Here is a 60948-nt window from a genome sequence, read left to right as displayed (position 1 = left end):
TTCCTCATTGACATAATTCCACTAAATTAAAAGAACTGATGTGAAGATGGACTATGTCCCTATTTTCATGTTTGAGTGAAAGGATCATAAAATGTTCATTTTAGTTTAACTCGCAAACAGAAGAACTTTTGCAACATCCCAATTGCCTAATTCCTATTTTTGTTTCCTTTTCAGGGAGGTGAGGTTTTTATATTCTTTTTATCAGTGGAAGTATTTTTCCTTCTCCAAGGGGAAAAAAACCCACAAACTATCATCAAATCAATCATATTTTACTAGATTTATAGTTTCATTTTTTTTGTCAGTGATACATACAGGCATCAGGAAAGAAAACTACTAGATCATTTTATCTATTTGGAGATGAAGTGTTAGCCCCTAAGGCTGTACAATTCAGCGTCAAGCAACTGATTTATATTACTTTTGTATGTAATGGTTCTGTAGCCAAATCCTTTGATTGCCAGGATATCTTATTCAGGCTCCATTTCTCTTATGTGGATTTGACTTCATTTTTTTATACTTTAGAGTATGATGAATGGATGCCTTACACACTATGAAACATTTAGCATGCAACAATGACTATGTTTACAAATAGGCTTTATTCCTTTCTTCTTTCCATGGAAGAAAATAGATTAACATTGCATGGCTTATATTTGCAGTAATGTTTTCAGCTGTGAAAAACGTAGCTCTGAACTCTGACCAAATGTATCTTCTGTACAATAGTGCTTTTGCAAAATGTTTTGGTTTTTTGGTTTTTTGGTTTTTTTGTTTTTTTGTTTTTTTTTTTTTTTTTTGGTAACTGGATCATTTTCTTACATCAAAGTCTGTCAGGCTCACAAGTATTTCAACAAATGGAATGATTTGTATACACAACTTGAAAGTTTTCTGTGTGAGGTAGAAAAGCAAATCTGAAACAAAACCGTGTCACCGATGAGAAAATGTTCTGTCTTTGTTCTGTGTACGATCACTGGGGCGAGACGTTATTTGTAGTGGTTCTTCTCTTTCGCAACAGCCGGCAGGAGCGTTCATGGGCTAATCTTTATCTTCGGTTTGCTCTTCAGAACGAATGCCTCTGATGTGAGGCTACTTTACAGGAAACGTGACCTCACTCGGGCTCTGTGCCGCTGATTGCACGGGCTGTTTTCGAAAGGAAACAGGGGACTTGCTAGACCTGCCCTTGCGAAGAGCCAGGGCTGAGCTCTCCCAGGAAGCTGCTCAAGCAACAGCCTCCACCCGCCGTCCCACGGACTCTCCAGCTGATGAAGACAAAATTTTTTGCACGCATGTGTTAATTGTGAAATGGATTTTCCAGGTTTGAAGGATTTTAGACTTATTTATCTCTTAATGTGTATGTCAGCTGATGAATAGCTAAGCTTTGGATTCATTTCTGCGCTGCTCTTCAGGAAGTTTTGCAGTTTTGTGAATGTTGCTACCATTACCTGCAGGGAGAAAAGACAAAGCCACTCTTCAAAAGCAACTGATACGTGTGAACAAATAAAACTCATTGTAGACACTTGTGTTGGGTAGATAAAATAGAATAAAACTGGTTGCCTGGGTTTCAGCTATTTGAATAGTTAGCACTATATTTTGGAAGGTACTAATGTAAATATTTAGATTGTACACTGAAGGCATCATTGGCTTAAACACTAATTTGATTTTTGGAGGGAAAGGTAGTTAAAACTGGCTGGTTTGCACAATGACTTTTTGTTTATATTACAACATGAACTTTTGTGTGTTTTGAAATCCGGGGGGGGGTTGTTGCCTTCAATTTTTGTTTGGATTCTTGACATAAAATGTTGCCACATTCACCTCAGATTTGCTTTTAGTGAGATTTCATAGAGCTGTTGGCTTTTTCTCATGCCACAGTTTAGACGTACTTTGTTGATGGCTCATTTGTGGATTACAGACACAATACCACTGCTCCATTGCACAGTGGTGGTCGAGAAGCTTTGTTTTATTATGTCATTACTATAGCTTCTCACGCTATTAATAGCACAGAAATAGGACTGAATATTAAATGAAAGCAGAACACTGTGCAGCATTGTCTACAACATAATGTTTCCATGTTTTCTCCATCATTGATTGAATTATTTTCAAGAACTTTCTTCATTATGCATGAGCCAAAAATCTTCCTGAGCACGGGCAGCAAAAATATCTGTTGGACTGCCTGTTCCATGACTGCTCACAGAAGCTTGATATTATCGTTACTTAAAATAGTTTAAAAGCAAGTTACAGCTGCTTATTAACTGTTCTTGAAAAGAGGGAAATGCCTCCCCTCCCCAGTAGTATATCTGCGTATGTGTATTGCTCACTTTCCTTTATAAATAGATGAATATACTCTATTTTATCTTAAATTTTATTTCTCTGGAGGGTGGCAAATAAACATCCTGCAGAGACATACCTTGCAAAGTTACGAGAGAATTCAAATGAGGAACGGAAGGACTGTGGTTTCTTCTGCCACTGTGATCAGTATGTGTCAACACTTTCTAGTGAAAGCACCACCCCATAGGAAAGCTGCCACTCCTAAAAGTTATTATTTTTTAGACATTGCTACTTTTTATTTTCATAACTGAAAGAATTGCGTGCAATATAGCTGTGCTGTGAGTTTCAGTTGCTGGGAAGTTTCACTCTCAGATTATTAAAGAGTTGTGATAGATATAACTGATCCTGACATGTACTTCTATATATCCTTCTCAAACAAATTTGCCCTAGAATCAGTTACTTTTGCCTAAGTGAGAATACATTATAATTAATATTGTGATCGATATTGCTGATACTATTTTACACATCCTGATTTTCAAACAAGACAAAATAAAACATGCTTCCATTTCTTTTTAAAATCTTTTACAGATAATTTATATTCCCTGTTATCCTAAGGTGTATGAAACAGTCCTTTTCAAGATGTATGGAACATCACATATTGCATCAACTCCAGGAGCAAATAAATTTGGATTCATTTGTCAGAGTTTTAATAAAAATAAGTACTTTGTGGAGGGGATATTTTTTGACCGATAAGACTTAGGATTTTGCTGGTTTTATTTTATATCCAATCTACAAACTGCTTGTTGAGTCCTTCCTGTATCTTCTTCTAGATCTGGATGCATTTCTTGGTTTTGAATGTAAGATTTTTTACACATTTAAGAATCATGATTTTGCCTAAAATAAGAGAAATTATTTCAGGAGATGGTTGTATGTTAAAAATAGCTCTAATACAGGTCAAACTATGAAATACACCACTGGTCCCACTATTTGTATAACTTGCTCTGTGGCATTCTGACTGATGCTTCTTGATCTCTCTGTACCTTCCCTCAAATTCTTTCCATTTTCTCCTCCTCAGGTTATTTCTGTGGCCATTACAGCGTAATTTGTTCACAGTTAAGTGATTTGTTTTTTTCCAAATGGTAGGAGAAGCAGTATGTATAGGGCCAGGGTAATGGGACTGATTGGTAAAAAATACCCTGAAGATTTTACTTCTCTTCTTTCATCACCTTGCCTAGTCCCAAGGCTGAGTCAGCCCTCACACCCTGTCTGTGACTGACAATTGAGCTCCCAAGGAGGTTAAACAAGATTACCAAAGTGGAAACCCTGACCTTCATGTCTTTTCTTTGCCTCGGCTCATAACTGAACATAAAAATACAAAATTCTCTTAGCCCTATCTCCTCTCAGAGGTGAACAGTGGGCATTTGCTAACAGTGTTGTAGGTCTGAAGCTCTAAAGATTCAAGAGAGACAAGGTAATATAGGGAAAGATCATATCTTTTATCTTTTTATGGTATAATAGACATAAATTCTCCCTATGCATAGGCCTTGCTCATATTTTGTAAGATTGATTCTGTCAGGTGCAGAACATCCAGCAGCACTTTGCACGCTTGAGCCATGGTAATCCAGACAAATCCTATTTCCTTAGTCTCCTGCCACAATATTACTGTCAAATATTTGTCACTGTAGCAATCCCTGTGCTCATTGTGCTATGTCTGCAATTTTCATCTGAAAATATAATGTTGGGGTAATGGTGGCCTTTCCATTCTACTCTGTATCTAGTGCCAGTTCAGGTTCTAGCTTTGGCATGAAGCAGATTCCTGGTAAAACACCTTAAAATTACTGCAGTTATTGCACTTATATCCATAATTATTTCTCTCAAGTCTGTTATCTGGGCAACATACAAGTATCTGATTTCTGTTGGCTCTGATCCTGTGTTGTCCTGGTTGAGATGAGTTTCCAATAAACACTAAGTCTTTCCCTGATTCTTTCATATGTTTTGTCTCCTCTAATTCTTCCCTAAATTTTCTTTTCATTTTTAGCTTTTTTATTTATTATCTTTCTGGTATGCACAAGCTACCTGTCAGTGAATAAGAGAAAAATTCCTTCTTATTTCACCTTTGCCTCTGCAGGTTCAACACCATTTAATGAAGAGCATAGACACAGCCTCTCAAGACATATTTTTCCAAGGTATTAAGGAAAGTTACACTTGCTAAATTTTATTTTTATTTTGGCATAGATTTTGTAAAATTCTTTTTGGGGCACTGAGAAATGTAGTTCTGATAATAATTTAATTACTGCCCTAAATGGAAGTTCAGAAGTACTGCTGTGGAGGTTGGAAACACTGGCTTTGCAATTACAGGGTTTTGGAGTATCTCTTTTCCATCTGCTTTTCCCTACACTGAAATTATGGTATCTATCTGTGACATGCCATATGGGGTAGTTAAACCTCTTACTGAAGCACAGGCCAGACACTACATCAATCTGGTGTCTTCCTTTCTTTCCATGATGTCACTGCTTGGCAATTTGGAACTCATAGGGGTTAAGGGGAAAGGTATAACCATAAATTAAATTTTAGTCAAACTAAAGTACAATGTCTACAACTTTTAGATCCTTTCACCTCTGTCACTACTCCCTTCTACTTTAAACACCAGAGAGTATATTTTTCTGTGCTGTATTTAATCCCAAAGTCAATTGTGTTTCAGTGCTGGATGGAACTATCACAATGTGTGGGCTTTATCCTATGTTGTTCCAGCTGCATGGCATTTTAGGATTTGTGAGAATTAGAAGTCATGTACCCTTAAATCTTCATCAATTAAGGCTAGTTTATAAAAAAGCAAGTAAATCCTGCCTGGCTCAGGGGTACCCAGATTGTGCCATGTGGAGGAACTCAGAGAAGCCAAATACTGGAATGCCTCTGATGGCTCCAGATCAGTGTAGGTCCAGCAGGACTCCTTGGCCAAGAGCTCTGCCACAGAAACACACCGAGTACTTTTGAGCTCAAGCTGACTCCATGCTTCAGGAAATGCTCCCCTGGCATGTATCCCTCCTGTAATCTGGAGCTCTGGAATATGTGATGCACATGTCAGCTGCCTGAAACCCTTAGTACAGAGTAATATCATCATAACCACGTGTTTTAAATCTACGTCATTACCAGTCCCCACCAGCTTGAAATGTAAATTTATTACTATTAAATCATGGGTTTGCTCTGTCCAGACCTTCTCTAAATTAGAGGCTTTCATTTCTCCTTTTCAGTTGTGCTTGTGCCTTTTTGGATGATGATCCTGCCTATGAGTGCTCCACAGATCCTCTGACAGGCTCCCTTCCTACATGCCGCCGCAGCCCTCGACTGCTTTCTAATGGTTATTATGTTCTGCCAGAAGACAGTTTTCTGTCTGATGAAGAGGGCAACATAACACTGGCACCATCCCTCACCAGTGTTACATATAAAGAGAATTTAGTTCGGTAAGTGAACTATGTGCAGATTTTACTCCATGTTGGCGATTGCCTCCACATCTCTGGCCTTATCTAGATGTGTATCTGGAGGTGTCTTTGTGTCTGTCTACATTTTGCTTGGCATAAGACCAGCATTACTTCTGATTTGGAATATGTCAATTGCTTTAGAGAGTGCAGTGAATGAAATGACCTGATTTTCAGTCACATCTTACTACCTAAAAACTCTTAAGTGCAGAGTTGTTGCTATAATTGAAGTTGTGTCCCATAAATGAAAAGGAGAGAGATGCAGCCAATGGGGTGTTACTCTGATAAGGACTAAGAAAAAAACGTGTGTATGTATATATATATATATATATATATATATATCTTTGTCTAAAACACACATGCACATATATATAAATAAAAAGGTCTGGTCCTGGAATTCTTACTCAAGGAAAAACATCTCATGATTCAGAAGAACAACAATTTAGAAAGGTATATAAAATGTAGTTCAAAAAACCTGGAATTCAATAGATTTAGACTATCCCAAATAGGATACAGCAGGGTGAAAATCAAGGGTAACACAGAACTATCAGAGTGCAGTAGCTGTGGTACCATTTGGTACCACAGCACCCAGTATCACAACAGCATGATCAGCCCTGCTGTTAATACATTCTCTGACACATTGTGGTGTGCAGCAGCCATTCCTGGTGACATGCCCAGGATCAAGAACAGGGTAGGGAGAGCACCCAGAACCTGTTACTTTCATGTCGTTCCTGCAAGCTTTAGAGCTCTGTCCCTGCTCGACAAGAATAATTAACTCTATTTCTTGGCAACATTTCTTTCCAGTGTATTCAGGCGAAGGAAGAAAATCCGACGCTCTCTTGACAGCTTGTTCAGTCTCAGTGCCTCCAGCTCATGGCTCAGCTCCACCATTCCCAGCAGGATGGATTTCTCCCATGTAGAGGATCCTTGTCCTGATGGATGTAGTAAACTAGAAGCCAGTCACAGAGATATTGGTAAGCCCTGATCAGGTACCTGGTAATCAAGATACAACATTGCAGTCTGTGTTCAGTGTGAACTGGGTATCTCTTTCTGGACATTATGCAGATGTTGTCTGCCAAGGTGTGAAGGTAAAGGACAGAGTGAACTACAGAATTCTAAGGGATAAATAAAGCTCCTGGCATTAAAATTGAGTATGAGTATGCAAAGATCTCTGTGCCAAAAAGTCATTTTTTGACTGAATATGAATGCAAAGTCATCACCAGGAATGTTTATTCTGGTGTGATTAACACCTGGCACTGTCTGCTTTCACCTGGCTCTTTCAATAACTTAATCTGTTATGCCCTATGCAGTTTTGCCTTTACTCTGCCTATTTCCTCCTGCATACATTTGAACCCACCAATTCCCTATCAATAACAATTTGCAACCTCTCCTGTGATTCAGTAATTAATTCCTAAATTCATTAATACAAAGTCTCAGAGCTCTACTTTTGTGCAATCTCAGTTATATGTGCATTTCTTGTAGGTGATTCAGACTTTTCTTCTGAATATAATAACCATGTGTCACAAAGGCAAATTCCAGCATCTAATGGAGCATTTCTCACCAAAGATGATGAGTTTCTTCATTTTGAGGAACCATTTTGTGCTACAAAATCCTGCTCTTCATTTATGAGAAATGCAAATGAAGAGAACTGGAGCAATGCAGGTATGTTATGTTCTTATTCTGGCATGCCTCATTTTTAGAGGGAAGTGAAAATACATTAAAAATACGGATCTAGCCCCTTGCAGAATAGAATTTACTTACTAAAACATATATTTTAAATGAATGATTAAAAATAACAAAATCCTAAAAATTATATTAAATTACTACTGTCTGCTAACATCTTTCCCTCACCCATTTTTTCAGAAAAAAAAAAAAGAAAAGAGGAGTGAAGAGGAAAATGGAGGAAAGGGCATGGGAGCAAAAACTAAAACAGGCAATTATGCAGAAAGGCTTGTTTTCTGAGAGCATGGAGGGCACAATGTTTCTGTAGCTGTGGGGGAAAAAGACTCCTGAGAGACACCCAGAGCATGAAAATTAGGTTTCTGCTTTGAATCACTCAAGGCGAGTTCTCTTTAAAAGCAACTGAAGAGACTGGTCTCACAGGCTGAAGGTAGCCTTTGCAAACACCTCCTGTAAAATATTTACTTTCATTAAAACCCATTATTTTCCTGATTTTTATTTTAGAATCCAGGACAGTGCAAAATGTCGTTTCTCAGATGGTTGCACTGATCATGTGTTTAATCATTTCAGTATGTACAAGGTAATTTTTATTTCTTTTATTTTCTGTTTCTGACATGAGTGCTTCCTTCATTTCAGCTGGTGAATAAAACTTACATTAAGGGTCACATTTTCAAAGTTATGTGTATCTTACTGTGAAAATGTATTTTCACATGATAGTCAGTGCAGGCAAATATCTGAGCTATATAGATATGCACAAAAATAAGAAATATGTATGCAGATATGAAAGTTACTTTGCCAAGTGTGCTTTGACAGGGGTTTTGGCAGGCTGAGAAGAATCAAAATGGATCCATGTCTTTCCAAGTGGGTTTTTCTCTCAGTCTGAATGCCGAGGTCTTTCTTTCCAGGAGATTATCTTCAATAGTTTACGTAATTTAAAGTTTCAAATTACAGTTCACCTACCAGAGTTCAGAGGGTTCATTTGCAAGAACCCTTCCTCCTCCTCCCACCCAGACTTCACCTCTTTTAACCCAATATGCATCCCTTGGCTTTTTATAACCTTTCTGGGTATTGTTATGTTCTCAGATATTTTCTGGGAGGACTGTCTGCCATTTTGTTGCTGATGATTTTAGTTTGTAAGTATAGAATTTCTTTATTTCCAACATAATTTATTTTTACTAAGTCACATCTGAGGAACAAATTCTATCCTTGGATGTATATCCATGGGTCTTACTGACCCTAATAAGAGCACTGTCTGGTGAAATGGGGACAAATGTAGCCTTCAATCCATTACAGCATTTTGCATTTTAATTTCACAGTTCTTTTGTCCCAATATGCTGCTGTGTCCTCTTTCTTCAGTCTTGATACATTTTTCAAAACAACTAAGTTTTGGTAAGTGGTTCCAGTGTCATGTGATGAATAGAGAAATTTAGAAATTTTATAATAAGAAGAGGAAGGAGATTCCTCCTGTTGTTTTCATGTCAGAAGATAGAAGGTGGGATCAGAAGTTACTGATGGGGCATTTGGCTTTTGCAGTTACTGATTCGTATTCATAGAAACTTTCTGTTAATTCAAAAACCTGCCTTTTCATAACGTGCAATAAATGTTGTAGCAGAAAAGGGAGGTAAACCTAATATGCCATAACATGATGCAGACACAGTCCAAGCAGTGTAATTTAAGATTCCAGAGGTGCACTTTCAAGCCGTGCACTGAAGTCCACTCCCAGGCCACCAGACCAAGCCTTTTTTTTTAACTGGAAAAAATAAAACCAGCTAATTGTGATGCTTGCCACATCACCAACTTCCAGGGACTACAGAATTGATATAATTTGGCCTCTCTAACACAATGCACTATTAGCTCACACATAGGCCTTCATGCTGAAAGCAAGTATGGATGTGCTGGATTTCTGAATTACCATTCTTTCATCTTTTTTCACCACAAAATTCTAAATGTCTAAAATACAAAATGCTTCTAGGACTAACAGGTTTGGGCTCATCTGAATTTTTATGGGCTGAAAGTGAAACTCAAGAGGTTCTTTTTTTGTTTCTGAAGCTGTCAGGGTTCAGGAGATCAGTGTATACCAAGGGCACCAAGACAATATGGCAGACCTCAGCCTTTGAATTGGGTATGTTGGAAGTCAGAAATAGCAAGGCACAACTTGGACAGCCCCAGTGCAATGACAGTCCCACTTTCTGACAGATGATGTATCAGTTTGTTGCTATGTCTCTAGTCCCTAAAACTCTGGTTCTACCAAAGCCACCAGGTCAGGACCATGTGTTGCAAGCACATGCCCCAGCACACGCTGCTTTCCCTCTTCCTGAATTGCTTAGCCCTGAGTCATAACAAAGCTGTTCTTCACAAGAGAAAAACACACTCTGAGAACTTCTCAGCAGCAGGTATACAGAAAATGCCTCTTTTATGCTCATCACAAGTGAGAAGTCACCTGCTCAAACAATTAGTCCTGCAGCTTAGCTGAATTTGGCAAACAGGACCTACTGATAATATATAGTAATTATAAGAAACTGTGATTTAAATCAAGACATACAGAAATGTATTCTCTTTTTTTTTTTTTTTCCCCACAGAGAATAATAAGAAATAAAGAACAATTGGTGAGTTCATGTTTAAGTTTAGAAAAAATTTCACAGTTTTGGGATGAGTCCTATTATGGACCCCTGAACAGGGTCCAAACATACTAGAAAGGTTCCATGGACTTTTCATTAAAAGAAGGTTTGGCTACAGGACCCTTGCCAGTTTTCACTGCGAATTACTCCATTTCGATGTCTACAACTCCTTTTTTATTGCATTTGGATTATATATTTTCTTTCTGTTGTCTGGCAGCAGTCTAAATAGTGTAAGCTGTTAACAATTGCTGTGCTTCAGCCCAGAGAAAACATGTTTTTCAGTAACAGGCAAAACAAGTCTTCCTTTTCCCAAGTGTGAACTGAACAGCAGGACCAGGTGCTGTCTGTGCTGCTCTGAGCTGGTTGCATTCCACTGAAGCAGTGAAGCAGTATCAACATGACTCGGTCCAGAATATCTGAAAAGCACTTAGACATTCTTCTATTCCCTATTCTTTTTCCTCATGCTCACACTCCAGTTCCTGTTTATCAAGCATTTCTAAGCCTTGCTGCAGCTCAAAGCCTTAAAAGAAGAGCACTGATTTATTTGTACTTGGAGTTGGTCATCCCAGTCCTGGCTCTGTTATTCCCTTTATGTCTTTACTTTGTACAGTTAAAAATAAAAAGAAGGAACCAAGTGGAGCTGTGCCAAGTTTGTGTTCCTTATAGTATAGATAGAACAGCCTTCTTCATCAGTTTCCTGGTTGAGCGCAGTTCAGCTTCTGAGATCTAAAGGCATCTGCACAGCTGCAGACACAACCTGGAAAACCTTTCTTTCAGCTTTTAGAAAGAGGGTGTTACTCCTGAGAACAAAGCATTTTAGAGAGGAGTGCAGGCATTTGATCACTTTGCCTATGGTGACAAAATGTCCTACTCACAGCGTGCCAAGCTGGGAGCGCCATGTATGGCACTTGTTAAAGTCAGTGGAACTGTTTATGTAAGGGCTGAAACACCAGAGCTTCAAAGTGCACTCTGGTTTTGAAAGCCACTGTAAGTATTAACCAAAGCAGGTGCAACAGGATGGAGTAGAGAACTTGGCACTTGTTGTGTGGCAGGACTAAAGTAAACACAGAGTGACACAGGTAACTGCAAGACAGGACCTTCCACAGTTCAAAACATGCTTGTCTCTTGCACTTCATAAAAACTTAAAAGCAGAGTTGTTACATCTGTGCATTTTGAAATGAGTTCAATGATAGTTTTCATTTTTCCTCCTCTTCCAATTAATTTTCATCAGCTCTTCAGCATCCAACTCCTGGATGGCCATGGTTACACACTCCTGTGGGAAAAAAAAATAATAGATTTGATAGTATTCTTCCTCCAAATCACAATTAATTTTAGGTTTTTTCTTCTTCTGGTCAAATGTAAGTAAGGCCTTAGTTCTTGGTGACTACCTGAAAGAAATCCCATGAAGAAGTGCTATATCTGTAGTATCTTATCTCGATAATGAAAAGTGTTTTGTAATTCCTGTGAAATATTTTTTATAAAAATGATGTAATTCCATATTTTATGTATTAATTTCTTGTTACAACATGCTATCAAAGAAAATGGATTTGTATAGTGGCTGAGTACATGTGATAACTGATATATTATGTAACTAAAACAGTCTTTATAATACTCATCCTCATATTTACTTATAGGTAATGCACTTGAATGATATTGTGTTAAATAATTCCTCTTCTTTATTTAAAGTACAGAGACAACTGAGAGTAAATATCACTATGTAAAACATGTAAATACTTTATCTATTTTATGCCTATCATAAAAAGTTTTATTATTACTAAAATAATTTTAAAAGTAAAGGATTATAAAGATTTTTAGGGTTTAAGTAATCTCTTGAAATAATAATCTGGAAATTTAAGTCTCATTCTGAGAAAAAAGTCTAAAACTGTAATTACCCTGCAGTCATCAAAGCAACTATGCTGAAAACTAGAAAAGAAGAGTTCACCATAAACTCATTAGTTCACTGTAAACTATCAAAGAAAAATCTGATTGAGATTGAAAAAAGTCTACAATAAATTCCTATAATCTGTCTATGAATAAATACAAACTGTAAATTAGAATTTTTCTGATCTAGAGTGAGGGAACTCCTGGGACAATTTCTCAACTGTTACTTCATTTATATTGTTTCCTTTTTTATGGTTTCTCACTCTGCTTCCCCCCCCCCCCCCATCTCTGGCATTTCTATATCAGTAAAATTGTTTCTATTCTCATTTCTCCTTGTATTTGAGAGGGTTTTTCAGAAATGAAGAATGTTATTATTAGAAATTGCATTTATTTTGGTGAATTTCTTATTTGTGAGTTCATGTCCTGCCTTGCAGATTGTGTGCTCTTTGGGGCAGGGTTTTTTGGTACTTTAGGGCAACATAAAGCCCTGTTTTATACTGGTGACTACATTACCTAGCACCATGGAAAAATAAAATAAAAATATTTGAAAAAACAGTAATTCAATAGGAAATTAATAAAAATACATAGGTTTAAATTCTGAGTGGTTATCAGCTAGCTGATTTACACGAGCTGAGACTCTAAGCTGCAGCATTTCAACAGCTTTGTCCATGGATATCAGTTTTCTGGGGTTGGAGCACCTTACATGCATATATGTACATGTATATATATGTATATACATTGTATATATGGACAAAGTCAAGACATCTTCAAAATACTTCTCTATTAATAATGCTATAAATGCTAGCATTGTAATAATAATGCTATAAAGCTTTTTTTGTCATGACATAGAAATACATATTGTGTTGTTTTACACATGTAACAAATAAAGTTGTAATGTATTAAACTGAATAGTAAACTGAATTTTTTCAGGACAGGCATGCCAGAGGTGACTTTTTCTTCTTTCTCATCTCCAGTGTCCTGTTTATAATGTGGCTCTTTACATTATCTCTGGCATGTACGTTGCTTCATGCTAGGATTTCAGACTTGTGCTGCTGAAAACTCTTGGTACATAATTTTAAAAAGAAAAAAAAAAAACCCGACAACTGTGTGAAAATAAAGAACACAGCAAATAACACATTTCAGCACCTAGCTCTGCCCTGTGTGTGCCAGACCACCAGGTAAGGACCAGTGTGTTGCAAACACATGCTCCAAAGTGCTGCTTACTGTCTTCCTGAACAATTTAGCCCTGAGTCACAAAAACCCCTGTTCTTCACAAGAGAAAAACAAAAACACTCTGAGAGCTTCTCAGTCACCAGTGTACAGAGAATTCTACTTTTGTGCTCATCACAAGTGAAAGTTACCTGCTTGAAGAAGAAGTCCTGCAGCTGAACTAGATTTGTCAAACAGGACCTATGTACGTACTGATTAAAACAAACTGTGGTTTAACTCAAGACGTAGAGGTACAAGGGTTTGGAGTGAAGTTGAGCTGGGGAGAAGGGAGAAATAAAAGAAGGGTGGATTTAGATTTGTCATTATGCCTCTCTATCCTACTCTATTTAATTGGCAAAAAGTTAAATTAATTTCCCCAAAATTAATCAGTTTTGCCCGTTATGGTAATTGTTGTTTGATGTCCCTGCCCTTATCTCAATCCATGAATTTCCTATAATCTTTTCTCCCCATCTTCTGTTGAAGCTGGGAAGTGAGGGGAAAAAAAAAAAAAAAAGCTGGTGGGCACCTGGCATCCTGCCAAGTCAACCCATTCACCTTAGTATTTGGTAATTGAATTAATTGCAGATTTTATATTCCTTTCTTAAGAACTATCATATAGGCTACCTGAAAAAAGGAAGTACACTTCCCCCGCTTGATTTTAGCTTAACCAAGTAACATAAGCATTTCAATGTTGTACAACATAAACACAGGGTTTAAAATACTGTACACAGCAAAAACAAGATTGTTTTCCTTGTTTGAAATTAATACTTTGATTGTGACTTCTGTTCCCAAGTAAAAAACAAAATAGTATTACTAGCAAATAATTACTATTTGAAGAGGTCTGCAATTTGATATATATGTGTAGGTAGGAGGATTAGTGGCCCTTCTTTAATGTCTATGATTCTCTGCAGCGGCCCTGGGCTACATCCAACCGTCTATGTAAACCTCGCTGTCCTCTGAGTGGAATTGTTACTTATCCAGTCAGACAGGCCAGGACAAATACCATGGAGTCAAAGTGCATGAACCACTCCTGCTCTTTTTGGTCTCATCATCTCCACAAATCTCAGGAGCCTCAGCTCAATGGCACCTTCATACTCCTCTAATCTGCAGTATAGATAGAAAGCTGCAGAGTGGCTGTGGGGAGTTGCATTTACATCAGAGGTAAACGGCTAAATAAATGAATTTGATCATTGTAAAAATTCCTGCTGCCTTATTTAAATTTATAGGTGAATTTCCTGTTAGTAGAAGATGACCCTTCAGTTTGATTAGACCTTCAGGTTAATGAAGACAGGTAGGAAATACAGAATGACTTTCCTGAGGTTGCCACTTAGATCTGATGCTGGTTGTGATCCAGAATTGGAACAGGCTGTGCAGGGAAGTGGTGGGAGTCACCATCCCTGGAAACATTTGGAAGAGGTGTAGACACTGAGGGACATGGTTTAGTGGTACCTTGGCAGGGTCAGATTAACAGGTGGACTTGATGATCTTACAGGTCGTTTCCAACCTAAACTGTTCTACGATGCTAAAATTGTCCAAGACTGTGAATCACTGGAACAGGCTGCTTTCACAAACAACGGGAAACAAGCTTTCAGCCCAAAACGTGTGAGGCAAACTAGTTGACGGATCCGCAGGAGGAGAAGGACAGAAGAGTCATGCAAAGGACGGATGTGAGATTTATGCCTGAGGAAAAGACACTGATCTCTGCCTGCCGAGGGAAGGCAGGGCCGGGATCCGCCGGGGCGCTGCGGCTCCGCTCGGGGTTCCAGCTCCGCTCGGGGTCCAGCTCCGCTCGGGGTCCAGCTCCTCTCGGGGCTCCAGCTCCTCTCGGGGTTCCATCTCCTCTCGGGGTCCAGCTCCTCTCGGGGCTCCAGCCCCGCTCAGGTTCCAGCGAGGCCCCGGCGCCGCCCTCAGCGCCGCCGCCCGGGGCCGTTGCTGTGGCAGCGCGGCGCGTCCGGGAATGGCGGCGGCGCCTGAGGGCGGCCATGGTGCGCAGTGAGTGTCGCAGAGCGCCGCTTCCCTCCCCTCCCGGGCCCTGCCCTCCTCTCCAGGACGGGTCCCGCGCCCTGCGCGCCTCCTTCGTGTCCGCAGAAGGGCAACAGAGCTCGGGAAGGGGCTGGAGCACAAGTCTGATGAGATGCGGCTGAGGGAAATGGGGATGTTGAACCTGGGGACTCAGGGGAGACCTCATCGCTCCCTACAACTCCCTCAAAGGAGGCCCATCCCCTAGCCAGGGGTCGGCCGCCCTCTTCTCCTGTGTCACAGGGCAAGAGATGCCTCAAGTTGTGCCAGGGAAGGTTTAGCTTAGATGTTGGGGAAAATTTGTTCATGGGGTTCTAGGGGTTTTCAGCCACTAGAACAGGCTGAGCAGGGAACTGGTGGAGTCAATACACCTGGCATTGTTTAAAACTCACGTAGATGTGACATTTAGGGACATGGTTTCATAATGGATTTAGCAGTGCTGGGTTGTACTAGATGATCTTAAAGGTGTTTTCCCATCTAAACAGTTCTCTGGTTCACGTTCCCTCTCCCCACAGTTGTCTCCCTTCCCCACCATCCCCACAGTCGCCTGGCAAACCCCTGCCCTCCTGCCTCCCTCGGAGGATTGTCAGATTTTCCTCCTCCCTGGCAATAACCCCCATTTTATCTCACCCCGTGAAGCACAGGGGTTCCTTGCCTCCCGAAGCAGCCCTGAGAGGGCCAGCAGTGGGGACTGGGGTGGCCCAGGTGGGGACCCCTCCTTGGTGGGGCAGCCCCTGCAAGGAGGGATGCTGGATAGGATGGCTTATGTTAGAGCCCAGGTTTGTCAGATGTGGAAAAACCCCAAATGTGGTAAAATACTCTCTACTGTTACTTATGAATTGATCATCTTTTACAGGTAAAGCAGTATGACCCAAAAGACTGAGGGCTCACACCTTTTACTCATTAAAAAGGAGTTCCCTTCCTCTGTGATTTTTCTTGTAATCTGTTTTGATTGTATATTATCACTGGACTGCCAGTCCTGTGCTGGGCTCAAGCCGTGCTTTGGACAGGAGCTCCTTCTCCCTGCAGGGAGCTGGCAGATGTCCTCTTGGAGCAGGCACTGCCTGAAGGAGAATGACTTTATCTCCTGAACAGCACAGCATGTATTTGAGTCTAAAAGTAACTTTTCTGAAAGGCAGCTTCCCCCACAGTCTCCTGATACACCTGCAGCTGTCCATCTGCTTATTCTTTCAATTTCTTTAATGTTAACCTTAATTTCTGCTTCTTTTTTTTGGGTAAAACACGCAATTTTTGGAAGCCCAGGCATTAGAACTTCAAGATCCATTCTCTCCACTTGATTGATGCCATCCCTCATTTCCTCCTGTGTTCATGGGAACCTGGGAGTAGCTGTGAACTCTCAGGTTGCTGCTGCAGTCTCCTATTACTGCACACACCACCAGAAAGTCTGGTTAATGAACTTTTTAGTGAGTTCAGTGTGTTTGTCAATGTTCTGGAGATGCTGTTATTTAAAATTTTATGTAATATTTGTTTTCTCTTGCAAGCTTGTTTCTCTCGTTCGTCTTCGATGAACTAGATCTTACACAAAATGTCAAATATTCAGGCAGTTTCCTACAACAGGATGTCAAATTAGGTTTCTAAAGCTTCACTGTAGCTTCTGTTGTGAAAGACTGTCTGCTTTACAAATCATCTGTTAATGAAAGTGGACATATTTGCAGAATTGCTGCAAAAATAATTTCAATTTTCATCAGCAAATGGAAATTGGGCTGTAATTAAGCTTTCAGGAATAGTTTGTATCACTTTTTTTTGTATAAAGGGTATAGAGCATAATATTGCCACCAGTGTGTATGTATGCAGATTGGGGAGTATTGTTTTCCTGCTCAAAATTACCTGGTAATAGTGGCACTGAAAAATCTGCAGCCAAACACAGTAGTAAGCAGACTTTTTTTTTCTTTCATTTTCCAGCAGATTTGCCAAGTAACTTAATAGAAATGTCAGGTTTTTTTCATATTTACTGGGAAGACCGAAGTATTTAGTCATGATTATTGACTTTTTTTTTCTCTTTTCTCTGTTACTTTAATCAAGTTCAAGTGGAAGGGAAGATGATTGTTCCGATGCAATAAACCTGCTCAATTTGGTTAAAAGAGACAAAGACACCTTTCCCAATATGATTTATGTGCAGATAGGTTCCCCCCTTCAACCAATATCTGTATCTCCACATTTAATTCTGTAAATTAATTCTGTCAGGTGAAACTCTTTTGAGAAGAAAGGAGATTTAAGCCTGAACATCTATAAATAATATAATATAAATAGAACCAGTTTCACCCTTTCCTGAAGACTGCACATAGAGGAGTTGTAGGGACACGTGAGAGTTTGGGCTGTATTGGTACATAGTTTGCTGGTTCATGGGAGTGTGTGCAGCCATTCCAGAAGCACTAATAAAGCTGGATGATTTCACAAAACCTCCTTGAGACAAAGAAGTAAAGAATACTTTTAATTAATGCATGGTAGGAAGTTTGTTTTCACAGATCTTTATATATTTTTTCTTTTTACTTACTGTTCTTCAGATACTTTTTGTAAGGCTTTTTGTCTTTTTTTAAAGCATTAAAATAGTGAAAATACCTGTGCTAACTTGATAAAACCCTGTTTTTTTCCTCAGTACTTCACTATAGTCCAGTGCTTGTCAAGGAGAGGAAAATGCTGGCACTTTTTGGTGCAGTGTGCTGGAAACAAAGTTCTAGCATCTAGCTCAAGAGTGAGCACTGGTTCTTGTAGAATTTCTTTACCTTCATTATACAGAGCCTTGTCACTGTTTGAAAGACTGCCTGGCATTAAATATTACAACAAGATAACTGAATCCAGGTCTCTGGTGTTTTTCAGCCACTGAAACTCCTTTGCTGGCTCTGATGAGCTTGGTAGTGCCTTAGAAATACCAGGTATACATTTCATTCTAACATAAACATTTATAAGCATGAGTTAGTTATGGCATAAAAAATATCTGCACAGTTTCAGCATTTATCCTGCTTATTTCTGTGCACGCTGTGCTGCTGGAAGAATATGATGACACACTGTAGTTTGCTTCCCCCCCCACCCCCTGCTGCTGTCTGGGATGTGAACATCTGGCATCTGGAAATAAAACAGCATAAAACACTCCACTACTTGTCTACATGAATCAATCTGCAACCCAAGCTATGCTGAAAATAGTGGCTGCTGGATTGATTTCTGCGAGGCTTATATCACATTCTTATGGAAGACTCAGCAGTTTTCATGTGGATCTTTCCAAATGTTACAGGTGACGTGATTGTGTTTCACAAAAGATGTTTACTGTGGCAGAGTGGGTCAAAGCTACTTGATATCTTAACATCCTTTCTGGCAGATTTGATTTTTGTTGTCATTTCTACTGGGCTGTTTGGTATGGTGGAACAAAATACTTTAATGATTTTATAATTTGCTCATAAGTCAGATGGCAGAAAATGATTAAATGGAAATATGACATCTAATGTTTCTTTCAGTCACTGAAGATCTTGTTAGAAGACGTGCAGAACATAACAACTGTGAAATTTTTTCACTGGAAGAAATCTCTTTACATCAGCAGGAAATAGAAAAGCTTGAGCATCTTGACAAATGGTGTAGAGATTTAAAAATTCTCTACCTTCAGAATAACCTCATTCCAAAAATTGGTAAGTCTTTTGTGAGTATGATTCTTTTAAATTGCATTCACATGCATTATTTTGAAATCAGAAAAAAAAAAAAAAAGTATTCTGTTATACTTAAGGGAATGTGCTCCCAACAAGAGTTCCTTTCCTGGTTTCTTTGTTAAATTTCTAAGAAGCTCAGAAATTTTCAAAGAAAATTTTAAATTACAAGTATACTACTGAGACACAAGTCACTAGAATATGAGTGTGAAACACCTTTCATGGATTAAAATTTCAAACATCATCATAGAGTTTAAATATCCCATCTTGTGGCAGAGAGTCAGTGAGTTTACCATATACCATGGGGTCTGATATCTCTTTCAGGCTCTTTTTAAAATTTCATTTTCATGCAAATCATATTTTTTTTTGTTAACATTGAAACAATTTTTATTCAGATAAAATACTTGCTTTTGTGCATGAATGAAACTTTCTGCAACAAAGCCTTAATGGTCTTCCTGCACCGCACGACAAGATATAATTTCATATGGTCTGGTTTTGTTCCATATTGGAAGATGTGACATCAAGCCTTGGGCTTGAAAAGCTTAGATTGTACATGTATTGTCTAGATGAACAACGAAAAGCTGGAAGTGTTCAGAAATTATATTAGAATATCTCTTTGAAGATCCTTAAGAGGAAGACAAAAATACTGAAGTTTTAGGAGGAAGTTCTGTGCTCAGAACTTGTAGGCAAATCCTTTAAGTTTTCTCAAGGGACTCATCAGGAAACTCTCTCTCTAAAGTGAGAGATTTAGATTTAGTATTTCCTAAAGTGGAGGAATCTTCTCCCAGAGAGAACAAGTTTTTTAAACTGCTTTGTGCTTCTTTGCCCCATCAAAAGAAGGACTAAAATAAGTTGGTTTTCTCTCTGTTAATGAGTCCTTAATAAGGCACAAGATTTCATCTTGTGGTTTTTCTGTCAACACTCAGGCCTCCTTCAGGTTAGCACAGGATACCATATTCAGATTGTTGCTTTTTGAACCCAGTTTTTTTTCAGCAATTTCATTTTTGAGACTAGCAATTTTTATGTAACCATAATCTAACTGTAGGAGTTGAAAAAGCATGCAACTTGCTGATTCATATATTCTTGTGTAACATAACAGCTTTCCATGGTAATACCTTAATAACAAATGAAAAAAACAAAACAAAAAAAACCAAAAAACAACCAAAACAAGCACCACCAACCCCTCCCCACACTACAGTGGTGACCGTGTCTTCTGTCTTCTTAAAGCAAACCTTGATGCAGCTCTCGAGATCAGCCCTGCCTCATGAGCAGGGAGGGGCTTCTCAGGCATCCCCTGTGTGTGTGAGTGGTACCACTGGCTTCAACACAGCTCTCACATCATACAGAAATACAGAAATACTCATTTCATTACAGAAATTTTGCAACAAAAACAAACATCCAAACTAAGCTGCACAAGTTCTTGCTGAGAAATTGATATCATCATTTGTTTGTGAATTATGTAGAAAATACCTCTCCAAATTCTTAGTAAACTGTGGTAGGATTCATGTCACCAAATTTGTAGATATCTCACATTTCCCAACATGGAATGTCTCACTGTGCTTTTTCAGCCATTCCTCTTGAATTAGATATGTGTTTTATGGATTTGTGATAAAAATGTGTTTATAACTTTCCTTATTTCTTTTTGCTTTTTTATTTTGTGTCTTCAGAAAACTTTTTTGTTTTGTCTTTTTATTAACATTAAAATATTAATGTCCAGTAATGTGGTACATATTCTGATTTGTCCTTTCCTATTTTTCTGCTTCATTATTGCTTTAAAGTAAAGTAAGCAAGTGAAACCATCATACTTTCTAGTGCTGAAAACTGAAATAATCCATCTATGTTTTGTTACAGAAAATGTGAGCAAACTAAAGAAGCTGGAATATTTAAATGTAGCTTTGAACAACATTGAAAGAATTGAAAATCTGGAAGGTCAGATTTTGAAAAAAGCCATTTTGCCTTTTCATATTAGAACACTGAAGTTGTGACTTGGTGTAAAAGAGGGTGGAAGCCATTATTAAGCACGCCCACCTGTAGGGGCATTTTGTGGATATGTAGAGGATCCTTGGGTGCAGGGTTTCAGTAAGTTCTTCTTTGTAGCAAGCACTTCCTACTGCTGAATCTTTCTCTTTGAAGTTTCCTAAATGTCTCCAGGTCACATTTCATCTTCAGGAATCAAATGTCACACACAAGAAGGTTCTGTGCTCAGCACAGGTTGCATTGAGGGTCTGAGTTTTTTTAAAGAGGTTTTCAGAGGATATTTTTCTCTTTCATTGCTTGAAATCCTGCCTGTTTTATCTGGGTTTAATCCTTTATCCTGTCACTTTTGCACATGTACTGTGCAAAATACAGCATTTTCCAAGATTAAAATCTAAGACTTGGAGCGACCCATAAACACATTCCATATTACTTGAATAATTTGATTGTTTTCTGTTTCTCAGTTCTGATTAGGACAGTTGCTAAACCTTTAATATATCCCCCTTGACAAAGGAACAGTGAAAAAAACTCCAAACTGATTGGTTGGTTGGTTGCTTGCTTGCTTGCTTGGTTATTTGTATGTGTGTGTGTGTTTTGATTTTGTTTTGTTTTTCTTTTGTTGGTTTAGTTGAGTGGTTGTCCGGTTTACTTTGTGTTTTAAAGTCTGCAAGCTGATTCAAGAGGATGGCTTAAATAAGAAACAAGCGAATAGACTAAACACAAATTTGAAAATGGTGAAGAATTAGGTAGTGTAGTACATATTTGGGAATTTGCTGAGAAAGTTGCATTTATTTTCATGCCACTAAATTTTAAATTAATCTATCAGGCTGTATTATTTATAACTGTGATTTGTCATTTACTTAGGAGTTACAGCCTTTGGGATTGGCCCTTGTATAAATTTGGGTTATTTAAATCCCCTAATAAATTGTTCTATGTTGTTTACTTTCTTATAGCTCAGCTGTGCATAAAACTTAGCAGATAGACCAGGAAAGGAAAGCGATTACAGTGATGTGAATCAAAGTTGAGCTTGCTCTCAGCTAAACTTTTTACTCTTAGAGTCAAGTTTACGATTCATGGACACATTATGATGAAAGGAGAGGCTAATAAATTAAAAAATCAGATTTTCCAGAGCATTTTGTTACCTAATTTAGAGTTTCTGTTTGTAATGAATTGTTTTTGTACAAATGCTTTCTCACCAGTATTTGCAATTTAACCAGTGATAAAGTATTTACAATGACAGCTGAGTCCACAGAGTGTAAAACCTAATTTGCAGTGAGTTTTTGGGAAGTCTTATCTTTGTACTTGAATAATATTACCAGAGATTAACCATACTCAGAACTGAAACTCATAATTGATCCTGCTGTCCTTAAGCAATTGGATTGGATTTTAGCCATATGAATGAGACTTAGCTGAGAAGGGGTATCAAGGCAATCAGACTGTTAAAAATGAAATACAGCTTATCTGAAAATTAAATATTTAATAGCTCATCTATGAATGTCCACAAAGTTTTGATACTGATAAAGCCAATAATGTTGCAGTATTTTGTATTTTATTGAGTTTGTTTTATTCCTGTAAATATTTTAAGTTCATAAACTTTAGCTGTGAGTCACTCTCACTCAGAAAGAGTCTTGGGAAAGATGAGTTCTGGTAGAATTAAACCAGTTCACTGAACACAAATGGAGACAGTTTTATATCCAGTTGTGTACGCATGTGTGTATGTATATTATGTGTACAGTTATCTTATGGACAAATTGAATTAAAGTTTCTTTCAAACAGGCTGTGAAGAATTGAAGAAACTTGACCTGACAGCAAATTTCATTGGTGAACTCTCCAGTATTGAATCCCTAAAATGCAATATTCATCTGAAGGAATTGTTTCTGATGGGTAACCCATGCACTGAATTTGAAGGTTATAGACAATTTGTAGTGGCAACTCTTCAGCAATTAAAAGTAAGATTTTAAAACTTAAATCCAAATAAAACATGAGTACTGTTGACATACTTATCCTAAACTAAATAAACACCTTATTTGGAAAGCTAATAAACTTTTTCTTAATATTTCACAGGAAATATTCTATTCCAAAGAAGAAATGACTACAGTGAATAATATGATAATAATTGTTTTATTCTGATGGAACCACAATTATTCATTAACTTTTCAGTCATCTTTTTTGAAGATTCTTAAACAAAAAAAATTCAATTTTTTTTTTCCAAATAGATGTGTTGTACAGTTCTGGCAGTTTTTTCCTCATTGTTGTTATATACAGTGTATTTTTAAATTATTAGCACAATTGCAAGAAGTTAGTGGTTGGTGGTACCATTCCAACAATATGTACTACACCTGCAGTGTGAGACAGAAAAAAAATACAAGTTGGTGTAAAATTGCACTACATTGCATTGGCTGGAAATAGACACTTTGAGATTGTGGTTTTGTGCTTTGACTGAATTGATGTAATGATTTCCTGTCAATGAAAGAGTCTCAGGCCTGAAATATGTTCTCACAATTTTCCTCAGAGAAGCACAGGCACTGCTTAACTTATTAAGAGTAGATTCAACTTACTCAGTTTGCAATAAACTTAGACATCAAAAGAAATAATTTTGGGTTGAATCAAAATCAGACAAAGACCAAAAATGGCTGAAGAAACTCTCTCTACTGTATAGTCTAGTAAGACTAATTAAAATTCCTGGAAAATGCTAAAAGCAGATCTTAAAAACACAAAACCTTTTTTAGATCTGAATAGCAAGTTATTGTTAATTCTTTGTAATAAAGTGTAACTTACATAGTGCTATTGATATGTGAAACATACATTTCTAGTTATAGACAGAATTTAATTATCCAAATTGAACTACAATTGAATAGATTTATTGATTTGAATATGTTTATAATTTCTCACAAATTTATATTGATTTTTTCCCCTTTGGGAAGTATTTGGATAGTAAAGAAATAGAACGTTCAGAGAGGATTAAAGCCCTTCAAAACTATCCAGAAGTGCAATGGAAAATCAGAGAACAGGAAGAAGCTTACCTTCTCAAAAGGGCCAGAGAAAAGGAAGAGGCTCAAAAAAGGATGCAAGAAAGAAAGGATGAGAAACAGAAACAGATGGACTTTAAGCTTGGATGTGACAGGTAACAGTAAACAACAACAGTTTGTGAGTAAACATTATTCTTTCTTTATTCACAAGTTTGGCTTTTTCCATTAAAGAGTCTATATAATTCCACTTAAATATTTTTGTTCATCTTTATTGTTGATTCAAGCAGAGTTATTTCTCTTCATTCATGTTATCTCTAATGAAAACTATAATTAGTTACAAACATAATTTATTACTGACCTGCAGACACAGTTCAATAGAATTTTTTCTCCCAAATCTTCAAGCTAAGTTGTCTGGGTGCCAAAATAGTGTAATTAATAGTTTCTTTCAGGAGAACAGCTGGAAATTGGTGTTTAGGGTAAAGCAGGGGTTCCAGAGAAAGCAGCTGTTCGTCTGTAAATGCTTTTGCCTTAGCAATATCTTCAGCATCTGAAGAGTGAAATGGAATATTGCAGGCCTTTGGTGTTGATTTTCCTACTTCTGCCACTTCATGTCACTGACATTACCTATACAGCAGCAGAATTTTCATCTGGTGTCATCTTCTATTGCACTTGCCACCCATCTTCTTTTTAATCCCATAGAAACTGTTTAATGAAGCTGCCTGCAGAACTTTGTCCTCATAGATCACACCTGTATCATATATTTAGTTTTCTCTCTCTGTTGATAGAGATTTATAGAAGATTAAGGCTAGGGAGAAAAATTACTCAGGTGTTAAGATTGTAATAGAGATGATGCTCATTGCGTCCTTATAAATCTCTAATCTGTTGCTGCCTAATATTGGGAATTCTTAAACACCACATGGACTGAAGGTTTTTTCTCACCTGAAAGTTGTGAAGGTATCTGGAAATTATTTTTCTGAAATTAAGTTTATTGAACTATTTATCAGTGTTTTTAGGGGGTTAGCTATAGCCGTACTATCACTTCATAGTCAGGTAAATGGAAAAACATTATGTCAAAATATGCTTTGTTGATTGACAAAAGAAGCAGAGCAGAGACTATTCCCCAAATATATAAGATACCATTCTTGGTAGGAATCATACAGTTATTATTGGGTTGAAATAATATTATTGCACTAATTTATTAGCAAGTTACTCTTCCTTCATTTCATTGGGATAATATTTCAGTGATCTTGTGTAGTCCAGACTCCCCACAGGAAAAACCCAATCAGGCAGAAGCACATGGAGAGCGGGAAAGATGCAGAACAGTTGAAAATGATGATGAAGAAAGAAAATTTTGGGAGGAGCCTACACCATACACTCCAGAATCTAGATTAGAAACTCACAGATATATTGAAGAAAAACGGAGAGCTAAAGACAATGTAAGGTACTTCATTGTTTTAATATCTTTGATGAATTGAAGGAGAAATTTTCAAAGGTGCAGAGAACAGACAGATGATTGCCTGACATTAAATATTACTGAGAACTGACAGCTTAAATCCCTGTTACTTGTTAAAATAGGCTTATGCAGTCTAAACAAAGTATTCAGATTGTTGATTTTGTTTTCTTTCATTTTCTAAACTTCATTTAAGTACTCCTTATTTTATTTTTCCTCAGAGTTTTTAAATATAATTTTTTTTCAACTTCTTTTTATGGAGTTTAGAAGTTCCTCTTTTCTGTTGGGTAACTGTTCTGTGTAGTTCAACATTTAACATTCTGCTAAAAACATTTATCCATACTGCAGATTGCATTATGTAATGCAGGCCATGCTACAAGTTTTTTGCACAAGTGGCATTTCAGGCACTTTTTCCATGTAACCAAGAAATTTTTTTCTCATAATTTATCAAAGACATTTGTCCCAAGTCATACGATTCTTTTATCTGTGCTGTTTGGCATGGTGAATCTGAAGAAGTCTGGTCTCTGAAAAGCCTTTAAAACTTCATGAATTTGTTACTTGTTTTGCTGAGCATGCAAAATATATGCAGATACTAGCAAAAAACCCCAGTATTTTACTGCTGCTGGCTTATCAGTTCCACAGACATTGTAAACAATGTCTTTTTGTTTACAATGTCTTTTTTTTTTCCCTCTCTCTCTTACTTATATGACATACTTTGTGCCAGAGATTTTTTTTAGTTGTTCTTTTCAAGGGCTTGCTTTTTAAAACTTTGGTCAAGGCTAAGTATTGAAAAAGTCAGTCTTAGGGAATTCTCCAGGAAATCTGCAAATGTGTATAACTTGTTGCTATTATTAATTCAAGTTCTAGCTGTTTCCTGGAAGAGCTTCTGTGAAACTCAGCTTCTAGCCAGTTTGAGTTTTGCTGTGTTTGGAAATGTCTTGCTCTAGTCAAAAGTAAATGTGTTCCAAATGCTTCCCTTTAAAGATTCAAGGACAGTCCAAACGGTGTTATAATACAGATAATTAATTTCTGAATCTTTCTAAATTTCCAAGGCATTGAAAGAGTTTAAAAAACCTTTCATGGGTCATTTGATTTGGTGTTGAGAAAGTTTCACAGCATTTCCTTAAAATGGTTCCCATGAGTAGACAATTTCATCTGGGAGCAGATTATTAAAAGCTAACAGAATATGGTAGAATATGATTTGTGATGTGCTTCTGGGAACATCTTTTGAACAGAGTGGTGCTTCATTCACTTTTCATTGAAGTGTCAAGTCTAGGAATTCAGGTGTAGAGACTGGCAGCCCACAAATCCCACATAAAAGCTGATTTATATTATAGAATAGTGTTTAACACTTGGATAATTGTCTTTCTTAAACAGAAATTTGGTTTATGTAGTTGTTCCAGTAGGTCTATTTAAGTGTATTTATTTCTTCTTCAAATCGGTTGTATTTATAGACCAAATCTATTTTTATGGTTTTTTTTCCCCAAAGTGTTCTAAATCTATATTTTATATCTATCATTAGTAATTTACCTTTAACATGCTCTTAATCTTGAACTTATAGTAAGAAATAGAAACTAAAAAGAAGCAATGCATTGTCGTTGGGGTTTTTTTGAGAAATGTTTTCCCTTTTACTATGCTGACTAAAGTGGTCATACCCACCATATTGACAGCTGAAGAGTGGATTAATGCAACGTGACAATTACAGTGCTGTATTTTTAAAGAAAACTCGATATTTTTACTTAGGTGTGAGCAGACTTTTCTTTTTCATGTTACTAAGATTCCTTGCTCTTCCTTCCCGTGCTCATAATCTAAATATTTACGCAGGAAAATACCAGTATTACAAGTCTTAATGATCTTACTGTGATCTACTTTGTTTGGGCAGATAAATTTATCGTAGCTGGTTTATTGTACTAAATGAAAGTCAGATGTAGTTTATTTGCTCATAGCTGGAAATGGATAGTGAATATTAAAGTAATATATCAGTACATCATCAATAAATCAGGAATATGTATTGCATTTTTTGAACAATGAACACAACAAAAAATGTAATATATGCATCAACAAATAATCTATATGTCTGCCCTTTGGTCCTACTGTATCTTATTTGATGCTGCTTTTAATCTTTTGACCATTAAAATTTTTTTTGCTAGAGCAAAATTAGTGATTGAGAGACAGATGCTGTTTGAAGGCAGGCCAGGCATTTGTTCAGTGGGAGTAATTGAGTGAGCATGAATAAAAACTCTTGAGAACTGCTTGCCCATACATCAAACCAGTTATCAGTGGCAATGCCTCTTGATGAGCTTGACCATTTCTAACTAGAAAAGTATCCCATTACAAACATTTAAGCCATCCATTATTTTCCTGTGGTATGCCAGATAATTTGATATATTTCTGTTTGATAATGGACATGGTGACATGCAGAAGAAGTCGCTGTCCACGTAAGTCGTGGTATTATAAATTATTTGCTCATCTTTAGACATTCTCAATGTGCAATTGGACTCATGATGCAATCTGTTTTGTTCCTGATCTAAATTGTAGCCTTAACATCAAATACCAGATAATTCTTACCTCTTGCTATCCTCTTCTTTATTTTTGCTATTAAACATAATAATGCAACTTTTTAATGATTAACCATCAACAGTTTTTTCTTTCTGTGTTATTAAGGGAATCGAAAAAGAGAGAGAAGACTCCTTGGACATTGGTCACTGCAGAAGGAAAAGTTCTGAATGTGAATGTGCCTAAGTATGTAAGGTTAAGAGGTTAAACAGTCTAATCTCTCTGTAGTTGATTTGGGCAACTATTTCAATATATGTGACAATCCAAAAATAAGAGGGCTGAGAAATTCTTGTTGCAGTATTATATTCCTTGTGGGAAAACTGTATTCTAAATATATAACTGGATTTATCTATATCTAACTGTATTCTAAATTTATATTCTGATACTGGAAAAAGAATCAGTTGTCATTGTGTTAAGTGTTGAAGATTGTTTAATTTAACATCTTTGTCTTTAAAGATTGAAGAATTTGTTTTTCTGTAAAAGATATAATATATTTTAGTCTTTTCCCTTCTACAGTAAGGCTCTTTCTTGGAGTATTTTGCTAATAGTGTAAAAAGTTTAACTGTTGAAGATAAATGTGTATGAAAAGTCACTTTAAATGTGAAAAGATACATCCCAGTAATATTTCTGGACAAAATCGTTCTGTCCTCTGATGACAGGTGTAAAACTGGCAGAACTGGGAAGAATAATCAGCTTCTGTGGCAAGAGGCCCTGAGCGAGGTCTCCAGCAACAGAAGATAGGGATACAGGGGAGTGTCTTGTGCTTTACCATTGACAAAGGCATTTGGGTTTTTGGGTGTTTTGGAATGAATTTCCAGGGATATCAGCCATTGATTTTACTTGAACCAAACCTTCATTTTCTAAGGGAAAGCAGGAAACTGAGTGCAAACATTATTCCTTATAAACAGCTCCCCATAGGGCCTCCTGCAGTAGAGTGGGATGAGAAAGTGGCCACTTACCTCTTTGCTGTCCTCTGAAGTTTTTCCATTTAAGACCGATTTAGATGCAAAACCAAATCTATGAACATGCTTATCATTAGCATAAAGACTGCTTTCTAAATCTTGGAAATTTAGAAATCCTTGCAAATTCAAGAAATTATATGTAGTTCACACTTTTCAATAGAAAAGAGAGAATTAAAGGTAGTGCAAGAATCAAAGGTAGAGCCATGTTTAGTCTGTCTATACCAGGAGATACTTTCCATTGTATTGATGTACTTTTTTCAGTAAAAATGTGTTGACCAAAAAAAAAAAAAAAAAAAAAAGTTTCATTTTCTAATCCAAAAAGACAAGCCTGAAAGAATTTAAATCTTAGGTTAATAGAAGTTGCTTGTGCCTCAAAAAAGCAGAGACATTTAGACTAAATCTCTAGCTATCTTTTTTAGAAGAAACAGAGTTCACTGTTAGTAGCATTCCTGTTTGTGTCACCCGAGTTTTCTGAATTTAGTCTGTGGATGTGCCCACATAAAGCCAGACCAATGAGCATTTTTTGTCATGACTTCAACAAGCATGTCACAGCTGTTCAGTGCAATCTGGCAGTGTATTGGAGAGACATAAAGAAAGAGATACAAGTAAGCAGATGGTGTTCTCCAAAGTTTTTGCTTCAACGAGGAAGTCTCCTGTCCATAAAAATGTCCAAACTTCTCTGATGTTCTTTTGGAAAGTTAGCAAGAGGGATGGTTGCTTGCTGCTGAGGACAGACTGTTTCTCCTTCAATTCTAATTAAGATTCCTCCTGGAAAATTTTATAATTCTGTCCTCTTGTTCACCCTTCGTGTTTTAGTGGATTCTCAAGATCAGTGATGCAGTAAGATAGGAAATAAAACTGTTTAGTATTCTTTGCACTTTTCCATTAAAAAATACTCATAAACTACAACCCTTTGTAGACTTTCTTGCAAATTGACTGTTCCAGAATATAGGAGAGCAAAGAGTGAAAAGTATATCTGGCAAATATTTTTATTGCTGAAAAAATTTATCATCTAATCTGTTAACATTTGAGCATATTTCCATTACCTGAACCCATCTTATCTAACTATTTTAATGTCACTGAAATAGCCCAGATAAATTATATTAAGGAAAATCCCTTCATATAATACTAATAACTAATTTATCAAAAGCTTCTCATTTGTAGGTAATTTCATTCTCTTTTTTCTCTGCTTTCATGCATGGGAAATGTTTGAGCATATGAGCAGAACTTGTAAGTCTAGGCTAGATCTCCTTACAGTTGTGGTAATAGATGGCATCAGTTTATAACTGGTAAGATTCATTCTCAGATCTAAGACCACGACCAACAGATCACAAACACACAGCTAATACAACCTACAGGCTCATTTTCAACAAATATAAAGCTTATATAATCAAGGATATTATGCAAATCATGTTTTACTCTGGAAATGCACAGACATATTTTTATACTTGGGAGAAATTAATTACTATGAAAAAGTGTATGTTTTTTGAACATAGAAGAAGGTTAGAATTACAAAGTTCTGTGTTTTTCATGCATTTTGGAACTGTTTTTTTCTATGAAGATGTAATAGAGCAGAGAGGTTTCACCAGCAGATGTCTCTCGTTCTGCATTGTCAGAATTAGCTTAATTTTAACTGACCTTCAGCAGAGGATTTTTTTCCTTTTTCTTGTGGTTTGAGTACGGAGAACAGAAAATAAATATCAGAATGACCTTGGCTCGAGTACCAGTATTTTTTTCTATTCATTGGGCAAATTGCAACTGTTTCTAAATGATCACATGACAATTGTCTAAATGGTGTTTGTATTCATCTAAAATTTCCAACATTTGAACTATGCTGTAATGTTTGCTTATTCACTCCAGCAGTATTTATCCTGGAGGTGTTTCTTGTCATTGTTATTAGGCTTCATTTCTCTCTGAAAGATGATGAAGAAAACAACCAGATCATCTTGGATCTTGCTGTTTACAGGTCAGATCTTTTTTCCCAATAATTTTTGTCAGTCATAAGATGTAATACACAGTGTTTCAATTATACTGCTCTCTGTAATGGGGAATTTTCAAGAAGAAAACAAATAATGTAGTGAATAATGGAACCAATCTCAAAACCTGTGCCAAAGAAGTGAAGCTGAATAATCCAAAGGCCTTTCAGACTGTTCTGTTAATCCTGAATGGACACTGTCTAATAGTCCTTTTGGGACCTGATGTTTTCTGCAGCCCACAGGCAGGTGTCTTCCACGCCTGTTCTCTTATACATATGTAAAATCTTTTCCATTCTTCCTTTGCAGATAAGGGCTGTAGGGAGTGGGTTTTTTGCTCATGCTTTGGCCCTAGAAATGTTTCAGTTTGCATGCACACTGTTCATGTGCTTCTAGTTAAATTGTTCTCCCTGAGACAGAGTAGGGTAGACTTGTCTTTTTTTCCTTGATTAGTGGAAAGAGTCCATGACTCCTGCCTATTCTTGAAATGTACCAGAGGATTGCTTGGAAGAAATTTGCTTAAACCAGTCAAAATATGATAAGGAGGTAGTACATATATTGCTAAGCATTACAATGACCTTTTCTGTTCTTCAGGAAAGGGCTGGAAACCCACAATTTTATCTATCCATAGTAGAAACTTGTTACATAAAACTTGAACTAGTTTTATAGCACAAACATATTCTTCATGCCAGGTGGGCTTCCCTTGAAAGACATTAATTTCCCTGAAAAGAGATTTGCTCTATGTTTCTGACTTATAAGATACAGATCTTTTTCTGGAACCTCAGAAAATCTATTCAGGTGCAAGAAATTGCTGGATGTACTGAAGAATCACAGAATCATTTAGGTTGGAAAAGACCTTCAAGATCATTAAGTCCAGCTGTTGACCCATCATGACCTTGTCAACTACACCATGGCTCTTAGTGCCATGTACAGTCATTTCTTGAACACTTCGGGATCCTGGAGAGTCCAAATTTTAATAGAGTATGCTCACTTGTAAGAAATGCAGACTAAAACATTTGAAAAATTCACCTGTAAAGTAATGATGTAAAAGAAGGGAAATGGGAAATACGTACTTGTGCATTTCCATGAGTCACATCAGGTGTCACATAGGGAAGAGCAGATGTAAAAGTGGAGCTTTTACAGGCCACAAATTTTGTTTGAAAGATTTAAAATTACTGTGTTTTCTGGGAATGGAAAGTATATCTGTTCATTGTTTTCCAGCAAATTCTGTAAAAAAAGGAAATTCTTTTATTATTTTAGTAGTAGAACCTTCAGAAGGAAAAGTAGGAAATTATTTTCACCATTTTAAATAGCACATAGATTAATTTTCATATTAATGTAAAGAACTGAACTAACAGATGAAAGACCTTTTTGTTTTCCTCAAGGATTTTGAATACATGCAGTTATACAATAGGTGATGTCATGGACTTGTCAGAATTTAGACATTGTTATAAGTGACATTCACAGGAAGATCATGGGGTGTTTTTCCCCAAAACTTTAAATCATAATAGTATTTTGGAAAATATAATAACTGAAATTTATAAACTGTGAAATTTTGAAAGAGCTATATGGTCTATTGTAGATTGATTCATTTATTTATATTTCATTCTGAAGACATTTGGACACTTCTCTACTTGATGTTGATGTGCAGCCAACTTACATACGAGTACTGGTGAAGGAGAAGGTTTGTGATTTCTTATACATTCATTTCAAATCAAGAGTTAATGTTTGCCATACTTATTCACTGGACTCTGGATCTGACTTCTCTAAGTTACTAGTCATTTGCATCTATGCAGAGGGAATGTTCTTTCAATACCAGCATTATTTTGAAGCAGACATAAACTGTGGAAGACCAGAAGATGTATGAAGCCTGAAATAAAATTTCACTTTCCTTCTCTCCTCTCTTCTTATTTCCCCCACACAGTGTACCATAATTCACTTTAGAAGAGAGCTTCCTAGTTGCCCTGGGCTAGAATTTAGCAATTTTACAATCTGGAATTTATAGCTGACAGAAACCAATGGATATATATACTTTTGGAAGGGCATTTAAAATGTCATTTGAGTTTTTTCTCTTCTCAGTGGTTTTAATTTTATCATCATTTTAGAAAAAAAAAAAATTCAAAGTACTTCCACAGTAAACCAAAATCCCTATTTTTAACTGAGTTAACTGCATAAACAAAACTTGAGAATTGATTTATATCGAAATAGACTGGATAATCTTTCTCATTTAATTGCTAATATAAGTCAAGCATCATTTATAACCTTCTTTAGAAATGCCACTTCAGGAATGGCAGCAATTCAGGAACATACATCTGACTCTACTTGTAAGCAAAAGCTATTTAGCATCATTTATTAGGTTTAGTAATACCATACATAAAGTGAAAACATTTAGACCTGCAGTGTCCTTAAAATCAAAGGATGTGATAGTGGTGGTTTTGTATTTGTTTTGTCCATGCGAAAGGAAGAAAAAAATATTTTAGCATGATGTACTTCAATTCTATTTTGTCTCATAGCCTTTTCAGCTTGTGCTCCCTGAGGAAGTGAAGCCAGACAGCAGCTCTGCTAAAAGATCACAAACAACTGGCCATTTAGTTGTCACCATGCCAAAGGTATGTAAAATAGGAGACATGACACAAAGGTCCTTAAATGTTGTGAGTACTTTGGGAATGTCTCTGAGTTACAGTTAACATCTGGCTTGCTAAAGATATGCAGTCTTGCCTTTCCCATCAGGGCATATTTTCCAAAAAAAGGAACATTCCTAAAGACAATTTAATTGCAGAGCCAAGCCTAAGTATTTAAAATCCCTCTAAAGCAATGTTATGAAAATCAGTATTAATAGAAATTTGTATTTCCTTTGCTTTAAACAAGATCAGCTTTTTATGTGCTAAAAGACACTATGCAAAACATGCAGTATTATGCAAATGTCTAAGAAGATAGGTTTTTTTAAATAATGAAAATAAACACATACCTACTTCCTTTTTCCACTTGTGAAACAGTAAGAACAAATCAGTTTATCAAAATTTGTGTGGCACACGTATGTATGAAGGTTACATATTTGTTCAAATAAAGGGATGATGCACTACTCTCATTTCTCATGTGTTTGCAAAAAGAGTTGCTTAATTCATTTTCCCTTTATGATCTGCCTGGCTGGAAAGAATCCCCTGACCAGCTGTACAAACTACTGTGACCATAGAGCAAGAAGGTTGTGGCGACGTGGTGTTTCAACTGAAACTGCTTGGAGCAGACAGGGAGCTGGAAGTTCTAGGGAGGTGGAGTTCCAGAGATGAGAATGGATTATATAGTGGGGTTCTGGATGCTGAAGGAGAAGTTAATCAACTGCAGCATCTTCTACTGTTGCCTTGGGAGGGTTGGGTTGTTTTTAAGGCCTCTGCAAGACATCTTACACTTTTGGCTTTTGGAATACAGTAATCCTTCCCAAGGATAATTACAGTACAAAACCAATTTCTTGATGCTCTAGCCTTACCCTTCTGGCCTTTAGGAAATTTCTCTGTTGTGTAAGGGCAGGGGATATATGTGAGTCCACCAGAGTATATCAAATGCAGCATTTCCTTCTGAAGGAAGAGGCTATTTAGCTGAAAGAGCTTCACTGGCTATATGGGGTCATTTTTTTCTCTTTGTGCTCTGATTTAATTCTAAGACTATGCATCTAGTAGCTCTAACTTTTGGCTCTAACTTTTGTGGTTATTACCTTCTATGTTCCCTTCTACACTCCAGTCCCATACCATCTGTCTGTCCCTGTGAGGACAGCCCCTCTTCGAATCACAAACTGTCACTCTAGCATCAAACATGCATTTTTGCTAAAAGCTGTAAGAATACTGAAAATTGTACTTACTTACTTACTTGGTTAAGGTAGATATTTTCTGAATGTTCAAAATTCACTCAAATGAGAATTTATGTTTCCATAAATTTGTTTGAAAATGAGGCCTTGACATTTGTCATTTTGGGTAGTGTAATTTTCAAATGTACATGATTTTTTTTTTGTTTAATAGTTACTTGTCTTTGCAGTTTTCTGTCCCATACCCTGCTTTTATTACTCATACATATTGCTAGTCCCTTTGTGGATGATCAATGCCTTAGAAAAAGTAAATATTTCCAAGTGTTTCAGGATATATATTAACTCTGCTGCCTACCTATAAAATCATACCTAAATCAGCAGAATGAATGTTCTCTCTTCATATTGTGATTGAGAACTGCCTTTATTCCATTATTAACTTTATATTTAACCTACCTTGATATTTTAGCTACACCTACGCATTTTGCCTAGCCTGAGGCTCTGCAGTATACTTCATCTCAGAGTACATGATTCTCAGATATTTGTAAAACATGAGGAGAGAGAAGCACGATAGAATAAGTGGGTAGATGTTCTCAGCTTGGCCTTGGTTTGGTTAAAACTTCTTGAGTAGCTTGGACACAGTGAGAGATGCATGAACGGAATGCTGCATGTTGTCTTTGTTGTCAGTGTATTCTGGAAAGCAGCTTTGCAGAAAAGCACCTGGGAGTCTTGGTTGCCACGTAGCTGAACATGAGTCAGCAATACCCTCTTCTGTCAAAGAACACCAGCTGTGTCCGGAGCAGTGTTAGGAGTGTGGCCGGCAGGTGCAGGGAGGCCATCTTCCCCCTCTGTTCAGCATTGGTGAGAGATACATGGAGTGCTATATCCAGTGCTGGGCTCCCCAGTGCAAGAGAGGCATGGACCTGCTGGAGAGAATCCAGCAAAGGGTCCCAAAGATCATCGGAGAACCGGAGCACCTCTCCTGTGAGGAAAGGCTGAGAGAGCTGGGACTGTCCAGCCTGAAGGGAGAGAAGGCTCAAGGGGATCTTATCACTACACAGAAGTACCTAAAGGAAGGGTGCAAAGAGTCAGAGCCAGGCTCTTTTCAGTGGTGCCCAGTGACAGCACCAGAGACAGTGGGCACAGACTGAAATGCAGGAGTTCCCTCTGAAGACCAGGAAACTCTGACTGTGAGGGTGACCAGGTGTCTGCAGAGGTCACCCAGGGAGGTTGTGAATCCTCCATCCCTGGAGATATTCTAAAGCCATCTGGCCGTGCTCCTGGGCAACTGGCTCTAGTGGGCTCTGCTTGACCAGGGGGCTTGGATTAGATGACCTCCACAGGTCCTTGCCAATCTCCAGCATTCTGTGATCCTGATTCATAGATTTGCTGACCAAAGATGGATCTCTGTTACTTCTCTGCAGTTGCATGTAAAGGATACCTACCTATTGTTCCCTGTTCTTTTTACAGTCACAGAATCTGTTCTCTTCCCCTAGGAGTAAAATAGAGCACTCAGTTTAAATTTTGGGGGCATAGATCCTCTTCAGATTATCTTGAACCATAAAAATGTTATCATTATAATTAATGGGATGTAATATAGAAAGAAAGATAAATGAATAATGATTGACAACAAGAAGGCAAATAGATATTTTTCTTGCAGAATATTGTGGCTGATTTTATCAGTGCTTGAGAATACTAGTTCAGGATCAAGAACTTAATGAGAATTCCTCTTAGTAAGTTAATAGGAAGACCAGAATACATTCCATTTCTTTCAGGCTGTAAGAGTGACAAGACAAGCTTAATGACTATATTACCCTGTTTTTTATCCTTTTGTTTCTAAAAACAGGTATCAAAACAATATTTTTTTTGCAGCTAGATAAATGGCCTAGCACATTCCTTACATAACTGAAATGTTGTCCACTAATCTAAAAATAGTCTCCTATAATAAGCTTAATGCAATAGTATCCTAAAAATATATTTCCACTGTAGCACAATAGAAATCTATGTGAATTCTAAGTGGTTTTCACTTGTTTTAGTGAGCTTCTGATCAGGTTAATAAACTTTTCACCATTCATCTTCCAGCCTGTTTATAGTTCCCTAGTCTTTAAAAACAAAAACAAAACCTCTTTCCTTGCCTCTCTGATGAGCTTGTCGCATCACAGATGTTGGAGATAGTAAATTCCACATGAAGTAAAAGAAAGTAATAATTTTCACATTCAATTCTGGAAGCATATTTTTAACCATATTACTTACCACACAACAAATCACCACAGAATGGGTGCCTTTCTAAGGCAGTGTTTACCAACATTTTTTGGAAGGTCATCAAAAGAAACGGAAGGACACAATGTTCAGTGAAATGATATAGTGACACTTTTAAAGTGGAGTGTTTATACTGCAATAATCCTTTGTATGGAGATTTTACATGAGTAAGGTGTGGACAGTGACTGCGTTGTACATGCCTTGTGTTCTGGGAAAAATATTTATGACATGAAACTTCTCAGATTTTGAACCTCTATGCTCTGGCAGCATCATCTTTGCAGATGATGCAGGCAAATGAAAAACTGGGAGATTCTGTAATAGAATTTGACTAAAATTGGCATATTAAATGAATGATTTCATAAAATGTCATCAGCAGATTACACCAGCATTTTTATTACTGCCTCCATAAAAGCATCAAACCCCAGTGTTATTAACAAGCAGGTTTTATTTAGGGTTCTGAGACATTCTCTGTTATGTTTTAAAACTTTCTTTTTCTTAGTTTAGTGAGTCAGAGAGTAAAAGTTGGACTTTTGATTAATTCTTTATTATATTACCAGCCACAAATGAATGCTGACAGCTTTTTATTGCCTGGGATTTCAAAAGAGATTAGAAATTTAAAGATCAATGAGAGTTAGATTCCTTAATTAATCTAAAAATAGGAATGGTATGTATTATGCATGTCAGTGTTATTTGATAGAATTACTTTATATAATTCTTACTTATCTAGGTATGGTAAATGCAGTAATATTTCATTACCATCAAAGGCATGTGGAGACACAGCTGTGGAACCCTAGAAATCTAATAATCCTTTAGCATAAATGTGCTTCAAGGAAAATTTCTTTACTCAGAGAAATTCTCATTGTAGAATAAGAAAGCCATTGTAGGAAAAAGATGGACTGAAAATATTAATAAAATTATGGCTTTTGCATAGTCCTTCTGTTTTCTCAAATATACTCCAGATTTTTAAAAAAAAATCTCTATCTAGAATCCTTTGATAAGGATCTTAAAAGGGGTGCATTGTCTAATTAATCATAGAATCATAGCATATGCTGGGTTGGATAGAACTCATCAGGATCATCAAATCCAACTCTTGGCCCTGCACAGGACACCCCAAGAATCACACCATGTGCCTGAGAGCATTGTCAAAGTGCTTCTTGAACTCTTTCAGGTGTGGTGCTGTGACCACTTTCCTGGGGAGCCTGCTCCCCTGAACAAACACCCTCTGGGTGAAGAACCTTTTCCTAATATCCGACCTAAACCTCCTCTGACACAACTCCAGGCATTCCCTTGGGTCTTGTCACTGGTCACTTGAGAGAAATGATCAGTGCCTGCCTGTCCTCTTCCACTCATGAGGATGTTGAAGACCTCAATGAAGCCTCCTCTCCATCTCCTCCAGGCTGAAGAGACGAAGTGACCTCAGCCACTCCTCATACAGCCTCTCCTCCAGACCCTTCACCATCCTCATGGCCTCCTTTGGATGCTCTCTCATATATTCATGTCTTTTTTATATTGTGGTGCCCAAAACTGTACACAAAAATGTAAATATTAGAAATCATAGTATTAGTATTATAAATATTAGTATCATAGAATAACTTTCAGAAAGCTTCATTATATTAATTTAGTCCATTTTCTTATATACCACAGGCTTCAAATTCCACACTATTATCTTACTACTGAGCCCAAAGTAGGCAAATCCTAACCCTTCCCTAAGTTCCAAGGTCAGTTCTTGTCAAGAATGTATTTTCTTAGGAGTGCAGAATCAGCACATTTCTTCACCATCCTTGATGGTGTGCTCTGAGGACAAAGTAAGAAGCACATGTCTCAAGGGGATCAGCAGAATGAATTTCTGTTAAAAAAAAGAACACTTGAAAAAAGGGAAGGTAGAAAGAAACAAAGCTTGCTTTCTATCATCAGAGCATATACAGAACCAGAGGGGTTCAGCCTCTTCACACTGATTCCCAGAAACAGATGACTGAAGCTACAGACTCTGTCTTTATATAATTTGGGCTTCAGAGTGGAAACTAAGTTCACAAGGCTTCTGGAACAGACTGCTCTCAAATCAACTGGACTAATAACATGAACTATTGATACTATTTGATGAACTATTTGATATAGTTCCTGTTCATCCTCCTTTCAGATGCTTAAGGGATCCCTCTCCCATGCTGTTACGAAGGGAAAGAGACATCCTTTTGCAATCTCCTTTTGCAATGAGATACCCTTTTGTCAATAGCACATCTTCAGAAAAATCATGGTGGACATGTTTTCTTTGAGAAGGGGAATTCCTCAGGATTTTGAACCTAAGTTTCTGTTTTAGCAAAGGAGCTGACGGAGTTTGTGGTCACTTGTCATTTGAGTGAGAAGAAGTCCTGACTGCAGCTGATTTAAAAAAAAAAAAGAACAAGTACTTGGACACCAGAACCAAAATGCAATCAGTAATGTGCTTTATTAACATGGTGCTAAACAAGATGGTATATATTTAAACACAGGTAGATGCATGTATTTAAGTACTCTTTTATGTATCATTTTATAAATGTTTGACTATATTTCCATTCAGATAATTTGGTTTAACTTGCCTTATGTCTGTGTTTCATGCTGAGTGAAGAGTGTTAAAATGTAACAGAAAGAGTAAATGTCACAAGAGAAATTTTATGCAGACACTCTCAATTTTCTATTTTTGAAAGATTATTTAAATGCTTGCAAGCAAAAGTGTCAACTTTTATGAGAATTATGTTTTGTCTATTTTTATTTTAGGCTAAAGAAATAATCCTGGCTAAGCAAAAAGTTTCTGCTTCAATTAAACATTCTGACTGCAATACACAGCAAAAAAACACAAGAAGGTAATTCCTTTTTATCTTCAGCATCAGTTTTATTTTTATCAGTATGTTACTCACATGCCAGAATATGTACTTCTTTTACGATATTGTTGAAAATATGAAAATATTGATTAGTGTACAGAAAAAGTATGTATAAAAGCTTTAGATTAATAACCTTTCTGGTGCTGTTTATTAAAAAGTGATCTCCTTCAATAGCAGAGCCAAAAATCCACTTATTTTTTGCCTATCAGTTTTTTTCCATCAGCTCATTCAGCTTGTTAACTGGTATATACTAAAAATCCCCTACTGAGAATGGCCTCTGCTGAGCTCCTTGCTATGGAATCCAACTCTGGAAACCTTTTAGAAAGCAGTTCTTTTGAATCTCTCATGAATGTATTTTTTCACTGTTATACAGGTTAATCTACTGCTCTTGTAAATAGGTTCGGAAAACAATTCTGCAAGGTTTTGTAACACAGATTAATCCTATTAAATGTGATGTCAACTCCAGCTCTTGAAATCTTGGAATTAATGACTGCCCAAAGCAAGTGAATATCAGTGATGCACTATTTTCTGTTTTTACCCTTAGCAAGTGCTACTGTAGATAGACAGTGGGGTTCATGGACACTTGGCCTAAGTACAAATACCATGATACATGTTTTAGTCTTTTCCTTTTGCTATAGCCAATGGTATTCATACCAGAATAAGATATTGTAACAGCAAAGTCCCTTAAGCTGTTTATCCATTTATATTTGAAGTGTTGCACTTGTTTCCTTGTTTGATTTCATTGTGTTGAATCTTGTTAAAAAGGACAAGCAGTTGGTAAAAAATGGAATTTTGGATTGTGGCTGTTCTTGGTCTCAATATTTAGGACACTGGCAAAATGGTTCTGCAAGAGTCAGTTGTAATTAATTCTACTTTGAATTTCTTATTTCTAAGAAAAATCAGTCATTAACTTCTTTTCTTGATGATCTGCCTTATGAAAAGATGAGAGGGCACCTGCAAGAATTTGTTGAGGTTACCAGTGAGCCCCAAGGACTGTACCCTTTCCTGAAGCAGCAGTCATTACAACAGTGCATCACTCTGATTACAGAGTATTTCAAATATTTTTAGAAGGTCTAGGTCAAGTGGAGGATACTTGGTCTCCATTATGCTTGCAAAGTCATGGAAATCAGGTGAAGTCCCTGATGACTTCAGGGAAAAAAATGGAAATATTGCACCCATTTTTAAAAAGAGTAGAAAGAAGGATGCTAGGAACTTGTGACCCATCAGCCTCACCTTTGGGGTTTCTACTCTGCCTGGGAATCATGGAACAGATCCTCTAGAAGCTTTGTTGAGGCACACAGAGGACAGAGGGGTGATTCAGGACAGCCAGCACATCTCCAACAAGGGCAAGGCCAACCTAGTGGCCTTCTGTGATCAAATGACTGTATCAGTGCACAAGAGAACAGCTACAGCTGTCACCTGTCTGGACTTCTGTAAGGCCTTGGTCATGGTACTCCCCAACATTCTTCTCTCTAACTTGGTAAGATATGGATTTGATGGATGGACGGTTCCGTGGATCAGGAATTAGTAGGATGGTTGTGTCCAGAGGGGAGTAGGCAATGACTCAATCTCTGGATGGAGATCACTGACAAGTGGTGTCCCTTAGGGGGACACCCATACTGATCCCATACTGATCCCATACTGGGATCAGTACATTTCCATGTCAGGCACACTCTCAGCAAGTTTGTGGGTGACTTCAAGCTGGGTGCTGCAGTTCACATGCCAGAACGATGCCATCCAAAGGGATATGGACGAGCTTGAGAAGTGAGTTCGCGTGAATGTCATGGGATTGAACAAGGTCGAACACAAGGTGGTGTACATGGGCCAGGACAGCCCCTGGTATAAATAAAGGCTGAGCACAGAAGGGATTAAAAGCAGCCCTGAGAAAAACTTGAAGATACTGGTGAATGAAAACTGGACATGAACAGGCAGTGTGCTTTAGCAGGCCAAAAAGCCAGCCATGTCCTGGGTGGCATCAAAAGCAGCATGGACACCAGGTTGAGGGAGGGGATTCTCCCTCTCTGCTCTGCTCTACCAAGACCTCACCTGGAGTTCTGCATCCAGCTCTATGTTCCTTAGTACAGGAAAAATATGGATCTGCTGGAGCCAGTCCAGAGGAGGGCCACAAAAATTATCAGAGGGCTGGAGCACCTCTCGTATGAGAAAAGACTGAGAGAGCCTGTGTTCTTCGGTCTTGAAAAGATAAGGCTTCAGGGAGACCTTCTAGCAGCCTTTCACACTAAAAAGAATGTTGTAAAGAAGATGGGGACAGATTTCAAGGCATAATTGTTTTAAAGTAAAAGAGAAGAAATATATAAGAAAGAATTGTGTTATGAGGGTGGTGAAACACTGGCACCAGCTGCCCAGGGAGGTGATGGGTGCCCCGTCCCTATAAACATTCAAGGTCAGGTTGAATGGGACTCTGAGCTGCCTGATTTACTTGAGGATGTGCCTTGCTCATTGCAAGGGGTTGGACTGGTTGACATGTGAATTTCCCTTCAAACCCAACCCATTCTGTGAGTCTATTCTATGACTCTTCTTTGCAAAAGGAACAGTGCTTTTCCACAGAAATGCAGCTAAATCTTTAAATGCATTACAAGAAAAAAAGTTAAAGAAACAACTTGTGGATTAGGAAAATGTATTTCCTTAGAACCCTCTGTCTTTAGTTTTGGCTGCATAGTAAACATTTAAATAATAATGGGAGCATGGAGGTAATTATGTGAAATGGTGCCCTTTCCTGCCAGCTGATGAACTAAAGATATTCTGTGGCATAGTGAAACTCCAAAAATTTGTGTTTGATTTCTGTGCAGTTTTAATAATATGCTTCCTGCAGATTTTGAGGGTTAAAATATTACAGAAATATATAACACAAAAGTAGAAGCAGGAAAAGAGTCTTTGAATTACAGTTCTTTCTAAAAATAGTATGTTTTGACCTCTTTAGCTGAAAAGTCGCTGACTAGCCAGATGTTAAAAATTTGCTGAATAGTTGTCTCTTAGATTACAGAAGAACATTCATTACAGTGATTATACTTGACAGCTACAGATGTCTTAGCTAAATGCTGTCAGACATATAATCTGCCAAACTGTAATGCAGAGCTTTAAATCTCTTTAACTCTTGTTAGCTAGATTACATGATGATAATGTCATTACTTCTGCCACATATGAGAGATTTCTTCTGACTGTATACAAAACTGTATTTGGAGCCTTCAAAGAGGCAAGTTTCTGTGGAAGGAATTATACTGATCTATAATATTCAGACTAATATAAAAATAATGCACTGATCTATTATATTTACAAAGCCTGTATTAATGCAGTAGCTGAGTGTGCCATTCCATACTGGAACTGGCCTCACAGTTCAGCTGTCAGATACCAAAGTTGAGTTCTCCACAGCTGCGTAGAGGAAATTCAGAGGTAGGTAGAAACTGACTTTTCTAAAGTTGTAGTAGAAATCTTAGGAGTAATAGTTACATAAAGTCAACAATCCTTGTCTCATACCTTCAGCTTTAGACTATTCTTCCTTCAGCATGTTGGAGAAGAAAAAAAATTAAACACAAAATGTCTCCAAATGTAAATATACACACATTGGAGTTCCTCCAGTAATGAAGTATTCATAGGAATACAACTTTTTTTCTTTCATTTTTTGCTTTCATTTTATTTTTTTATTACGATAGATCTTTATATACAGAGAGGTTGAGAAATGTAGCCAGAGAATGGCTTAATTTGAAGAGGCAAAGGAATGACATGGTAACTTCTGCAGAATTAAAAACTAATCAGCAAGTTTTGATCTAGACACACCTTTCATAGTGAAATAAGGAATGTAAGGTAGAGGTGATTCCTATCTTAGTATTTCAGGCATTGCAAATCTTACTGCCCTAAGTGTCTTTTCCCCTCTTACCTATGCAGGAGTGCACTGGGTGACTAAGCCAGCACAAGCTCTAGAGAATACCATGTAATATATTAGGTTGGAAATCTAACTTACATTCTACTGGAATCAGTTCTTTATGGCAGTGGATAATGTTTGGCTTTTGGCAGCTTTTTGTTTTGTTTCAGTTTTTTTGGTTTTTTTTTTTTTTCATCTGGATTCTTAAGGAGAAAAAAAAGAAAAATATTGTGCTGGATTGTCCACCTCTGTCTGCTGGTGAACCCGTAAATGCCTTTGAACAGGTTATCCAGTTTCAAACAAATTTCAGTAATTGTGAGAGACATAAAATATATAAATTTACCTGTAATTTACATTGAACTTGAGACTGAGAAAACTTGAATGTTTTTAATTACTGTATTGGATTTTAATTCAAATCTTTTTCTAGTAAACATGTCATGATAAAACTCATTAACAGAACTTTTTTTATGGTTTGCAGTTTCATTGATAAACAAGCATTACTTTACTTTTCTGGGAAAAGTCTTTGGTTTTAGTTGAGCTTTTCTTTGCTTATTAACAAATAAAGAATAAAAGACTGCTTATTAAAAAAATTCTCTACAGCCATCTCACTTGAGATCCAAGTGTTGCTGAAGGTGAAACATATTGCAAAGCTCTGTTTTACTGGATGACCCTGATTTAGCTTGGTTAATTTGAGTGGTGAGAGGCAAAGAAAAAAATTGTGGGGAAAAATTGTAGATCTAAGAGTAAGAATCTTTCTTTGGGAGTGAGAAGTTCTAATTTGAATTCTTGAAGCAGTCCTTGTGAAGTGTCAGAATACTGCCTTTCCACAGACAGAATGGCTGAAAATCTCTCCCAGTCTTAAATTCCTACAGCTTACACAGAGGGATGTGATGAGTTGGAAGGGAGAGAACTCTGTGTTGTAAAAAGAAATACAGTAGAACAAAATGAGTCATTTCCTCAGTATTGGGAAGGGGAGGTAAGATGAGGTTAGAAACTGAATGAATGGTGTTGCAGACAAACTGATCTGAAACAGCTGCAAGAGGATATATGTGATCTTTCAGAACCCAAATTCTCAGTGTCTAAACCAAGCACAAACATTTGAATGTGAAGAAAGACAAGTGCATCTGAAGAGTGGCCTGAATGACAGATAAGTAAATGTGTGCAAAGATCACAAATGACAAGTCAGTTATCAGTTCTGTTGAGAAGTAAGGCCTTTGATAAATACCTGGGATTAGATCACAAAACTTAAGAGCAGAATAGTTTGCAGAATTAATATTTTCTGGTAATGAAATTTATTAGCTGTCACGAAGACATTGAGAACTTCTATAATGCAAGTAATATTATATAGGAAAGGAGGAATCATAGGAACTGTTCTTCTTAACCAGAAACTGCAGTCAGATATGACTAAGCAACATGTTAAAAGTGTTTTTTACTCAAATTAATCTTGAAGTATGGAGTCATTTGCATTCTCATAGAGGCCTGGAGCTAATCAAAGTAGAGGGGGTGCATCCCATCATTTGACTAATTAGGAGAACAAAAGGTGGGATTCCTCAGAAGTGATTTGAAAACTGATTTGCACACTGGCATCTTATAATCCTTAACTATAATAAAGGTGAGAAGGCTTCAGAAACGTGCCCTTCTGGAGAAAGCATTCTCAAGAGAACACTTCTATTAGTTCCTGATCACTGCAGTCTAAAGTTATCTTTGGTTGTGCAGATGGGACAAGGACAAAAGTCTGAGGACAGAGAGGGACTTAAAAGTTTCTTTCTACCATTCCATAACTTTGAAAAAGCTTTGTAGAATAAAATGTGTTTTCAGTATATGTTTCCCAAATGTTTAAGGGTTTCAAGTTTGGCTGACAAATGTAACAATGAAAGGAGAGAAAATAAGATGATATTATAGCCACATACAGAAATTTAGAGTCAATTTGCATATTGATGGTATTGGAGCATATTTCTTGCTTCCAGACAAGGTCAGTTTAAAATTTAGTATTTTGAAGTAATTATTCAAAAGAAGGGAAGGGATGGAACAGTGAAGTTGAAAATGTCACAGTGGCTATGATTTTCTGTCTAACTTTTAGAAACATGGACGTTAGTAATATATATATTCTCAGTCTGATGAATCCTATTCATGAAATATATTTGTCTTTTAGAACAGAATGGCCTAGATATCATCAGCCTTTTCTTTATCAGAACATTTACCACTTATTTGTTAGTTATTCCTCACTGTTGTTTTGTCCCTGAGAAATACATTTGATTCTAGCAGTATTCATGTCTTCCCACTGATGCTGAAGACTCCAGTTACAGCTTCATTTCAGATTACACACATATACAGAGATTTAAAAGGTCTCTTACACAATGAAAGATGAATTAATTTTCCAGGTACTTAAAAACCTATAATTATTTGCTTAGATTACCTAGTAGATTTTTTTCTAAGCTTATAATTTCAAAAATTGAGACCAGAGTATGACAAGTGTCCTATGTTCACCATCAGTTTTTAACACACCTAAATAAAGAATTGTCTTTCTCTAAGCTCTCAAATAAGATGTCATTCCATATACTGGAATCACTCTATTTTCTTATTCAAGAAAAGGATTTGTTAGTACTTCGTCTAGGATGATAATGATTTTTTGTGCATTCACAGTGTTAAAAGATTTGAAAAAGTGCCTCTTCAAAGCAGTTGGTTGTGACTTCTAAATATCTTTATATTTATATCCTGATACCAGAAAGGAAACTTTCAGTCACATGTCAATAACCATATATTCTGGATCAAGGGTATGAGAAATCTATAGCGATCTAAATTTTATTGAAATTCAGAAGTTGACTCAGGGAAATATAACTGCCAAATCATTTAAATATCAAGTATGGGGATTAAAGACTGTGTAAATAAAGTGTAAATTATCAAGAAATACCAAATTATCAGATATGCCATATGTCACCCACCAGATTGTTCAGCAGGCTGCTATAGTTATGGAAAACTTTGGTTTTTTGTGGAGTCTTCTAATTTTATTCTTTAAAAGCCTAATCAAACTGTGGGGAGGTAGAAATAGCCTTTCAAACGGAAAAAAATGTCAGGAGGAAATAAAGGATTTAATTTGTTTTTTGTGTGGAGCTGTAGTGTTTGAACATAATTTTTTAGGTAGAGAACACTCAGCAGCAGGTAGCAGTGCCAAAAACTGTGAACTTCATCTATTTTTAGACCTGAACTTGAAATAGTTTGAAAATACTGAGATTTTTAGGTATGTAATCTAGCTGGTCCTTCAAGGAATATTTTTTTTCCATAACAGCTGTTTTACCATTGCTCATGGAAGAGCTTCAGCAACAAGATGATTTTTATTCTGTTAATTACATGGAAAAACATGTTCTTTCTTCAAAAAATGTTCAGGTGGTTATCTTTGACCTTGTCAATACCCAACCTCTTTTGCATAGATTGCATGATGAGAGCAGTAGATCTTTGTTGTAGCTGCACTGATTTCAGCCTAGCAGTGTCTTGCTGTCAGCCAGTTGTTGTATCGTGGTAGCTGGGATAGCACTGTGGAGCTTCACTAAACAAGTATAGAACGTTTGATTGTGTTCATGTCAGTACATAAAAACCCACCTCCTTTCTGGAAAAATTCACTGTGCTTGATTCTCAGTCTTACATGTTGCCTGTTGCTAACACACTTCGAGATTTTGAGAATGCAGTACTCTTCTGCAATTCTGAGAATGGCTGATGCAATAACCTTGTCATAGCTTATTGATGTGGATTGTTACTTCTGACACTCACTGTGAATTCATTTCTGGAGTACTGAAGTTTATTCTGCTACTAAGCAATAAAATAGTCAAACTTCATTATTGTGCTTTCATGAATGACAATTTGTGCAATTTTAGAGCTGTTGAACAAATGTGAGATACCACTGCTAATTGAAATACTTCAAATTAAAGAAATTCTTTTCTAGCATGTGATGGAGGCACAAGCTGAGTCTAATTTATTCTCATGTTCATGCTTTTTTAGCCTTTTCTGAGGTGCCTCAGCTTGGTGGTAAATGATTAGTTTAAGGGTCTGCTCTCTTTGTGATCTCACCAACAGCTACTGATAAATGTGCTGTGATCTGATTCCAGGTCACAGCACATTTTGTAAATTACACAGGAAACTAAAATGCCCTTTACTTTTGAGGGATGAACATTTTTCGGAGTGTTGCCACAAATTAACACTTTTTTGTTTCTTTAAATAGTATAGTGCAATATCAGAAAAAAAAATCTAGCTTTATAAATTGAAGAATGTTCAGAGTAAAGAAATAAGAATTTTCTTGTATTTGTTTTAATTACCCATAAAATTCTACTCTGAGTAATTTTTGCTTATGCCATTATTTGGAAAAGATTTTTGCAGGTTATTAAAGCAGCTAGCTTCTCTAGCTGTTTTCTGCTCAGAAAAAAAAAATCAAATTATTCTTTTAGTACAAGAAAAATTTAGTGGCACAGAGCTGAAAGAGGTGGTTATGCTGGTGATTGCCTCTTCTGGAGCTCCTGCTTTCCTCAGCATGGCACAGGAGCAGAGGAGGAGCCCTCCCATGAGCCCCTCTACATCTCTCCTTCAGTGGGACAGAGACCCTGCACTAGTGAGGGCTGGGATGCCTGTTCACATCTCCCAGAGCCTTGAGGGAGAAGCACTGGCAGACTCTGGAAGCTGCCCTGCAAAACTCTCCTTGTTTTAACAACTAAAGATTGGGTATTTTCAGTTTAAAATCCTTTACTGTGCTTTATGTTGAAATTTTCATTTTTTGTGTTGTCATCCATAAAATGCATTCTGTCACACAGTGACTTTGCCTCCCTCTTGTTTGTTCTGTTTCTAAGGAGCCTTTCTGATCTCCTGGGTAAACAGTTTTCTCACATCTCTGAAGGGTGAGGCACTGTCTTTTCTAATGCTGAGCTGGGAGCAGTGACTCAGTATAAAATGGAGTATGAAGATGTACAAATCATGTTGTAATTTGAAGAAATTAAACATAATTGTACAATTACATTTCCATTTTGCCATTTTTTCATGTAAACAGTTACAAATTGCATGAAAGCAGGTTAGATTTTTTCCATTTAATCATTGAGCTCCTCTCTTAGAAATAAACAATGAGATTAAATGCTGCAAGACAGAGAGTATGTTTCACATCTTTAATTATCATGTGATGTGGATAGGTTGCCTTAATGAGTGGCCAGTGCACATTTCTAAGTGTCATCTGAAAGAGTATCCTTAATAGCAGTAGAATATGAAAATTGTGTTAAAACTGTGCATTTTCTTATAATTTAATTTAATTCTTTTCATAATAAAAACATGGTGAGGATTCATGTTGCCAAAAGATAAAAATTAGCTGATGAAGGCAGATAAGTTCCTACAATTGTATTTTCTCTATAAATGCAAGTATTTGTTTTCCAAAGATGGACCTGTCCCCTAGAAATTAATGGACAGTAAGTGGGGAGGAACTGTGTAAAAAGGAACAGAAAAAAAAGAATTAAAAGCAAGAAAAAAAAAAGAATAAAAAGCAATTGGATTAAAAAAAGAAATCTTACATCAAAAGCCAATGATTTGTACTGTGATACCAGCAGTCACCATGTTCTGATACAAAGGGAATTACAGCTATCTAAAATTAGCTTTTGAAGTTGGAGACTAGGGATTCTTTTGTACAAAATTTTAGAGTTTTTGTATTGCTTTCATGTGTTTGCACTTAGGGTTTTTATTTAGCAATCAATTCTCAAGTTACTAGAACTCTTAACCCTGGTTTAATTGGACTCGGTAACAACCCTCATACCATGTGTTTATAGGCAGGCACCCAAAATAGAACCATAGAATCACTTAATAAGTTCAAACAGTTCTGTTAGATTTGATACTGAAATTATGTTTTTCCCATTTATTTACTTCTTGTCTCAGGAGTGGACAAGTTGAGAAGTTGGAAGTGGATCCCAGTAAATATTCATTCCCTGATGTGACAAAGATAATCCAAGAAAAGGAACGAACTGGACAGGGACCTATAAAGCTCCAACCACAGAAGGTTACAGAGGTTAAGAAGTGCTGTGTGGATTTTGAAAAAAATGAAGATGTTCCTCCCTTAATTTGAAACATTCTGAAATATCCCCTCTACAATTAATGTGAATGCTTGTGTTGAATTCATGGCCCTATGTGTAAATAAAATAAAATAGAGCTGAAGTTGGCAATATCATTACATTTCCTATCAATAACTTTTTTTATGCTGATGTTTTCTGCTGCATTTTCTGTTAGTATATTGCTTTATTAATTCTTTTTTCTAGATTGTTTACTTAGTATCTCTGAAATTAGAATAGGGGCCTTATATCAGAGATTGTCATTTCTTAAAACAATTTACTGTCTGGGTTGGGAGATGACACATTACTGTAGAAAAAGAGAAAAGGAAGGAAGGAAGGAAGTACTTGTAACAAGAATTAGGATTTTTCTCATTAAACTAAGGATAGGAAAAATCTGTGTACTCCTTCAGTGTTTTCATTTTCATGACAGATAACAGTAGAAGAAAAGGGTATGGTTGGAGTAAGAGATTGCTATAAACTACCATTCATCACTGAATCTCCAACATAATGCACAACTCCTGGATTCTGGAGCTTTCCTAACAATCCCACTCCTTGAAGATTTTGGGAGAGAATAAAGAGAAACTTCAAGAAAAAAACAACTAAGTTGAGTGACCTACATTACCTTGTTTATGCATTTGTAATTGTTTATAATGGAAGGCTTCATTTGGAAGAGAAAATGCTTTAGATTCAAATCAGCTTTTGCTTTTAGTCAAGAGCAAGCAAGGTCAGGAAGAATGAAACAATATTTTCTGGTTAAAACTTGTTTTCCTCCTTAAGATAGAAGAGTAATAGGTTGCAGTTATAACTGAACACTGTTTAAGTTCAGATAGCGCCCACAGTATCCTCAGCACATAGTCACGTTGATAACACAGCCTTTGAAAGTGCTGTGTCCCTAAATGTGAAAAACATAGTGCAAAAACCTCAGCAGTTTGAATGAAAATATTCCCATTGAATTCTGGGAAGTTTTAGCCACTCTAAAGTGTTTTCTAGTTCTTCACAGATGTTTAATGTAAGATAAAGATAAATAGTCTGTCTTAAAGTGGTCTGAAGAGAAGCAGAAAATATCCATCAACTTAGGCTGATGGCTTGAACCGATGCATTTTCTTCAGTTGCAATTTGAAATGGATATAGGGTAAAAAAAATGAAGTTTCATACTAATGCTGGATATACTAAAAGCTGAAAAAGAAATTCATATATCTCAAAGACATAAACCAAAGTTGAATTTGGGCATCATCTGATGGACCATCATATCATCTTGGATTTTTCCTTTGCACTGACTCAATTTTTCCAGCTCCAGAATACATTCTTCAATGATACAAGCTTCTGAGTCCTGGAATCTATTTAATCAGCTCTGCTCTGGTTAATGGACTATAAAAACATCAACTGCTTTTCCAATATGTCTCAATTCACTAGAAATGCTTAACCATGCCAGCTAACTATGGAAAAGACATATTAAATTTTATTTCTTGATCTCACTGAGTAGTAATATGCCCGGAGGATGAGCATGGATCATTTTCTAGATTGCACATCAAGGTTCTGTATTTGAGATGGCACAGGGTGCCCCTGTCCTGGGGGTGGCAGTGGAGCTGCAGGATCTTGGGGACAAACAAGTTCCATCAAGGGCCAAAGGTGACAACAGTACAGGAGGAGGAGCTGAGAAGGGACCCCAAGGGGAGCTGGAGGAAGGGGAGGGCAGGAGGGGCTGCAGGCTCAGAGAAGAGGTCCCCCCCTGGTGGCCCCAGAGACCCCCTTTGCAGCCCAGGGAGAGCCTGGGAGTCCTAAAAGTTGGTGCTGTTTCATGAAACAGTGCAGCCCAAATGGGAAAATAGGCAACAGATAAAGTAATTTTTAGCAATCAGATGGACAATTTATGTTTTTATTCCTTTCAACCCTACTTCTTTTTGTTTCAGAAGGATGAATTTTACTGACCTTGGGATAGATGAAGAGAAAAGCTCCACCACTTTTTTGAAGATAAAAACCAGTAAATTTTGGCAGCCGATCCAAAAATTTTTTGATTTCCTGTAATTTCATTGATTGCTGTGAGGATTTCCTGGCGTTTCTAAGAAGTGAACCTTTTACAGGATTTCCTCTTTTTCTTCATTGCTTATTTCTAAAACCTTCAGCCAATATGGGTGAGTGTGTCAAGAGTTTTAGACAATTGTGGAAAACAGAGATATCCATGCAGCCTGGTCAGGTATGGTTATTTTGTTTTTTCATAAAGAGAGCTATAAAAATTAATCTCTAATGTCAAAACAAAGGAAAATATGATTGTATCTTTCCCCATTCCAACTCAGTTCTCTTTTTCCATCTGGTTTCATTGTGAATAGATTTTTCTCTGGTTTTTGGGAGGAAAAATAAAAAAATTATTGAGCTACAATTACACCTCATAGGAAAATTAATAGCAGGTACCAAAACATTCTTGGAACTACTGAAGAAAGAGTTGTTTCATTTGGTAACATAATCTTGGGATCCAGCCTGAGAATCAGCTTCAATAAACCTCTCAATCAGGTATGGGCCTTGGAGAACACAAGCAGAAGTTGATCACAGAGGGACAAAGTGCACGAGCACAAGATGACATCACAAGAGCGTAAACACAGCTTACAAAATTTCTGATTACTGCAATGCAATTTTGAGAGAAGAAGACAAAAGAGGACAAAGGACATGCAGCCAACACAGATAAAATATCCCCTGTATAGTGAAAATTAAAAGATAAAAAAGGAATGAAAGATAGAGCCCCCAGCAGAGAAAGGAAGACTGAGGAAGGAAACTCCAGCATTGTCCCCCCAGTAAAGGACATGGCAGCTGATCAAAGCCACTGTGCATCTGTAGCACAATTATCCTACTTATAGGAGACAAAACAGTGCTGCTTTTTGGTTTGCCACTTGCTGCATTCTGCCACTGCAGACTCAGCAGTTGTACATACAGCATTATCTCTTACTATGTAATTGGGTTAAGTAGATTAAAATTTCAGAAAGCACTGAGTGTGTGTTGTGATATTTCACCTCTAACTAGATGACTGGAGGAATTTTAGCAGCATGCAGTTGATGGATTTACTCATCATCCAGTGGACAGGAGATGGATGGGGTTAATGACAAATTCTAGCAGTACTCAGATGAAAGATGTGTAACACTTCAGGAATGCTCTTGGATTTGCCACAAAATCTTCCTCTTGCTCCAAAATTGGGATGGGATGTAAGTTTTAGATTTGCTGTCAAAATGAGAGTTTTGTTGATGTACACACAGAAAGTGTCCAGTTCCCTCCAGCACTAAATTGATTCATCTTGGTCAAAAAAAGCAAAAGGAGTAGGGAATCTGTTACACTATGACAGGGTAAAGCTATCCTGCTCTTCCAATTACAGTTGTAGTGCAGAACAATGTGCAATAAAAGAGCAAACTTGGTTCAAAACTACCGAAAAGTCTTTTTAGTCTTAGATTTCTGAATATACTCAGTAAGAGTACATTATATATGAGTAACAGTACTGGACATGCAAAATCTGCTTTCCCACAGCACGTTTTACATGATAATTCCTATAAAGGGGGAACTGGTGAATAGCAAATACATTTCTTACTGGCTAATGAATATGAAAAAAGGATGTAGGGGGCCTGAGAGTTTGTCTTTTTCTGAGCAGTTGCTAAAAACCAGGTGTTTGCTGTCAGTGCTGGACTGAGTAACTTCACCCAAACTAAACCAAACTAAATGTTCAGGGTTGGAAGGGCCTGTGATGGTCATCTGGTCCAACTTCCCTGTTTAAACTGGAGCCAGGACCACATACAGATGGCTTTAGAATATCTCCAGGGATGGAGAATTCACAGCCTCCCTGGGTGACCTGTGCAGGCACCTGGTCACCCTCACAGTAAAAAAAGAAGTGTTTCCTGATGTTCAGAGGAATCTCCTGTGTGCAGCCTGTGCCCACTGTTTCTGGTCCTGTCACTGGGCACCACAGATTCACAGTTTAATTGCAAATTATTTGTGAATAAATGTATTTCTTCTGTTGCAGTCATCTGTAGCATGCTGAAGCTCATTGTTCTCATTTGCAACAACTGAGCAATACTGACAGAACAAATTTTCTCCTTCCACCTCTGATACACCCAGGCAGAGTGAAAGCTCAGTGAAGCTGAAATCCAAGAAAACAGCATATGAATTAACAGGGACAAAAGATATGACATAATTTAGAAAACACAGCTTACTCAGAGTGACAGTTCATGTTTTACTTTTTAAAAAGCAGAAATGATAAAATATATTATTAGTGCCAGAAGTGCTGCTCTTGGTTGCACAGTTGTGCACTGGAGATATCTAATAATCAGGTGGGATCTCTCTGAGGCAGGTTTTGTACAAATTGTTCCTGCATCAAACACGTCGCAGTCAAAACACTGTGAGAGCCAAAGAGTACATCAGTTCTGGAGACTGCTTACTGTGTTGGTTTCAGAATCACCATGGATTACCTGAGCTAATTATAAAACATGGACATTAGAAGGAGCAGGGAAGCAAGGAAATCATGTTAGACAGACGGGGCATGGATTCTTCTGCCTTACAAACCCTACAGACAACAGCAACCACTCGTTTACACAGAGCACAGAAATGTGAGCCACAGATCCATTTAAAGAAACTCTACAGCTCCTCATAGAGAAGCCCTGTTGTGGTGGGAATTTGGCCAGGGATCAAGAGTCAAAAGCCCATTCCTTTAAGGAGATGGGATAGTACAGAACCAGCCCTCTGCTTTGTCTAGGTGTTAGCATAATAGTTTGCCCTTTGATGAGTTCAGATCTGCACAAAGTGTCAGTTTTCCCATATAGGACACCATATGGAGGTTTCTCAACTTATAAGGCATTTTTCTGATATTTGACAACAGCTTTTCTAGCATGACACAGAGGAAAATCATAATAACCAGGTCCACACTGGGGGTTACACTTCTGTTCCTGGAAATACAACTCTCAGTGTAGTACAGCCTGAATGTCTGGGCAAAAAAAGACCTTGGAAGTTAGAGCATGTACCATATAAACAGAAGCACTTAAAAACTCCACAGCTCTAAACAATGAGCACCTTCCTCCTCAGAAACTTCACTGGAAATACGTGTATAGAAGAGTTGACTGGTGAACATTTGGCTAGAAAGATGTGACCTGTGGTTATGTTTTGACCCTTGTTTTTGTGCTCTTACTGCTAACCATCTGCAAGTCTACCAGCAGCATAATTATGCCTGTTTGACAGTGTATATAAATTAGTGTTGGCTCCTCTGGTTTTGCAACAAGGCAGGCAGCCATCTGACTTTTTAATTAAGGATTTCACTGAGATTGATAATAAAGTTCCAATATGCTTCCATATTTAAAATGAAAGTGCATCATCGGTATAAAAATTTTCAAAGAGGAAGCATCTATGGAGATTTATCAGGCACCTATGAAGTATAGCTGAAGTGAAGCATGACATCAGCTACAGAAGAAATCCAAGCTGTCTGCTTTTCCTGCACTGAACTCCATTCTGCAGTGGAAATCCTCTAAGGGAATAAAGTCCATTTTTTTTCACTAATTTTTTAAAATTTCCATGAACCTAAGACTCTGTACTGTATTTCTGAATATTTAAAGATGCTGATATCTTGCACCATTTCCAGAACTTCCTTATGTGTACTTCTGCTCAGTATCTAGTTACAGCTTCAGCTATTTAAATGCTTTAAAGTGTCACCCTTCCTTATGTCTGTAGTAAAAGCTATATTCATCTCACTAAAATTATTTTTCAATATGCTAAATAAAAATGCTTGCCTTTTTAAATTTATGCCTACACTTTAGCTCAATCTGGGAATTCATGTGTGAAACTAAGTCACTGTCAAACATTCTTAAAACTTTTCCAAGTGTGCCTCCAGTATAGCTCTAGAGTATCTTAGATAAATCAATTAAACTTTTTCAGTTTCTATCCTACAAAACTTGAGTTTCAGTCTGAACATTCTCCAAGTGGTAGTGAAGTATCAAAGGCTCCTGTGACATGCTATTAGGTACCTATTGTTGTGAAGGTGTCACAGATTACTTGGTGCTAATATGCTGGGGGGGGTTTCTGTGGGGCTGCAGGTAATTTCTCACACTTTATCAGCTGTATTGAGATACATAATTACATGTCTGTGATCTGTAAAGCAAATTCTCCCTCTTTATCAGTGTTTGACATTAGATGCTTAACAACCTGGCTAATCAAAACCAGATTATACTGCTAGAATTAATGAGGCAATGAAAGGGTTTAATGACTGAGGGAAGCTTTTTAATGCCTGTTTCAAAGGGATTACTCAGTCTAATATTTGCTCATAAGTAGCAGAGAAATGTGTGGCATGGAAGTCACAGTTATCCAGACAAATGAATTTCTCTGGGTCAGCTCAAACCTGCTATCTCATCATTGAAAACCTCAAATCTAGTTCATGTTCTTTTGATAGACAAAGAAGTTATTTTTTCTTTCCTCTTGTATTAATTCAGGATTCAGTGTAGAAGATTCAAAGACAGCTGGCAAAAATGACCATTTAAATGAGCTCAGGACCCAAGTAGGAGAGATTTTGTTACTGGATATATCACAGGATTAAAGAAAATTACCACATGTGGTTAGAGACAGAGAAGTCTGCCTATTAAATGAGCTGTGAAATTAGTTTCAGCAGCTGATAGCTCTTGAAATATCAGATCCTGAATTTATCACTGGGATCTGGAAAAGAAAGATGCACAGTTTGGTCAGACAGACTGAGGTTCCAGGTTAATTTGGTTGTAAAGACTTTATGTAGTATTCTTTGACCTGAAACTTTACTCAGATTGGGAAAGAGGACCCAAGATATTGTTCAGTCTGTCCAAGGAAGGAGCACCTGTGTGTTAACACAAGTGTGAATGTTCTTGTCCTGCACAGTGTTCTCACTGCTTTGCACCTCCTTGCCCATTCTGGGCCATGACACAGTGGGTCTGTTCAGGTGGTTCTAAAAATTTGTTCCCTGACATTGCAAAAAGGGGAACAACAAATGGAGATCTCCTGCAAAACTGCCATCCAGTCTTGGACTAAACCAGACTCCACATGTCCATGTCCAGGTCATGAGAATGTGGTGCTGGTTTGTACCTTTCATGCTGATTTTAGAGTTCTTGGCTAGAGTTCATAGGAACTCTTACCATTTTTCCTAAAGGAATTTGAGTGAATAGCTTGATTTACAAACTAACTAACTCTTAAATTCTGCATCTAGCATGGTTTATTGTCAGGATGAGTCACTTAAGGAAAAATGCCTTTGCAGTAAGAAATTCCCAGCACTCAGATCCACAGGTGCCTTACTTCAGGTACCTTATATGTCATACCCTGCAGTTTCCCAGGAAGATCTGAGCTCTACTGTTTTATGTAGTCTCTACTCACTTCCTGAGGAGCCCTGAAAGCTTCCCAATGTCAGCTGAATTGATGCTGAAATTATTGGTGAACTATGAGTCAAAACTGGGAAAAGATATGCTCGTCTTATGGGTGATCAGATGAAGAATTTTGGATCCAGTGATATACCTCAGTCACTTGATCCAGCAGTGGCAGAGATGAGGATATAATTCAGAAGCCTATTCCTTGAGGGCAGGAGGCACAAATTCACCAATAAATTTCTTATGCCACTGCCCACAGCAGTAGGTGTAAGGAAGACCAGATGAAGCCAAGCCAGAAGCACAATTAGCCCAAGATGTGGCTCAGTTCAAGCAGGACATTTCTAGGCCAGCAAATAAAGTGAATAACAATCTCCCACTACTCTGGAGGGCTGTGTGTGACTGCCCCATCACACCTGCTAACCTTTGAGGCAGGCAGGTTCTCTTGCACACTCCAACCTAGTCCAGCCCCTTCTCCTCATTCTGGGAGAAGCAAAATTCAATTTTGCATACCCTTCTGGGAAGACTTGACCCTGTTCTGTATAAGAAATTTTGAAAAGAGTGATCCTTGCCTGATACAGTCTCAGACAGTCAGCAGCTAGAGGAAAGTCTGACCTAGGGGGCTGACATGCAATTATCTTTGATGGAACACTCCTCTGGGAATCTGTGTTGATGTTATTTCACACTAACTATGCTTATAAACCTCCATCCTTTATCCTGTGGCTACAAGCTTCGTGCTTTAATTATGCAGCCTGTAAATATTGGCCTTAGTTTATTTTAAGCCTATCAACGTATCCTTGGGGATTCCCAGTTCCTTTGATTCATCCTGTTGTTTTTCTCAGAACCTTTTCTACTTCTGTTACATCCAGGACAGAGTGGGGTAAAATCTAAGTGTTTGCCCTGTGGTTTTTACACAGCACCACGTTATCTCTGACTTTCCTACAGATCCCTAATGGTCTCTTATCTTTTGAATACTGCCAAGCACTGTGCCCACATAAACTGCCTACAGGGAGCTCAGATTTTATTTCCTGAGTTTCAATAGCTAGACAAGAACCTGCCACTATGTACTGACAGATCAAGCTGGTTTAGGTAGAGTTATCTTCCCCTTTGTATTAAGGCATATTGAGCAATTGTTTCCTTCAGTCACTCAACTCCTTGGGATTTTCAGACACTTTTGTGCTCTTCTCAGGCAGTCTGAGATATGATTCCTGCAAGCCATTCTATCACCTTAACATTTATTTTAGCAAATACTATCATCTCGTTGTTGATCTCTTTTTCTGGACTGTTTGAGAAAGTGTTGAGCAGCTCAACTTTGAGCCCAGGTCTCTCTAGGAATCCACAGATAATCCTCCATTGTGAAAACTATTTTTACTCTGCTGCCTGTCTTTAAGAAATTTTTTATCCTTGAGCTGACCTTCCTTTTTATGTCATGACAGCTTAATTCCTTTTCCTAATCTTTCAACCTTGTCAGAAGCTTCCTGAAAAAATGAATGCCTTATATCAACTAGAACATCCTTTTCCATAGGCTCAGTAAAAGTATTTCTATTTGAGTTGAAATATTGACAGTAAACTTTCAAATGACTGGCCATTTCAATTGCTTCTGTATTTAGTATCTAATCTGAGATGCCCTTGTAGGTCAATGATTTTCCATTTTTTCAACAAGTGATCAGACCCTACCTTTCATAATTTCCTTGCAAAAGTTTAAACTTCAACTCACCAGGTTCTTGCTTAAAAACTTGGTTTGGATCTGTGGAAATATATAAACAAAAATATATAAACAAAATACAGCTGAATTTCTGATTTATGCTGGACAGGGACTGGTCACAAAACACAAAAGCAAGAATTTCAAGAACATGTCTTCAAAAACCAAAAAATAATTTCTTACTTTCCATACAGCATTTATCAAGTTCAGGTGAGGTAAATGCACAAGATTTATTTCCCAGAAGGCAGATGAGATTAAAAAAGACACCACCACTTGCAAATAAAGCAAAGGAGAGAGTGTCTTCCCTTCTTCTGTACTGGAGTTGAAGAGAAAGGAGAACATGCTGAGATGCCAGAGGCACAAAGTGCAAAAAACCCTTCAAGCATTTTTGTCTATGTCACCTCCTGAGAGTAAATTGTTGGGACTTCCTCAGTTCCATTGCAATCTGGCTGTACAATGCTTTTTAAAATGTCATTTTCAATTGAAAGGTCACTCCAGCAGAGAAGTTCTCCAACAATTACAGGTACACAATTTTACTTTTACCTTTAGGAGCACATATTCAAATTATTTTAAAACTATTTTTTAAAGCAAATGTACTCTTATTTTACACTGGAGCTGGAAAGAGCTGAATGTTCTTGTTCCCTTTAGACTTGAAAAAACTTAAAATTTGCATGTCAATACTCTTTAGTAGATCCACTTTTATATCATTTGCATGCCTTTGACTGCATGACAATTAATAGATTAGTATCTGCATATAATATATCTTTCTGGGAAATGGTAAGAGGGCAGTGAGAAGCTCTACAATATTCAACATATTCATTGGCATTTCAGGGTGAAGCAATTACAGTGTCTCCACTAAATTTATTACTGCACTCTGTCAGAAAATTCAGACCTTGGCAGTTTAACCTTGATTATTCTGATAGTGTGGTATAGAAATATGGCAGACAATAAAAAATGCAGGACTTGTTTAGACCTTAGTCAAGAAACTCATCATTAATTCCATTGTAAAGAACTTTGGAGTGAAGCATGACTTCGGAGTTCAAAAATAGCTTCTTAAATGGCAAATACATCAGTGAACCTGAGAACATCAGTCAGGAGAAAGAGTTGTGGTCTGAATACAGGAGATGAAAAATTCTTGCACTAAATCCTTGTGAACTTCAGTTGTTCTTATTGGTCTCCTCATTTGTTCTGGCATTTCAATACCAGACAGAGAAATTCAACTGCACTCCATGCATAGATGTTGAATCCTTGGAAACAAGGTCTCATATGAATTTTGGCAGAACCTATGCATATAAATCCATTGATGCACCCCTAAGGTTGTACATGTCAAACCCCACACAAGTGGGATGAGAAGAATAGAATAGGATAGGATAGAGTAGAACAGAAATGAATAGAACAGAACAGACTGGTTCAGTTGGAAGAAGCCTGCAACAAGCATCTTGTCCAACAGCCTGATGAATTCAGGGCTCACCAAAATCTAAAGCATGTTGTGAAGGGCATTGTTCAAATTCCTCTTAAACATTGATAGACCTAAGATATTGATCACCTCTCTAGGAAGCGTGTTCAAGTCTTTGACCATCCTCTCAGTAAAGAAATGCATCTTCCCAATGTCCTTTCTGACCTTCTTGACACAACTTGAACCCTTCCCATGCATCCTGTCACTTGGATCCCCAGGAGAAGAACTTATCCCCCCACCTCGCCTTCACCCCCTCCAGAAGCTGCTAGAGAGCAATGAGGTTTCCCCTCAGCCTTCTCTTCTCCTAACTAGCCCAGAGCCCTCCTCACAGGATGTGCCTTGCAGCCCTTTCCCCAGCTTTCTTGATGTGCTCTGGGTACAAAAGAAGAGACTCTTAATTATATTTCAAAAATTTGCTTAGGTTGAGGACAGCAGCTCTACTCAGTGACAGTTTAGATAAACAAAGTCCATCCGGAGGGAGAATATTCAACCCTTCTAGGAGCCTGACGGGGCCCTGCCTCTCAGCCCATGTTTGCAGCCATATCTCAGGAGGTGCAGAATCCAACAGAAGCGATGCCAGCTGGTTCAGCTCCTCCAGTTCACAGGTCCATGCCATCTATGACTTGGTGACAAACGCATTCTCCTCCACCATGCTTCAAAGAAGTAACACCCTGATTGTCACAGACATATTTTATGAAAATCCTTTTGCTGGGATTTTCTTCTTGTGAGAAGCTGAGGAGCCTCAGGAAAGAAATGTAAGCAATAACTACCTGCTGCTGTGGAATGTAGCAGGTGCTTCTTCGATTGGTCCACGTTAGGTGCTTCTACTTAATAACCAATCAAGGATGCAGCTGGGTCAGACTCTCTGGTCAGTCACGAGCCTTTGTTATTCATTCCTTTCTATTCCTCTCTTGCCTTCTGATGA

General features: G+C 37.4%; 2 protein-coding genes across 4 annotated transcripts; both read left to right on the top strand.

Moving 5' to 3' along the window:
* The first annotated feature begins 1097 nt into the window (after window positions 1–1097).
* TMEM71 (transmembrane protein 71) lies at window positions 1098–11324 on the top strand. Of its 2 annotated transcripts, none has more exons than XM_038129218.1 (9): window positions 1098–1306; window positions 4385–4442; window positions 5508–5717; window positions 6537–6706; window positions 7215–7394; window positions 7917–7992; window positions 8496–8545; window positions 8729–8801; window positions 9462–9981. In XM_038129218.1, the coding sequence occupies exons 1-9, from the start codon at window positions 1294–1296 to the stop codon at window positions 9610–9612; spliced, it is 981 nt and encodes a 326-aa protein (XP_037985146.1). In that variant the 5' UTR covers window positions 1098–1293; the 3' UTR covers window positions 9613–9981. The 2 variants fall into 2 exon arrangements, with proteins under 2 accessions (XP_037985146.1, XP_037985147.1); XM_038129219.1 differs by lacking the exon at window positions 9462–9981 and adding an exon at window positions 9992–11324 and having other exon boundaries at window positions 1103–1306.
* Window positions 11325–14752: 3428 nt separating this feature from the next.
* LRRC6 (leucine rich repeat containing 6) lies at window positions 14753–50588 on the top strand. 2 transcript variants are annotated; one of them, XM_038129216.1, is made up of 12 exons: window positions 14753–15112; window positions 18610–18777; window positions 20644–20721; window positions 22543–22715; window positions 23691–23890; window positions 24991–25176; window positions 27850–27927; window positions 30604–30669; window positions 32291–32360; window positions 33190–33285; window positions 39480–39565; window positions 49359–50588. In XM_038129216.1, exons 1-12 carry the CDS (start codon window positions 14773–14775, stop codon window positions 49543–49545), a joined length of 1728 nt encoding a protein of 575 aa, XP_037985144.1. In that variant the 5' UTR covers window positions 14753–14772; the 3' UTR covers window positions 49546–50588. The 2 variants fall into 2 exon arrangements, with proteins under 2 accessions (XP_037985144.1, XP_037985145.1); XM_038129217.1 differs by having other exon boundaries at window positions 14935–15105; window positions 49359–50587.
* Window positions 50589–60948: the final 10360 nt, after the last annotated feature.

Source organism: Motacilla alba, chromosome 2 (genome assembly GCF_015832195.1).
Source record: "Motacilla alba alba isolate MOTALB_02 chromosome 2, Motacilla_alba_V1.0_pri, whole genome shotgun sequence".
NCBI classification, from domain to species: Eukaryota; Metazoa; Chordata; class Aves; order Passeriformes; family Motacillidae; genus Motacilla; species Motacilla alba.
Note: the sequence above shows the minus strand (reverse complement) of the source record. Positions and strands in the feature narration are given on the sequence as shown.

Coding starts and splice junctions, on each gene's coding strand:
- LRRC6 (XM_038129216.1), top strand. CDS start 14,773: ATGCAAAGGACGGATGTGAGATTTATGCCTGAGGAAAAGACACTGATC. Junction 18,778..20,643: donor TAACCTCATTCCAAAAATTG/GTAAGTCTTTTG, acceptor GTTTTGTTACAG/AAAATGTGAGCAAACTAAAG. Junction 27,928..30,603: donor CTGAATGTGAATGTGCCTAA/GTATGTAAGGTT, acceptor CATTGTTATTAG/GCTTCATTTCTCTCTGAAAG.
- TMEM71 (XM_038129218.1), top strand. Junction 7,395..7,916: donor AGAGAACTGGAGCAATGCAG/GTATGTTATGTT, acceptor TTTTTATTTTAG/AATCCAGGACAGTGCAAAAT. Junction 7,993..8,495: donor ATCATTTCAGTATGTACAAG/GTAATTTTTATT, acceptor TTATGTTCTCAG/ATATTTTCTGGGAGGACTGT.